The sequence below is a fragment of the Patagioenas fasciata genome, chromosome 9, assembly GCF_037038585.1.
Source record: "Patagioenas fasciata isolate bPatFas1 chromosome 9, bPatFas1.hap1, whole genome shotgun sequence".
Taxonomy (NCBI): Eukaryota; Metazoa; Chordata; class Aves; order Columbiformes; family Columbidae; genus Patagioenas; species Patagioenas fasciata.
Window position 1 is genome coordinate 968,683 of NC_092528.1, and position 61,318 is coordinate 1,030,000.

A 61,318-nucleotide genomic window follows, 5' to 3' on the forward strand; every position below is an offset into this window, starting at 1 on the left:
CCCCAGTGTAAATACAGCAACTCCTCTGAGGAACGTTTCTCCACTCAAACCCTTGATAGGAAATCTATTGGATGAAGTTGATGAAAGCAGCTCAGTTTTACCTGCTCACACACTGGACCACAAGGAGGGTGATGGCTGGGTACGATGCCATGTGGTCACTTGTGTCTCAGGAATTCATGGTCCAGTAGGAAGCCAATGGCTGTGGAGGGCACTGTGAGGTCACTTCTGCCTCTGCAGGGGATAGGCCAACAGCAGGAACATGGCTGGGAAAGGACTGTGAGGTCACCCATACCAGACGAGCAATCGGGCCCGATTAGCATGGCTTTGTGAAAGGCAGGTCCTGCTTGAGCAGCCTGATCTCCTTCTATGACAAGGTGACCGGCTGAGCAGATGAGGGAAAGTCTGTCATGGGGAGTGAATCCGCCACACAGGCTGTGGGTGTTGTGTCCTTAGACTGCAGTAAAGCCTTTGACACCGTATCCCACAGCATCTCCTGGAGAAGCTGCAGCTCATGGCCTGGATGGCGTATCTGCGATGGGTCAAGAACTGGATGGAGGGCCGGGCCCAAAAAGTTGTGGTGAACGGAGCCAAATCCAGTTGGTGGCCGATCACGAGTGGTGTCCCCAGGGCTCAGTGTCAGGGCCAGTTCTGTTAAATCTCTTTATTAGTGATCTGGAGAAGGGGATCGAGTGCACCCTCAGTAAGTTTGTAGATTACACCAAATTGGGTGGGAGTGTTGATCTGCTGGAGGTTAGGAAGGGTCTACAGAGGGATCTGGAGCTGCTGGTTCATTAAGCTGAGGACAGCTGTCTGAAGTTTAACATGCCCATGTGCCAGTTCCTGTACTGGGGTCATAACAACTCCCTGCAACCCTACAGGCTTGGAGAAGCGTGGCTCGAAAGCTGCCTGGCAGAAAAAGACCTGGGCGTGCTGATCGACAATGACTGAACATGAACCATTGTGTGCCCAGGTGGCCAAAAAGGCCAATGGCCTCCTGGTGTGCATCAAGAATAGTGTAGTAAGCAGAACCAGGGCAGCGATCATCGCCTTGTACTTGACGATGGTGCAGCCACAACTCGAATACTCAGTTCAGTTTTGGGCCCCTCACTATAGGAAAGATCTCGGGGTGTTGGACTGAGTGCGGAAAAGGGGGACAAGGCTGTTGAGGGTCTGGAGCACAAGTCTTCTGAGGAGCAGCTGAGGGATCTGAGGGGTTTTAGCCTGGAGAAAAGGAGATTGAGGGGAAACCTTTTCGCCCTCTACAACTATCTGAAAACAGATTGTAGCATGGAGGGTGTTGGTCTCTCCTGAGTAGCAAGTGACAGGATGAGAGGAAATGGCCTCAGATTGTGCCAGAGAAGGTTCAGAATTTATATTAGGAAACATTTCTTAATGGAAAAGTTTGTGAAGCAGTGGAACAGGCTGCCCAGGGAAGTGGTTGAGTCACCATTCTTTGTTCCTTAGCACAGTTTCTAGGAGGATCTGTTCCATGATCTTCCCAGGCACAGGTAAGAGGCTGACAGGTCAGTAGTTTTCAGGGTCCTCCTTTCTACAGCAGAGAAACACTGCCACACAGAACAGCTTGGAACGTGGAGAATGGACACGAGGAGAAAGAAATGTCACCCAAAGGGCAGTGCTGTGGTACGAGAAATCATCCAGAAGGAGCATGAGATCAGTCCATGTCCTTGTGTTTCCAGGAACAGAGCATGACAGTGGAGACACATGAGTCAACGTATGGAAATACCAGGGTGAAAGCAAGGGGAGGAAGCGAGATGGGTGTCTACAGCCTGCAGAGAAACAGAAGCAGCTGTGGGACAGTGTAGGACAACCTGTGGTGGAGATGGCAAAGGGCACTGGCAAGGCTGGATGTCACCAAGAGGACCCAAGTCTTTGTCCCCTTGGCTATGGCAATGGCCTCTGCCATCAAGGCCTGTGAGGAGACATGTTGTCCTGAGGCACTGGGGCACCTCGTGGCCTCCTTGCACACCCCCAGTAAGGCTGGGAGCTGTCACACCATTGTCCTTCACTCAGCACCACACAGCCCACATCCCCCTGGCCCAGGAAGAGCCCTGAGCAATGTGTGAGGGACAGGATCTGCCTTCCCAGGGGCTGGGGGTCAGGCCTTGGCCTCTCTGCTTCACCCAGCTAAACCAGGCTTTTCTCAGCACCTCAGCTGCCTGCACATTTCCCTTTGTTTATCTGCCACCATGGCCTCCAATCCTCTGCTCTAACGAGTCCCTGGGGAGGCTTTGCTGGTACTTGCCCTCAGTGGAACTCATTAATACTTCAAGGTACTTAGTACTTTTTCTTCTGGCTTTGACTTCTGGAAAGGTTTGTGCAATCTCCTCTCAGCGCCTGAGTAATGTTCAAGGACTCAGCACCAAATGCTCCATGGGGCTCATTACAGAGAAGAAAGCTCTAACAAACCATGTCTCTTCTTGTAATTTCATTCCAGTCTTGTACTGTGAATTAGAGAGCTTTCTTTTTGTAATCATGGCGAAAGATTTAAAGACCTTCTAATAAAAATGTCTTTTTTATTGTAAAGGGTGTATTTTATTACTCTTCAGTTTGCAGAAGAGGTGATTGCAGCATTATCTGATGTGGATCCAGGGTCTCTCCTAAGCAGGTCTGGACTGGCTGGAGAAGCTGTCCTTTGAGGTCTCACACGGTGTGCACAACCTTGCTCCTCACCTCCCCAACCCCATCATTTCTCTCATGGCCTCCTGGGCCTTGCATCCCTTTTCCTTACACCAGATTTCTCCACTGCAGACTGCAGCTGGATGTGCCAGCTCCTTTGCACCAGCTCCCACCCGCTCTTCTTGGAGATCTGGCTGCACACAGCAAAGAGGGACTTTGCTTTACTTTTGAACAAACAAAATAATACTGATGAGATTCATGATTAACAGAAAACACATTCCTCAACTGTACACCAAGGACAAACTGCCACCACTGAGGTTCACCTTCTCCAAGGCAGAACCATGCAAGAAATGTTGTAGACAGGAAGATAATTATAAAATAAGCACAATAAAAGAGTTGGCTAAAGACAGAATTAGACAGACTACTGAAAGACAAAGAAGCTTTTAACTCCTTGAAGCTGAAAGCAGCAACTGGACTGTTGACAAGTGCCTGAGTGATCGAACAGTGAGAGGAAGGGAAACCCAGAGAGCAATCGCAAGTGCTTGTGTGCAGATCAGCTGCTGGAAATGGGACTTCAGACATGGTCAGTTTAGTTAGGGCAGGAGGAAATACCTGGAGGATGAGGGAGATCAGATGCACAGATAACAGAGAGAGTGCTGAGAAGGCAAATGTTGTGGAGGATCAGAAGTTCTCCTCTTGCTCTTAATGCACATTCTGAAAAGTCTCTTTTTTATCTCTTTGGAAAACACTTGTATTTAAAGTATTCAAAACAAAGAAAGGAGAATTACAACACCAACAGCGTTTGATACTTAAAGCTGCAAGAAGATATTTCCTTCACTCTACATCTTTCATTTGGTCTGTTTTTCTCTCCATTTTTTTTAAATGTTCTCTAGATTTCTCTCCTACCAAAGCCTTCAGCATTAAGAACGATAATCCTTGTGTCTTACACAGAGTCGAAGGCACCAAACAATCCACTGCCATGGATTGTCAGTGCCACTTTTTACCCTTGGCACACAGTGAGTCCTGCTGGAAGCTGTTGGCCACTCTTGCCTGATGGAGGAAAGAAGGATAAAAAGGTGAATTGAACTGTTCTCTGTTTAGATGGCCATGTTGACAGGGACCTCAACAGATCTGTGTTATCTGTCTTTCTACATGATCATGAGGTAAAAAATACATTTATGTGTTGGCAAATATATAGTAAAATATATATATATCAGTGACAAGTAGATGGGTAAAAAGCAATCTGGATGGTTGGGCTTGGAAAGGTGCTATAGAAAGGGAGAAACTTTCCAATCACGAGGACAGTCAAGCACTGGAAGCTGTTTCCCATGAGTGCGCACTCACTCTGTCCCAGAAAGTGACCAAGATGTGTTTGGATCAAGCCCTGAGTAATCTGGTCTGACCCTGCTTTGAGCAGGAGGTTGGTCAAGACACCTCCTGAGGTCCTTTTGATCTTGAATGACACTGTCCTTCCTTCCCCATCATGTTCTAAAATTAGACAAGTCTCTCAGGTTCTCTTTGACTACAAGAATAATTCATATGAGGTGCCGGACTGCTTCACACGTGCCCCCAAACAGTCCTGACCACATCTTTTGCATCCCTTTTCATTTGCCCCAACCCAGGGTCTTCATTTTTGCTGTCCTAATACCCTTCAAGAAAGAACTTCCCACCTTGTTCATCCTTTCAGAGCAGGTTGTTACTCAGAGGTGTCAGTATCCATGTAAGGAGTCTGCACATCAGCCAGGCAGCAAAGCCACTGTTACAGAAATGGAGATGAGGCTCTTGACCAGCTCCTTGAACCCAGATATCAGAACAACTTGCCTGCTGACATTCCCAGGAACATTTGAACTTTAAATGCAGAGCATGTGAGTCCTGGTTGGGTATCCTGGCTTGTTTCCTGACCTGTGTGGTGCTTCAGGTTTTGAAGAGAATCAAAACCAACTTTTTCACTAGGGTAGTTCCTTTTTACGCGTGTCACATAGGGTAGATGAAGGGAGCTCAGAGCTCCAATCTCTGCTGCACTATAAGGTTTGATACCCCATCCATAGGTACATATCTAAGTGGTTCAGATAAAGGGTGGTCTTGCAAAAGTCACCCTTTGTGTCCCCAGGTGCATGGACACTGCTCATGTGCCTCTGCAGAGAGTGGCAGGGGTTGGATCTCTTTCTCAGGAGAAACTCCTTGCTGGAAAGACACAGCTATGGGGGTGACTCAACAAGGTTTTATTGCATTTCACTTGGTATCAGATTTGACATATTTGGTGCTTTTCTGTGATCACTCCTTCTGCACAGATGATCACAGAAGGACAACCATTTCATAAGAGTTGGTTACAAAGGTCCTGTCATGAACAAGAAATCTCACCATGAGATCTGCAGGTAATGAGGAAGATTATAACAAGCACCAGGCAAGAATCTCGAGGCCTCTTCTGAAGAGCGGGAGGCCCTGAGCAGCAGTGACCGGCCATGTGTGGTGTGGGAGAGCGTCAGGGGATGTGGGGTAAAAAAGAGTGATGGCTGATGATTTCAGCAAATCCTTAAAACCATGTCTGAGCCACAAGTGAAATGTGGCTGATGTCTACGAGTGGAGGTGGAATAGGAGGAAGATTTTGGGGGGGTTATGGAAGAAAGGAAGGCATGCTTCTCTTGGACTAGTCATATATAACAGTGACATTTGCATGCTGTGGGCATGGCTGTGCCTGGGAGATGGGGAATGGCTGCTGCTGGGGTGTTTGTGCTCAGTCATGGCCCCTGAGCTGACCCTGCTCTGCTCCTCTCTTACAGTGCCCACACTTGGATGGACCTCAGGAATCATCCATGAGCCTGGAGGAAGCACCAACATCTTGGAGTGTTGGCCCATTACTGGAGGACAAGAGTGAAAGGTTTGTGAGACACATGGGAGTGCAGGAAGAGAGTGGTCTATGTGTAGCCGTAAGTGTGTTAAAGAAGAAGACCTCAAGACCATGGGCTGGTCATGCTAATGCGGAATAGACTGATTTTTCTTTTTATTTTAGGGCAGCAGCAGAAGGAACTTGTGCATTTCAGTGCTAGGGCATGGATCCAAATTGAGGAGTCGAGCAAGTTTGGGACTTGGACAGCTCAGGTGATTGGTGACCATTGCCAGGTTTGTGAAAGAAGGTTTGGGGGACGTCATAGGCCTTGCCAAGTCCTCAGAAAACCAGAGCCTTGTGGTTAAAGCAACAGCACTTGGCACCAAACCCACCCCCAAAACAAAAATACCCTCCCAGTGACCACAGGCAGAGCCTGAGAAATGTAAGAGTGAAAGGGTCTCCTTTGTCTGGTCCTGGGGTGAGGACTTGGCCATTCTGATGATGAACAAACATGAAGGGCTGACAGGGCACCAGAGCCACCTCCACATCACCTTTACCACCTCTGACCATTGTCTCCAGGCTTCTCCTTGTCCAGCCTCCAGGGACAGGGACTGCTTGTGTCAGTGAATGCCCTTCGTGGGCTCCCAAACACCCTCAGAACATGGGGCTGGGTTCCATCTTTTACTTCGTTAGAGGTTTGTTCATTCTTTCAGTAGCTGCAGTTCAGGATCATGGCAGCAGAGGGCTCATTAACATCCAAAATGCTCTTACAAGCCAAGGCTCTGTGCAGCACTCTCCAAAAGTCTTAAACTCTGGTGTGGATGATTTCAGAGATTTCTGAACTGTAGCCAAACAGTGAGCATTTCCATAATAAATAGTAATAAATGCAAATATCTTATATTTCCGTCCCCCTCCCAAAGACCTCATTTCCAGAACAGCTGATATCAACAGTCTCCAATAAATATTGGTCTAAAGAATCTCCTGATAAAGACTGAATATGTTAGAGAAGTGGGTGCCTAAATCACCACTTGAGCGAGGAGATGGGCCAGGACACTTCAAGAGGAATCACACAACTCTGGACCTAGAGGTGGGTGTTCCTTGGAATCTCAGGTGCCACAGCACAGCGATACTTGTGTTCAGAGAGCTGGCCAAGTGACCCATCTCCTGTTCTGTAATGGTGTCTGAGTTTGCTCAGGTCACCCCTGACCTAAGCCCCATCCACTGCTGGGTGTTCTCCAGACTCCTGCCTTCAGGAACAAAGTCCCAGGAGACTTTTCTGGTGAAGATGGAGGCAAAGAAGCCATGAAGAACCTCAGTCCTGACTGATTCTACTCTTACAAAGTTCAGCAGCAGGCCCACATTCACCCTGACTATTCTTTTACTGCAAATGAATCCAAGACAGCTCATCTTGCTGTCATCACCGTCCCCCTGAGGTATCAAGTCATGGGGAGCTTTGGCATCATCCCCACATCCATGAACAAGCTTTCTAAATTCTTCCTTTGCAGCTCCCCCTGCTTCCACCTCCTGTGTGCTGCCTTTGTGCCCTTGAGCTCCATCAGTTCAGACGAGCAACCTCACGAGATAAATGCTTCTATTCTTGGGAATTTTCATCGTAAGTTCTTGTCCTTGGAGCAGACTGTTCTCTAAGGCTTGTCAGATTTGCTGAGCTCCTTCATTCTTCTGAGATGCTTCCCATGGAAGCACCTGTATCAGCCCCCTAGTATGTCAAAGTCTTCTCCTCTGGAACCCACCAGCCTGTGCTCTGCTGCTGGCCTTCCTCCCTCCCCTCTGGTGCCTGGGACCCCACTCTGTCCTGGTCACGACAGCCAAGGTGGACACTGATGTTCACATCCCTCACCAGCTCTCCCTTGTTTCCCAGTTGCAGATCCAGGTGAGCACCACCCTTGTTTCCCACCAAGTAGACATGGTAAGAAGTTGGCCCAAGATCCTTTGAACTGTTGGCACCTGTAGATTTGCATGGCCAGTGAATGTCAGAACAATTGCAGTTCCCCATAGGAACCTGCTCATTGACTGGAGACCTCTTCAGGTTGCTGACAGAAGATTTTTTCCACTGCTTCTCCATGATCAAGTAGTTTGTAACACCCAACACACTGTCACCCTGTAACGGGTTTACATGGCAAAGTCCTGGAACTGGGGTGAGTGTGGGTGTGCTACAGTTGTCACCTCTCTGAGAAGACAACAGGAGTCTGACCAATGTCAGACAGAGCTGATTTAAGCTGCTCCAAGATGGACCCACTCCTATCCAAAACTGAGCCACTCAGTGATGCCGGCAGCACCTCTGGGATATTGTGTTTGAGAAAGGGTAAAAAACGCTGCACAACAGCAGGTGGGAGAGAGGAGGGAGGAAATGTGAGAGAAAAGCACTGCAGACACCAAGGTCATGTCCCATAGGACCCAAGCAGGTCCCTCAGCAGGCCAAAGCTTGCTCTCCTGAAATCCTGCTCCTTGCCTTGTTATCATCTTCCAGGAGCCTCAGCTCCACTTTCCCATCCCTGACTGTTCCATCCTGACCAACTCTTTCTGGTTTGCAAGTGTAAAGTCCCACAGGGCACCTCACCTCACTGACTCCTCAGTCACCCATGTCAAGAAGATGTTGTCAATGAGCTCCAACCCCTCCTGGATGGCTGGTACTTGCAGATATTGGGATATGTTAGGTCAGCCATGAGGACACTGCCCTGGAAACATGAGGCTTCTTTAATTTGTCTGAAGGAGGCCTCATCTAATTCCTCTTCCTGATCAGTGAACCTGTACTTGATGTCCAGTAGCCACAACCCTGCCCATGTTGTTCTGCCCTCTCATGCTGACTCCTCAACCTTCAGCTGACATTGTCTGTCCCCAGGCAGAGCTCCACACATTTCTGCTGCTCTCCCACATGAAGGGAAACTATCCCTTTGACTCCAGACCGCTGCCATTATGAACACCAGACCCCCAAGCCCCCAGAGTTTCTCTAGGAGGTGGTATTTGTACTGTCCTGTAACTCCTCATGCTGTTAAGTTGGGAGAGACACCCTTATCAGGATAAACCACCTGTGTACAAACATTAAAAGCTGAGCAAATAGAGCTTCAGTCAAGGGAGAGTCCAGACCTTGAGAAAATCTATGGTATGCCCAACAGAAAACTATTCCTTTGTACAAGGAAAAATAAGCTGTGATGTATCAGGGTGGGACAATAACCCCGTCCATCAGGACAGAGAAGGACCCAACACGCTGAGCAGTGACCCTGAGGAGAAGGGCCTGGGCACTCCAAGGTCCCCACACCAGCCCATGGTACACGCTCACCATGAACGAGGCAGCTGCACACGGGGCTGCATGAGGAGGAGCATGGGCACACAGACACATGGAGTTCTCATCTCATTTGGTTCAGCACTGCTGTGACCCCACACACACGGGGGTGTGCCAGTGTGCGGCTTCCCAGTTTGGAGAAGCAGGGAGGAACTGGAGAGTGCAGGGCTCTGCCAAGGCAGGTTCAGGACCTTGTGCACATGGTGTGGGATGCTGAGGGACCTGGGCTGCTTTGGCCCAGCAGCGCTGGGGAGGCTGCAGCAGTGCAGGAGAAGCCTGAGAGTGCTTGAAGGGTGGTTTCAGAGGTGGTGGAGGTTTTCTTCCTAGTGGGAAAGAGCATGAGAAAGAAATAATGGCACAAAGTGCAGCTGGGGAGGTCCAGGCTGGAGATGAGCAGAAAGGAATGTGACTGGAAGGGCAGTGCTGTGGTGGAGTAGGTCAGCAGAGGGAGTCTGCATCAGCCCAAGGCTTTGTGCTTCAAGGAACAGCTGGGGAGGATGCAGAGATCTCAGCAAAGGAAGGAAGATGCTCAGACAAGAGCAAGGTGGGGCAGCAGGGGGGATGTCTGCAGCCTGCAGGGAAAGAGGTGCAGGGGATGCCACAGCACAGGACAGGCTGTGGTGGAGATGATCGAGGGATGTAAAGAGGCTGAAAGCCCCCACCAGACATCAACTCCTTCTCCCCTTGGCTATGGTTGTTGTCTCCACCTCTGATGCCTGTGAGGAGACACCTTGTCCTTCCAGCACAGGGGCCTCATGCCCTCCTTGTCCCCAGCCCGGACCCTGGGAGGTGTGGGACCATAGTCCTGCCCTTGGCCTTGCACAGCCCCACATCACACTGTCCAGGAAGGGCCCTGGGCAACGTGGGAAGGACAGGATCTGCCTTCCCAGGTTGGAGGTCAGGGCTTGGCCCTTTGGTTAATGAAGCACATCCAGGTTTACTGATCATCAGAGCTACTTTCCATTTCGTTACCCTTAGTTCTGCTTCAATTTTTCTGCTCTAACCAGACCCTGGGGATGGTTTCTCAGTTGTGTCCCTCAGTGGGATTCATTAACATTACAAGAAACTTTGAAGTTTAGATCTGAGTTTGACTTCTTCAACTTGCCCTCAGTGTTTGAGGTCCATGGACACATCACCAAATCCACCGGAGGGGTCATTAAAGCACCTTGGGCTGCTCCTGTGCTACTGAGCTGGGCTGGGTTCCTGGGACAGAGGGAGCTCCTGGCAAGCGGCAGCGCTGCAGAGAGACAGCTCTGCCCAGGAGCAGCTCCTCTGCACAGCGCAGCAGGGCTGAGGGCTCTGCCTGCAACGGGAGACGAGCCAGAAAGAGAGGGGAAATGCAGTGTGGGGTGGGAGGTTTGCTGTGAGTTCAGAAGGAGAAAAATCTTCACACAGAGCAGGTCTGTGGCTGCACGTCATTGCATCTGCAAATCATGGTGGGATTTCCTGACACTGGTAAAACATATGAGACAGGTAAGTAAAACTATCAGAAACTTCTTTGTACAGCTAAGGAGAACATGCAGCAGAGCAGGGAATTCCTTCATAAACCATCAGCGGCAACTGCCTCCTGCTGAGGATGACTCCAGGTGTGTGAAGCTGTTTCTGCACCCAGGGGTGCCCAGGGCTGCCCTGCAGAGCAGGGTCCCTGCCAAGGAGATCCCCACAGCGCTGAGGGTGGAAGGAGTGACCCCTATCAGGGCAGGAAAGGTGCTTCTGCTGTGGATAGGGTGCTGTGTGGGTCAGAGCTGCTCACAGCTCCAGATCACCCCCAGCATTTTTCCAAGGGGATGCCTCAAGAAGATCAATGCAAGGATTACCAGACAGATAAGGAGCTTTCCTGAGCCTGCCTTTTCAGTTTCCTCTCCCAAGGGGTGGGGGGTGCAGGAAAGGATAAAATGAAAATGAGCTCTCATGCTTAAACAAGTCACTGAGACTCCTGAACTGCAACTCTGAGTGATCAGCACATCTGCCAGAAGGCTCATAACATCCCTTCACCACCCCTCTGCCTGTGCACAGCACCTGCATCACCTTGGTTGGACCTGTCAGCCTAGTCTGACCTGTCCTGTTTTCCAACCTGCAAACAGGAAGATGCCCCCAGGCAGTGCTCTGTGAACAGGCAGGATCTGTAGGGCCAGGGGAAGGGCACAGAGGGTGGGATGGGGTCTGTGAGCACTGACAGGGAAGAGACATGGACAGGGAAACACCTCCCAGGGGGAGAATCTCCAGGCAGCAGGGAAGTGATCAGAAATGGGACGAAACTGAACCTGGAATGGTTATGAGAGGGAGAACAGAGAAAAGTTCCTGTGATCCCCTGCAGTGCAGATCCCTCCTGTGAGCAGCCCCTTCCCTCCTGTCCCACCCAGCAAAGCCTCTGCCCTCAGGGCTGGGGGCTCCAAGGCATGAAGCAGCTCCTGTGCAGCCAGAGCTCCAGTTCCTCTGCAGAGCACAGGGGCTGAGAGCAGCTGCCCGGCAATGTTGGTGTCTGGGAGGTGGCTGCACAGCTGGGGAAGGGTGACGCTGTCTGAGTGCCCGGCTGCCTCTGCCCTGGCCTCTCTCACACCCACCCTCAGCGCATTGTCCTTCTTGCTCCCCTGCTCTGGGTCACTGCTGTTGGGATCTTGTTCTTGCTGTCTGGCTCTCTGGGGATGGCAGTTTCAGCTGCAGAGTCACAGCCTGATCTTGTGGGTCCTTTCCTGCAGGTGTGTCCATGGGAACACGTATCCCAGGTTTGCTCTGCCCTGTGGGGTGTGGGCAATGCAGTCTGTGGGGCTGGGGTGTGAGCTGAGGCTCCCTGAATCAAACGCCTTCATTAGGACTATTGGCTGTCTGCTTGCGGTTTCGTTCCAAGCTGTGAGCTTCGCTCCAGGATGCAAACCTGTCCTACAGCATCTGTGTGTTCTCTGAAAGCATCATAATGAAGGCAGAGGTGCTGATCTCAGTAGTGTCTGCGGGCTTTTCAGGGTGACATGGGAGTGTGATCAGTCTCCATCTCAGAAAGGTGCCAGCCCAGGGCAGCTGGAGCAAGAGAGGGGGACAGAGCAGCTGCCCTCACTCTGCACTGACCCACAGGCCTCCTCTGGTCTCGCAGGACTCGCTCTGTTCTCCCTGAGTGCACCAGAAATGCTGAGGGTTTCTGATACCCAAGAACACTCTCCAGGGTGGGAGGGCAGAAAGAGCTGTAGAAACCCCAAACCTCTCCAACTCAGTTTCTCAGGCCTGGGGATACAGATATTGACACTCCCTTCTGCACCAGGAGCGGTTCCATCTGACAAAGCTGAACCCCAGGACTGGCCCCTGCCCACCCAATCACACAGGGTCAGGCTGACTGCTCAAGAGCCCCTGGGCAGAGACCCTGCTCTTCATTGCACACTCATCAAGCACCGACGAGGGCTCCAGCCAGGACGTTTTCTTGAAAAAAGAAAAGTGTCTCTTTGTGGGAGGGTCTGTGGGAAATGCCTTTGGTTTGTCCCAGAGTAGTTTCATCTAAACCATCACTATATTTTCCTCCTATGACAGGTCCTCATGCCCACAGGCAGCAAATGTCCAACAGCAGCTCCATCACCCAGTTCCTCCTCCTGCTGTTCGCAGACACACGGGAGCTGCAGCTCTTGCACTTCTGGCTCTTCCTGGGCATCTACCTGGCTGCCCTCCTGGGCAACGGCCTCATCATCACCACCGTAGCCTGGGACCAGCACCTCCACACCCCCATGTACTTCTTCCTGCTCAACCTCTCCCTCCTCAACCTGTGCTCCATCTCCACCATTGTCCCTAAATCCATGGCAAATTCCCTTTGGGACACCAGGGTTATTTCCTACAGAGGATGTGCTGCCCAACTCTTTTTGTTTTTCTTTTTCATTTCAGCAGAATTTTTTCTTCTCACCATCATGTGCTATGACCGCTACGTTGCCATCTGCAAACCCCTGCACTACGGGACCCTCCTGGGCAGCAGAGCTTGTGTCCACATGGCAGCAGCTGCCTGGGCCACTGGGTTTCTCTATTCTCTGCTGCAGACGGCCAATACATTTTCACTGCCCCTGTGCAAGGGCAATGCCCTGGGCCAGTTCTTCTGTGAAATCCCCCAGATCCTCAAGCTCTCCTGCTCACACTCTTACCTCAGAGAACTTGGGCTTCTTGTGGTCAGTGCCTGTTTAGCATTTTCATGTTTTGTTTTCATTCTTTTCTCCTATGTGCAGATCTTCATGGCCGTGCTGAGGATCCCCTCTGAGCAGGGACGGCACAAAGCCTTTTCCACCTGCCTCCCTCATCTGGCCGTGGTCTCCATCTATGTCAGCACTGGCATATTCACCTACCTGAAGCCCCCCTCTATCTCTTCCCCATCCCTGGATCTGGTGGTGTCTGTTCTGTACTCGGTGGTGCCTCCAGCAGTGAACCCCCTCATCTACAGCCTGAGGAACCAGGAGATCAAGGATGCCCTGTGCAAACTGATGACTGATATTTTCCTGAAGCAAGTCTTCTCGTCAGCTTCTGCATAGCAGTTATAGAACAATTCGTTGTATTACATCTTCTCTTTTTGTGTGATTTGTTTGTTTCTTTGTTTGTGGTTTGTTTTTTTTTTTCTTTAATTTTGCCTTTTTTTTTTTTTTTTTTGTGATGGTGGTTTATTTTTAGTCACTAGAATATTGTCATCCCCTTTGTAATTCACTCTCTTATGTGCCTTTCTGTCTGAGTGGATTTTTAAATAAAGTGTTGTTTTTATGTGTTTAACCATAATAAAGACCACCACAGATATTTGGGAATATTTCCTGAAATCCTTACTCCAAGGTATTTTTGGAGCTGCAGGGACAGTTTGTGTGTTTGTATGGAAGGAAATGAAGTGCAGGTACGGCAGTGTCACTGGGGAGCACCATCTCTGGATCTTCGGGGGCTGTTTTTTTTCCACTTCCACAGTTTCCTTCCCACCCCTTGTGTTGGTTCAAGGCTTGAGTGCTCTGGCAGCTTGGTCACCATCCTGCTGTGTGTGAGACCTGTAACTGCAGGCAAGGACAGGCAATGGGCACTGCTGTGACAGAGCTGGCATGCATAATGAAGGGTGATCTCCTCAGGGCAGTGCCTGTATGTTTATGTGTTTTTACAGAGTTTCTCTCAAGAACAAGCCCAAGAAAGTTGCCCAGAGATGCAAACACCATTGTACAGCTGAGCAGTGTGTGTGCCCAGGGCTGGCACACAGCAGTGTCCCCTCACAGCCAGGCCTCCTGCCAGAGACCTGCAGGACCAACAGAGCAGGGTACGACTGGTGCCCGTGTGCACTGGACACCCCTTTGGAAGGAGCCTCAGGTCAATCATCATGCACTGGCCCCTCAGGACTACCATTTCTAACCCTGGCCTCCCACCTTAGCTCAGAGAGGTTGTTCTTCTTTCCATGAAGATACATTGAATGAATAGGTCTGAAGTCCATGTTGCACTGTACAGGTGAGTTGTAAACATGCACATCATGTATGTGAGGTGAGATGAACCCAAGCGAGCACAAATGCCATCAGCTGTTCCGTGGGGGTACCATGAAGGCCTGCTTCCTGAACTGGGATCTTCTTCCTTGAACCAAGGTCCATGTGTCCATTCCTCATGATGTGGGAAATCTGAGATGAGTACAGAGTATGTGACACACCAAAGGGATGAGATACTTCCCATCCTTTGAGTGTCATACCAGGAGGCCAGAGGGACACTGTGACTCCTGCCTCTGTGTGAAAAAGGGACAGACTCAGTCTCTGAACATCCCTGGGTGCATAAGGAGTCCACAAGGCCAAATCAGATGCGGATGCTTGATGGAACCCTGATATTTCTGTTTGTGACTCCAGGAGCAAACCCCATTGGATCAATGGGATTCATCTCAGCTGCCTTGGACAGGATCATTGCAAGTGCTCCAGTCTGCTACGTCACCCTCAACCGTGATTCCGGATTGTGCTCTCAAATGTGTCATAGAAACCAGAATGGCTCTGGGATCTTTAGAAAATGCAGACCCTTCTTGAAGAAGAGCAGGTATAGGAACTGGGAGAATTACAGGCTGGCCACCCTACCTCCCTCCTTGGGAAGGGGATGGGACATGTGGTCCTGAAGCCATTTCCAGGAATGTGAAGGACAAGGAAGGGACTGCTGAACCCAAATGGACAGGGGAAAGAAAGGCATGTCGTGTACAGGGTGTTTGGAAGGCTCAGACATGGTCTCCTTCTGGCCAGAGTGGTGCTGATGGGGCTCAAGAAGTGGATGCTGGGTGGGAAGTTGGCTGGGTGGGAAGTTGGCACAAATATCATCAGTGGTACGAAGTCCTTTGTGCAGCCAGTTACTGATGTCACCTCTCAGTGACCAGCACTTGGACAACACTGTTGAACATCCTTATTCTCATCTTCTATGACATAACACAGAGCACGAGAAATCACCCAGAAGGAGCTGGAGATAAGTCCATCTCCTTGTGTTTCCAGGAACAGAGCATGAGAGTGGAGACACATCAGTCAATGTATGGAAGTATCAGGGTGAGAGCAAGGGGAGGAAGCGAGATGAGTGTCTACAGCCTGTAGCGAAACAAAAGCAGCTGTGGGACAGTGTAGGACAACCTGTGGTGGAGATGGCAAAGAGCAGTGGCAAGGCTGGATGTCACCAAGAGAACCCAAGTCTTTGTCCCCTTGGCTGTGGCAATGGCCTCTGCCACCAAGGCCTGTGAGGAGACATGTTGTCCTGAGGCATTGGGGCACCTCATGGCCTCCTTGCGCACACCCCTAGGAAGGCTGGGAACTGTCACAGCATTGTCTTTCACTCAGCATCACACAGCCCACATCCCCCTGGCCCAGGAAGAGCCCTGAGCAATGTGTGAGGGACAGGATCTGCCTTCCCAGGGGCTGGGGGTCAGGCCTTGGCCTCTCTGCTTCACCCAGCTAAACCAGGCTTTTCTCAGCACCTCAGCTGCCTGCACATTTCCCTTTGTTTATCTGCCACCATGGCCTCCAATCCTCTGCTCTAACGAGTCCCTGGGGAGGCTCTGCTGGTACTTGTCCTCAGTGGAACTCATTAATACTTCAAGGTACTTAGTACTTTTTCTTCTGGCTTTGACTTCTGGAAAGGTTTGTGCAACCTCCTCTCAGCACCTGAGTAATGTTCAACGACTCAGCACCAAATGCTCCATGGGGCTCATTACAGAGAAGAAAGCTCTAACAAACCATGTCTCTTCTTGTAATTTCCTTCCAGTCTTGTACAGTGAATTAGAGAGCTTTCTTTTTGTAATCATGGTGAAAGATTTAAAGAGCTTCTAATAAAAATGTCTTTTTTATTGTAAAGGGTGTATTTTATTACTCTTCAGTTTGCAGAAGAGGTGACTGCAGCATTATCTGATGTTGATCCAGGGTCTCTCCTAAGGAGGTCTGGACTGGCTGGAGAAGCTGTCCCTTGAGCTCTCACACCGTGTGCACAACCTTGCTCCTCACCTCCCCAACCCCATCATTTCTCTCATGGCCTCCTGGGCCTTGCATCCCTTTTCCTTACACCAGACTTCTCCACTGCAGTCTGCAGCTGGATGTGCCGGCTCCTTTGCACCAGCTCCCACCTGCTCTCCTTGGACACCTGGCTGCACACAGCAAAGAGGGACTTTGCTTTACCTTTGAACAAACAAAATACAACTGATGAGAGTCATGATTTAAAGAAAACACACTCCTCAACTGTACGCCAAGGACAAACTGCCACCACTGAGGTTCACCTTCTCCAAGGCAGAACCATGAAAGAAATCTTGTAGACAGAAAGGAAATTATAAAATAAACACAATAAAAGAATTTGCTAAAGGCAGAATTAGACAGACTACTGAAAGACAAGGAAGCATTTAACTCCTTGAAGCTGAAAGCAGCAACTGGACTGTTGACAAGTGTCCGAGTGATCAAACCGTAAGAGGAAGGAAAACCCAGAGAGCAATCGCAAGTGCTTGTGTGCAGATCAGCTGCTGGAAATGGGACTTCAGACATGGTCAGTTTAGTTAGGGCAGGAGGAAATACCTGGAGGATGAGGGAGATCAGATGCACAGATAACAGAGAGAGTGCTGAGAAGGGAAATGTAGTGGAGGATCAGAAGTTCTCCTCTTGCTCTTAATGCACATCCTGAAAAGTCTCATTTTGATCTCATGGGAAAACACTTCTATTTAAGGTATTCAAAACAAAGAGAGGAGAATTACAACACCAACAACTTTTGATGTTTAAAGTTACAAAACACATTTCCTTCATCTACATCTTTCAATTGGTTTCTTTTTCCCTTCATTTTTAAAAAAATGTTCTCTAGATTTCTCTCCTCCCAAAGCCTCCAGCATTACGAAAGATAATCCTTGTGTCTTGCACAGAGTCGAAGGCACCAAACAATCCACTGCCATGGACTGTCAGTGCCACTTTTTACCCTTGGCACACAGTTAGTCCTGCTGGAAGCTGTTGGCCACTCTTGCCTGATGGAGGAAAGATGGATAAAAAGGTTAATTGAACTGTTCTCTGTTTAGATGGCCATGTTGACAGTGATCTAAAGAGATCTGTGTTATCTGTCTTTCTATATGATCATGAGGTAAATAATACATTTATGTGTTGGCAAATATATAGTAAAATATATATTTGTGTCCAGTTACTCAGCAAAATACATTTCCTACCAGCACTCTGAATCTTTCTTCTGAGGAAATGCTGCCTCCCAAGCCTCTGTGACTGGAAGCAGGAATCTGGAGGAGAACAATGCAGCAGTGGATGGGGATCAAGTCAGGGGTCACTGGAACTAACACAATCCTTTCCAGTCTATGGGACAGCAGGGGCAGCATCCCAGGAACTGAGACAGCAGGACGATGTCACAGGGAGGCCACTCTCCACCATCTTGGAAAGCTCATGGAGACTGGGGGGACTCCCTGACCACTGGCAGCTCTCACACAGTGTGTGCACTTTTCAAAATGGCCAGTGGGTGAGCAGGGGAACTAAGGGCTGTGCCCCAGAGCATGTCCACTGGGACCCCATTTCTGGGTGTCTGGAAGAGAAGGTGACGGGGTTTACCCAGGACAGGTTGTGCCTGTCCATCCTCTTTGCTTTCTGTGAGGAAAGGACAGGGTTGTGGATGTGGGGAGAACATTGATGGTCTGTTACCTGGAAGTCAGCAAGGTATTCAGCATCATCCCCTGTAGTTTTCTTGTGTCCAAGATAGGACATTATTGTCTGTGTCAGTGTGTAAGTAGATGGGCAAAAAGCCCACAGGAAAAGCCTTGAAAAATATTTGAGAAAAATCTACCAGGTTCCAGAGGTCAGAGCTCAGCCATTCTGGTGATGAACAAGCATCAAGGGCTGACATGGCATCAGAGCCACCACCACATGGCCCTCACCACCTGTAACCAGTGTCTCCAATTCTTTCCTTCACCAGCCTCCAGGGACAGGGACCTGCACTGGTTGTTTCCTTCACAGCTGTGTCAGCGATGGCCCTTCATGGGGTCCCACACACCCTCAGAAACTTGGGGTTTGCTTCTGCCTTTCACTTCATCAGAGGTTTGTTCATTGTTTCAGCATCTGCAGTTCAGGATCATGGCAGCAGAGGGCTCATTAACATCAAAAATGCTCTTAGAAGCCAATGCCCTGTGTGTCATTTTCCTAAAGGCCTCGAGTCTGGTGTGGATGATCAGGGAGATTTCAGAAACAGCCAAACAGAGACCATTTCCATAATAAATAGCAGTAAAGCCCAATTTCTTCTATTTCCTTCCCTGCTTTTCTGTCCCTCCCTTTCAAGAACAGGTGGTATCAGCATCCTCCACTTCATATTGATGTGGAGTGTCTCTTGAAAAAGACTTAATTTGTCAGAAATTTGGGTGCCCAAATCACCGTGTGAGTGAGGGGAAAGGTCAGGACACCTCAAGAGGAGTCAGACACCTCTGGACCAAGAGGGGGATGCTCCTGGGAATCTCAGGTGCTGTGCACAGCGATACTTGTGTTCAGGGAGCTGGTCAAGTGTCCAATCTCCTGTTCTGTAATGGTGTCTGAGTTTGCTCAGGTCACCCCTGACTTGAGCCCCATCCACTGCTGGGTGTTCTGCAGGCTTCTGCCTTCAGGAACAAAGTCCCAGGAGACCTTGCTGGTGAAGATGGAGGCAAAGAAGCCATGAAGAACCTCAGTCCTGTCTGATTCTCCTTTTATGAAGTTCAGCAGCAGGCTCATGTTCCCCCTGTCTGTTCTTCTGCTGTAAGGAAGATGTATCAGTTCATCTTGCTGCCCTTGCTCTCCCCTGCAGGTATCAAGTCCAGGGCAGCTTTGGTATCATCCCCACACATGTGGAACATGTTTCTAAATTCCTCATTTGCAGCTTCCGCTGTTTCCACATCCTGTGTGCTGCCTTTGTGCCCTGGAGCTCCATCAGTTCAGACGGGTAGCCTCATTACATAAATGCTTCTTTTAGTGCGTACTTGGAGAGATCATTGTTGTGCTTGGAGCAGGCTGTTCTGTAAGGATTATCAGATATCCTGAGCTCCATCAACCTTCAGACCGACTTTGATGTCACCACCTCACCCACCATTCCCCAGTACGTCAAAGTCTTCTCCTCTGGAGCCCACCAGCCTGTGTTCTGCTGCTGGCCTTCCTCCCTCCCCTCTGCTGCCTGGGACCCCACTGTTACCAGGTCAAAACAGCCAAGGTGAACACTGATGTTCACATCCCTCATCAACTCTTCCTTCTTGATCAGTACCAGATCGAGGTGAGTATCACCCCCTATTGGCCCACCAGGCAGACATGTTAGGAAGTTGGCCCAAGATCCTCTGGACTGTCGGCACCTGCAGCTTTGCCTGGCCAGTGACTGTCAGGGCACTTAAGTTGTCCATAGGAACCTGCTCATTGATTGGTGACTTCCTTGAATTGTTGACAGAAGATCATTTCCATTTCTCCTCCATGATCAAGTAGTTTGTAACATCTAACTGGGTTTCCATGGCAAAGGCTTGAAATTGGGGAGAGTGTGTGGGTGTGCTACAGTTGTCACCTCTCTGAGAAGACAACAGGAGTTTGAACAATGTCAGACAGAGCCGATTTCAGCTGCTCCAAGATGGACCCACTCCTTGCCAAATCTGAGCCACTTAGTGATGCTGGCAGCACCTCTGGGATATTGTTTTTGAGAAAGGGTAAAAAACACTGCACAACAGCAGGTGGGAGAGAGGAGGGAGGAAATGTGAGAGAAAAGCACTGCAGACACCAAGGTCATATCCCATAGGACCCAAGCAGGTCCCTCAGCAGGCCAAAGCTTGCTCTCCTGAAATCCTGCTCTTGGCCTTGTGATCATCTCCCAGGAGCCTCAGCTCCACTTTCCCATCCCTGAATGTTCCATCCTGACCAACTCTTTGTGGTTTGTAAGTGTGAAGTCCCACAGGGCACCTCACCCCACTGACTCCTCAGTCACCCGTGTCAGGAAGATGTTGTCAATGAGCTCCAACCCCTCCTGGATGGCTGGTACCTTGCAGATATTGGGATATCTCAGGTCTGCCATGAGGACACGGCCCTGAAAACATGAGGCTTCTTTCATTTGTCTGAAGGAGGCCTCATCTAATTCCTCTTCCTCATCACTGAGTCAGTAGCTGATGTCCAGTGACCACAACACTGCCCATGATGTTCTGCCCTCTCTTGCTGACTCCTCAACCTTCAGCTGACATTGTCTGTCCCCAGGCTGAATTTCATGCATTCCTGCTGTTCTCTCACAAGAAGGGAATCTACGCCTGTGAGTCCAAACCTCTGACATTATGAGTAGCAGACCCTCAAGACCCCACAGTTTCTCCAGGAGATGGAATGTGTAGTGTCCTGTAACTCCTTATCCTGTTATCTTGGGAGAGAAACCCCTATCAGGATAAACCATCTGCATGAAAACATTAACAGCTGAGCAAATGGAGCTTCAGTCCAGGGAGAGTCCAGCTCTTGTGAATATCTGGTATTCGCCCAGCAGAAAGCTCTGAAGCTGTACAAAGAGAAGTGACCAGTTCTGTATCAGGGTGGGACAATAACCCCATCCATGAGGACAGAGCAGGACCTGACACGCTGAGCAGTGACCCTGAGGAGAAGGGCCTGGGCACTCCAAGGTCCCCACACAAGCCCGTGGTGCACGCTTACCATGAACAAGGCAGCTGCACACGGGGCTGCATGAGGAGGAGTGTGGGCACACAGACACCTGGAGTTCTCATCCCATTCGGTTCAGCACTGCTGTGACCCCACACACACGGGGGTGTGCCAGTGTGCGGCTTCCCAGTTTGGAGAAGCAGGGAGGAACTGGAGAGTGCAGGGCTCTGCCAAGGCAGGTTCAGGACCTTGTGCACATGGTGTGGGATGCTGAGGGACCTGGGCTGCTTTGGCCCAGCAGCGCTGGGGAGGCTGCAGCAGTGCAGGAGTAGCCTGAGAGTGCTTGAAGGGTGGTTTCAGAGGTGGTGGAGGTTTCTTCAGAGTGGGAAGAGTTTGAGAAAGAAATAATGGCACAAAGTGCAACTGGGGAGGTCCAGACTGGACATGAGCAGAAAGGAATGTGACTGGAAGGGCAGTGCTGTGGTGGAGCAGGTCAGCAGAGGGAGTCTGCATCAGCCCAAGGCTTTGTGCTTCAAGGAACAGCTGGGGAGGATGCAGAGATCTCAGCAAAGGAAGGAAGATGCTCAGACAAGAGCAAGGTGGGGCAGCAGGGGGGATGTCTGCAGCCTGCAGGGAAAGAGGTGCAGGGGATGCCACAGCACAGGACAGGCTGTGGTGGAGATGATCAAGGGATGTAAAGAGGCTGAAAGCCCCAGCAGACATGAGCTCCTTCTCCCCTTGGCTATGGCTGTTGTCTGCACCTCTGAGGCCTGTGAGGAGACACCTTGTCCTTCCAGCACAGGGGCCTCATGGCCTCCTTTCCCCAGCCAGGAACCTGGGAGGTGTGGGACCATAGTCCTGCCCTTGGCCTTGCACAGCCCCACATCACACTGTCCAGGAAGTGCCATGGGCAACGTGTGAGGGACAGGATCTGACTTCCCAGGGCTGGGGGTCAGGATTTGACCTTTTGGTTAATGAAACACATCCATGTTTACTGATCATCAGAGACATCTTTACTTTGCTTTTCCTGACCTCCAGTTTTCTTCTGTAACCAAACCTGGTATTGTTTCTCAATAGGTTCCCTCAGTGGGACCCATTAACAGTACAAGAAACTTTGGAGTTTGAATCTGATTTTGACTTCTTGAGAAGTTTCTTTACCTTCCCCTCAGGGTCTGATGTTCATGGACTCAGCAACAAACCCACCAGAGGGGTCATTAAAGTGCCTTGGGCTGCTCCTGTGCTGCTGAGCTGGGCTGGGCTCCTGGGACAGAGGGAGCTCATGGCAAGCGGCAGTGCTGCAGAGAGACAGCTCTGCCCAGGAGCAGCTCCTCTGCACACGCAGCAGGGCTGAGGGCTCTGCCTGGGGATCTCAGGGAGACGAGCAAGGCAGAGAGAGATTAAAGGTGGTCAGGACTGGGAGGATGACTGAGAGCTCACTGGAGGAGATACCTTTGCAGCCCTTGCCATGGTAAGTCTCTGGGTACAGGGCAATGCAGCTGTAGCTCCTGGAGGCATCTCCTAAAACTGGTACAGGCACAGCTGGTGGGATCTGTAAGGAGGGGGCTCTTGTCAGGCAATGTTGAACAACTGTGAAGACGGGTGAGCACCCAGGGGTGCCCATGGTTGTCCTGCAGAGCAGGGTCCCTGCATCCCAGGGCTGTGCCAGGGCAGGGACTGTGCCGCCTGCCTGGGTCAGCACTCAGCCTGCCCGGGGAAATCCCATGGCAGCAGCGACCCCTGACAGGGCAGGCAGGGAGCTTGTGGGGTTGAAGGGTGCTGTGTGGGTCAGGGCTGCCAGAGCTCCAGAGCACCCCCACAGACATTGCAAAGGGTCCTTCTGAACAACAACATCAAGGCAGCAAAAGCTGCAAGGGAAGGAGTCTGTGCTTTCAGTTTTCCACTCTTGGTTTTCTGGGTGTGCAGTGGGAGATGGGGATTTCTTTCTCTCTTTGGAGAAGACACTGAGACCCCAGTTCTCATTAGGACTTGTCTGAGCTGCTCCTGAGCCCCTGCACACACAAAGCTGCCCCTGGGCAGTGCCAGGAGGTGTGAGCAGGACAGAGCTGAGCACACAGCGGGTGGGACGGGGTCTGTGACACTGACAGGGAGCAGATCCAGGGACAGAGACACAACTAGAGGCAACACAGACATGGACAGGGAGAGGGAGATGGACCAGAAATGCTGGGGAGGCGGGATTCAGGACCCCCCCTGCCATCCCCTGCAGTGCAGAGACCTTTCCCAGTGCAACCCCTGGTCTCCTCTCCTCCACAGCAGAGCCTCTGCCCCAAAGCCATGGGGTCCATGTCATGAATCTCCACCTCAGCAGCTGCTCCTCCAGGTGAAGGGTTCCTGGAACGTGGTACACAAAACATTCTGAAAGTACTTGCTCTACAGTGTCATTATGTGAGTGGCAGCAGCACAGCCGGGTAAGGAGAAGGTTCCACAGCCTGCCCGTCTGCCTTTTTGTTATTGCTTTAATTTCCAGGAACACTTCAGTGTCCTTCCCTGTTTCTCCACCTCTCCCTGGTGCTCTTGCTGTATGGGATTGGCGTGGGAGTGTGGTTCCATTCTTGTTCTGACACCAACACTGGAGGTCTTGCCCCAGAGATGATTCATGGAAACCAGGTGCCTAAGCTGTATTTTAAGTTGTGATGAAAGATGTTTCTCATTTTGTAGAAACAAAATAAACTGCCATATCCCTCTTTCAGGGAGGAGGTTTTAATGAGAAACAGCATGTTCATTTTGCTCAGAGAAGTCTCCCCTAATTTGTCACTGTCTTTTTCTCCTATGGCAGGTCCCCATGTTCACAGACAGCAAATGTCCAACAGCAGCTCCATCACCCAGTTCCTCCTCCTGCCGTTCACAGACACACGGGAGCTGCAGCTCTTGCACTTCTGGCTCTTCCTGGGCATCTACCTGGCTGCCCTCCTGGGCAACGGCCTCATCATCACCACCATAGCCTTGGACCAGCACCTCCACACCCCCATGTACTTCTTCCTGCTCAACCTCTCCCTCCTTGACCTGGGCTCCATCTCCACCACTGTCCCCAAATCCATGGCCAACTCTCTGTGGGATACCAGGGTCATTTCCTATGCAGGGTGTGCTACACAACTCTTTCTGTTTTTCTTTTTAGCTTCAGCAGAATTTTGTCTTCTGACTATCATGTCCTACGACCGCTACGTTGCCATCTGCAAACCCCTGCACTATGGGACCCTCCTGGGCAGCAGAGCTTGTGTCCACATGGCAGCAGCTGCCTGGACCACTGGGTTTCTCTATTCCCTGGTGCACACGGCCAATACGTTTTCACTGCCACTGTGCAAGGGCAATGCCCTGGACCAGTTTTTCTGTGAGATCCCCCAGATCCTCAAGCTCTCCTGCTCACACTCCTACCTCAGGGAAATTGGGCTTCTTGCGGTTTGTATATTAGTAATATTTGGGTGTTTTGTGTTCATCGTGGTGTCCTATGTGCAGATCTTCAGAGCTGTGCTGAGGATCCCCTCTGGGCAGGGACGGCACAAAGCCTTTTCCACCTGCCTCCCTCACCTGGCCGTGGTCTCCCTGGTTGTCAGCACTGGCATGTTTGCCTACCTGAAGCCCCGCTCTATCTCTTCCCCATCCCTGGATCTGGTGGTGTCTGTTCTGTACTCAGTGGTGCCTCCAGCAGTGAACCCCCTCATCTACAGCATGAGGAACCAGGAGCTCAAGGATGCCCTTAGGAAACTAATTTCCTAGAGTTTTCTGAAGCAATAAACTGGCCATCATCTTCTATATAGGAGTTTTAATGTAGCTAATTACAGGCCCTGCCTGTCAACTGGATTGTCTGGTGGTGTTGGTTGTTTTCTTATTGTGATAATGTCGTCATTCCCTTTCTAATTCCATGTTGGCTTTTCTTTTATAACTGTTGGCTTTTTAAATGAGCAGCAGTGCTCTTCTTGTCTCTAAGCAGAATAAAGGGCTGTTTAGTGACTTGTTTTTCACTATATCTATCCTGCAAGGGCTTTTTAGAACTGCAGAGATAGTTCCTGTGGGTGGGTGGAGGGGAAAAGAGCTCTCGCATGGGAGCACTGCCAGGGAGCACCAGTGCTTGGTCTTCCAGACCTGTTCTGGTTCCACTCCCACACTCTCCTTCTCATCCCTTGTGTTGGTGCAAGGCCTGAGTGCTCTTGCAGCTTGGTCCCCGTCCTGCTTTGTGTCACTCCTGTCAGCACAGGCAGGGACAGGCAATGGGCACTTGTGTCACAGAACTGGCCTCAGTAACAGTACTTCCACAAGGAAAAGTCATCTTCTTTGGGCAGTGCATAATGGTTTCTATCTTCTTGCAATGTTTCTCTCAAGCTTATTCCTACAAAAGTGTCCCACAGATGAAACACCATTGTATATCTGAACAGTGTGTGTGTGCAGGGCTGACACACAGCAGTGTCCTCTCACAGCCAGGCCTACTGCCAGAGACCTGCAGGACCAGCAGAGCAGGGGCTGGGCTGTGCCCCTGTGCACTGGACACCCCACAGAAAGAGCCTCTGGTCAATCACCATCGACTGGCCCTTCACAACCACCATGTCCAGCACTGACCTCTCACCCCAGCTCAGAGCTCTTTGCCCCTCCATGCAATTACACTGAATGAGTAGGTCAGAGGTTCATGTTTGCCTTGTACAGATGAGATGTGAGCATGCACATCATGTACGTGAGTTGACATGAACTCGAGCCAGCAAAAACACCATCAGCTATTTCTTGTGGTTCCATGAAGGCCTGTGTGACAGACAGTTTGGTGAGGTGACATCATGTTGGGACTAATATCCCATAAGGAACCACCAGAAAACAGCACTGGGATGTGTTTCCTAGAACCAATTTCCATTCCTAATGATGAGGGACATCAAAGATGAATGCAGAACATGGGGACACACCATGGGGCTGAGGTGCCTCCCAGCCTTTGGGAATAGGTACAGGAGCGCAGAGAGACACTGTGACTCCTGACTCTGTGTGTAAAAGGGAAAGTGTCTGACCCTGAATATCTCAATGTGTTTTAAGAGTCCATGAGGCCAGCTCAGATGTGGATGTCTGACAGAACCCTGATATTTCTGTGTGTGACTCCAGGGACAAACCCCAGTGGCACAGTGAGATTCATCTCAGCTCCCTTGGACAGGCTCATTGCAAGTGTCCCTGTTTGCTGTATCACCTTTGCCATCTCCATCCCATGCTGTTCTACACAGTCCTGCATCTGCCCCTCTTTCTCTGTGGGAAATTCTGGATTGTGGTCTCAAAAGTGCCAGAGTAATCAGAGAGGATCAGAGGTCCCTCAGAAAAGCAGATGTCAAACCCATCTTCAAGAAGGCCAGGAAGGAGAACTGGGAGAATGACAGACTGGTCAGCCTACGTCTGTCCCTGGGAGGGTGACGAGTCACATTCTCCTGCAGCCATCTCCAGGCAGTTATAGGACAAGGAAGGGATTGCTGAACCCAGATGGGCAGGGGAAAGAAAGGCATGTTGTGTACATGGAGTTTTGCAAGGCCCCAGACATGGTCTCCTGTGGTGGCCTTAGAGCAGATTGGGAAGATCTGGGATGCAGATGTGGATGTTGTGATGGGTGGGAAGTTGGCTGGATGACCAAGCCCAAATATCATCAGTGGTACAAAGTCCTGTGTTTAGCAATTTACAGGCGGCAACCCTCAGTGATGAATACTGGGGCCAACACCGTTGAACGGCTTTATTCTCCCCCTGTATTGTGTCATGGAGCACATTTTCAGCTCCTTTGTGGACAATGCAAAGCTGGGCAGAGGCCTAGAACAACCTCACCTGGTTGACCCTGTCTTGAGCAGCAGAGTGAGACAAGATGATGTTCAGGGCTCTCTTGAAACCTGAGTTATTCTATGATTCAATGAATCTTTACCTTGAAAAGGTGTTTGAAGACAGAATATGTAGTCCTTACCAGCTAAAAGAACAAATCCTGCCTGCAATTGCTAAACTAAAATATGTAAATCCTCTCCGTTTTGGTTGGTCTGCCCTGCTAACAAAGATAAAAGTGACTTTTAAAACACCTAAACAGAACCTGCAAAGAATTCTGTCCTTGCAGTGCAGACACTCTGGAGCCTGCACAGTTAGTTGAGTCTTGTTTTAGCATCTGTCTCTAGACTGTTACATAAAGTGTCCTTTAGCTGAACTTTTCACCTTATGCGCTCATATGCATCCCTAGAATAGGAAACCGGGGTCAACCCGGGACCCTTCCTCAACAATCATGCGTAGTGATAAAATGATTATGTAACCAACATACCAATGTGTAAACACTTGGCTCTTTAAGACTGCCAGGAAGGTCTGAATGTAGGGATAAGATTTTGTATATAATGGCTGTTCCTTTTCTATCTGATGTGCTGGTTTCATTCCAGCATCCAGATTTGCAAAACTCTGTAATAAATAATATCTTATTTCTGGGTGTGGGATTGGCTTTGCACTTTAGGTAGCGAATTTGCAACTAGCAACCAGGAAGAAAGAAAATAACAAAAAAAAAAAAAAAAAGAGAGAGGCATGGGAGCACATAGAAAAGTTGTCAACATTTCACATTCCTGTAAAGAATGCTTCTTCTCTCAGATCTTTAGTAGGAAATAGATTTGATCAATTTGATAAAACAAGCATACTTTTATCTAGGCAGGTCCTTGCCCATAAAGAGGGTGATGTATGGATATGGGATTATGAGGTCACTTTTGTCTCAGAAATTGATAATTGAGTTCCAAGACTTTGGCTGTGAAGGGGACAGTGAGGTCAGTTCTGTCTCTGGAGGTGACAGCCCAGCAGCAGGGACATGGTTGGGAAAGAACCTCAACCTAAGTGCCCACAGCCCCTACCCAGGAAGAGACCTTGGCTGTCATTTCCATTCCACCTGAGTACATGAAAGGACAGCAGCAGGGACATGGTTGTGTCTGTCAAAGAAGCTGAAAGGCCAGCATCACTCATGGGATTTAGGAGATCATGGGGAGGTAATTTATCTCTGGTCAGATAAAAGACCTCAAGAAGCATAATGTGTTGGTTTCCTTGCATGTAGAGCAGTTTCCGAGGTGGCTGAGCTTTGCTTGGTAATGGGAAAAAGCAGAAGAGGAAAAAAATATCACAAAGTGCAATTTGGAAGGTGGAGACTGGATATGAGGAGGAAGAAATGTCAGTGGAAGAGCAGTGCTGTGGTACAAGAGGTCACCCAGAGGGAGCTGGATCAGCCCATGGTTTGTGTTCCAAAGAGCAGCCAGCGAGGGTGCAGACACAGCAGTGAAGGTGCAGAAATGCTGGGGTGAGAGCAGGTGGGGAAGCGAGATGGGTGTCTGCAGCCTGCAGGGAAAGAGGGGCAGGGGTAGGACCGTGTAGAACAGCCTGTGGTGGAGATGGCAAAGGGTGCTGGCAAGGCTGGAAGGGACCCACAGAACCCAGGTCTCTGTCCCCTTGGCCATGTCAGTTGTCTCTGCCACTGAGGGCCAGGAGAAGCCATGTTGTCCTCGTGGCACTGGGGCCTCGTTGCCTCCTTGCAGCCCCATGGGGAAGCTGGAAGTTGTTGTCCCAGTGTTGTCCTTCCCTGGGCCTTGCACGCCCACATCCCACGGTCCCAGGAAGAGCCCTGAGCCGTGTGTGAGGGACAGGATCCCCCTTCCCATTGCCTGGAGGTCATGGCTTCTCCTTTCTGCTTCAGAAATCAATCCAAGGGGTTTCTCAGCATCAGAGCTGAAGAGAAGACTAAAAGGAGACCTCATGGTGGCTAGAGCTTCCTCACAAGGGGAGAAGGAAGGGAAGGTACTGATCTCTTCTCTGTGGTGACCATTGACAGAACCCAAGGGAATGGAAGAAAGATGTGCCAGGAGAGGGTCAGTTGGACAGGAGGAAAAGGTTCTTCACCCAGAGGTGCTGGACACTGAACAGGCTCCCAGGGAGGTGTCACGGCCCCAACCTGACAGTGTTCAAGAAGAGACTGGACAATGTCCTCAGACACAAGGGGTGACCTGTGGGGTGTCCTGTGCAGGGACAGGAGTTGGATTCAATGATCCTTGTGGGTCCCTTCCAACTCAGGACATTCTACAATTCTATGAAATACTAGGTGAAAAGTGCATGTTTTCATTGTACAGATGAGTTGTAACCATACACATCATGTGCATGTCCAATGTGTGCACATGATGAGATGAGCCCAAGGGAGCACAAATGAACCTTGGGGTGCCATAAAGGTCAGTGGGACAGAGATGCTGTTCAGGGGTCTCTTCCAACCTGCAGTATTGTAGGATTCCATGAATCTTTTCCTTGGAGAGCTCTATCAAGAGAGATATATAATGCCCCAGAGTAAATACAGCAGCTCCTCTGAGGAACGTTTCTGCACTGAAACCCTTGATAGGAAATCTGTTGGATAAATTTGATGAAAGCAACTCAGTTTGATCTGCTCACACACTGGACCACAAGGAGGGTGATGGCTGGGTACGATGCCATGTGGTCACTTGTGTCTCAGGAGCTCATAGTCCAGTAGGAAGCCAATGGCTGTGGAGGGGACTGTGAGGTCACTTCCGCCTCTGCAGGGGATAGGCCAACAGCAGGAACATGGCTGGGAAAGGACTGTGAGGTCACCCATACCAGACGAGCAATCGGGCCCAATCAGCGTGGTTTTGCGAAAGGCAGGTCCTGCTTGACCAGCCTGATCTCCTTCTATGACAAGGTGACCGGCTGAGCAGATGAGGGAAAGTCTGTCGTGGGGAGTGCATCCGCCACACAGGCTGTGGGTGTTGTGTCCTTAGACTGCAGTAAAGCCTTTGACACTGTTTCCCACAGCATCTCCTGGAGAAGCTGCAGTTCATGGCCTGGATGGTGTAGCTGTGATGGGTAAAGAACTGGCTGGAGGGCTGGGCCCAAAGAGTTGTGGTGAATGGAGCCAAACCGAGTTGGTGGCTGGTCAGGAGTCGTATCCGCAGGACTCAGTATCGGGGACAGTTCTGTTTAATCTCTTTATCAATGATCTGGATGAGGTGATCAAGGGCAATCTCAGTAAGTTTGTAGATGACACCAAGTTGGGTTGGAATGTTAATCTGCTGGAGGTTGGGAAGGCCATACAGAGGGATCCTGGCTGACTGAGGCCAGTTGTCTGAGTTTCTATGAGGCCAAGTGCTGGGTCAGGCAGATGGGTCATAACAGGCTCCTGGAACAGTACAGGCTTGGGGAAGAGTGGCTGGAAAGCTGCTGTCAGAAAAAGACGTGGGGGTGTTGATTGACAGAGCCTCTTCTGAAGAGCAGGAGGCCTGAGCAGCGGTGATTGGACATGTGTAGGTGTGGGAGAGGGTCAGGGCTGACCCTGCTCTGCTCCTCTCTCACACTGCCCACGCTTGGATGGACCTCAGATATCATCCATGAACCTGGTGGATGCATGAACCTCCTGGAGTGATGGGTGTGGATCCAAATAGAGGATTCAAGCAAGTGTGGGACTGGGACATTAAGGAGATTGGTGACCATTGTCAGGTGTATGAAAGAAGCTGGATGAGTTGTGAGGAACTCACAGGCACTTGCAGCTCCACAGAAAACCAGAGCCTTGCTGTTAAAGCAACAGCAGTTCACATAAAACCAACTCCCAAAATACAAAACACACTGTCCACAGGAAAAACCTTGATAAATATTTGAGAAGGATCTACCAGGTCCCAGGGGTCAGGTCTCAGCCATTCTGGAGATGAACAAGCATCAAGGGCTGACATGGCATCAGAGCCACCTCCACATGGCCCTCACCACCTGTAATCAGTGTCTCCAAGTCTTTCCTTCACCAGCCTCCAGGGACAGGGACCTGCACTGGTTGTTTCCTTCACAGCTGTGTCAGTGATGGCCCTTCATGGGGTCCTAAACACCCTCAGAAACCTGGGGTTTGATTCTGCCTTTCACTTCATCAGAGGTTTGTTCATTCTTTCAGTAGCTGCAGTTCAGGATCATGGCAGCAGAGGGCTCATTCACATTGAAAATCCTCTTCCATTCAAATCCACTGTGCATCATTTTCCTAAAGGCTTCAAGTCTGGTGTGGATGATTAGGGAGATTTCAGGAACAGCCAAGCAGAGAGCATTTCCACAAGAAACAGCAATAAAGCCAAATTTCTTCTATTTCCTTCCCTGTTCGCCCTTCCCTCCCTTTCCAGAACAGGTGGCATCGACAGCTTCCTGTTCATATTGATGTGGAACGTCTCAGGATAAGACTGAATGTATTGGAAACGTGGGTGCCTAAATCACCATGTGAGTGAGGAGATAGGCCAGGACAACTCAAGAGGAATCACACAACTCTGGACCAATACATGGAAGTTCTTGGGAATCTCAGGTGCCACAGCACAGCGATACTTGTGTTCAGGGAGCTGGTCAAGTGACCCATCTCCTGTTCTGTAATGGTATCTGAGTTTGCTCAGGTCATCCCTGACTTGAGCCCCATCCACTGCTGGGTGTTCTCCAGACTCCTGCCTTCAGGAACAAAGTCCCAGGAGACCTTACTGCTGAAGATGGAATCAACGAAGCCATGAAGAACCTCAGTCCTGTCTGATTCTACTCTTAAGAAGTGCAGCAGCAGGCCCACAATCGCCCTCTCTATTTAACTGCAAATGAAGCTATATCAGGTCATCTTCCTGCCCTCAGCCTCCCCGCAGGTATCAAATCCAGGGCAGCTTTGGCATCATCCCCACATCCATGAACAAGCTTTCTAAATTCTTCCTTTGCAGCTTCCCCTGCTTCCACCTCCTGTGTGCTGCCTTTTTGCTCTGGAGCTCCAACAGTTCAAATGGGCAGCCTCACGAGATAAATGCTTCTTTTCATGGGAACTCAGATCATTCTTGTGCTTGGAGCAGGCTGTCCTGTAAGGCTGATCAGATTTCCTGAGCTCCTTCACACTTCAGACCTACTTCTATGTCCCCACCTCTATCGGCCGCTGTCCCCCGGTATGTGAAAGTCTGGAGCCCACCAGCCTGAGCTCTGCTGCTGGCCTTCCTCCCTCCCCTCTGCTGCCTGGGACCCCACTGTTTCCTGGTCGCAACAGCCAAGGTGGACACTGATGTTCACATCCCTCACCAGCTTTTCTTTCTTACCAGATCCAGGTGAGCATCACCCTTGTTGACCCACCAGCAGACATGTTAAGCAGTTGGCCCGGGATCCTTTGGACTGTTGGCACATGACGGTTTGCCTGGCCAGTGAATGTCAGGGCAATTACAGTTCCCCACAGGAACCTGCTCATTGACTGAAGACTTCAAAAGGTTGCTGACAGAAGATCTTTTCCATGATCCAGCAGTTTGCAAAACTCAACGCGCTGTCAACCTGTACTGGGTTTACATGGCAAAGTCTTGGAACTGGGGGTGAGTGTGGTTGTGCTACAGTTGTCACCTCTCTGAGAAGACAACAGGTGTTCGACTGACATCAGACAGCTGATTTCAGCTGGCTCCAAATGGACCCACTCCTTGCCAAATCTGAGCCACTCAGTGATGCTGGCAGCACCTCTGGGATATTGTATTTGAGAAAGGGTAAAAAACTCTGCACAACAGCAGGTGGGAGAGAGGAGGGAGGAGATGTGAGAGAAAAGCACTGCAGACACCAAGGTCATATGCCATAGGACCCAAGCAGGTCCCTCAGCAGGCCAAAGCTTGCTCTCCTGAAATCCTGCTCTTGGCCTTGTGATCATCTCCCAGGAGCCTCAGCTTCACTTTCCCATCCCTGACTGTTCCATCCCTGACCAACTCTTTGTGGTTTGTAAGTGTGAAGTCCCACAGGGGACCTCACCCCACTGACTTCTCAGTCACCCGTGTCAGGAAGATGTTGTCAATGAGCTCCAGCCCCTCCTGGATGGTTGGTAACTTGCAGATATTGGGATATCTCAGGTCTGCCACGAGGACACCGCCCTGGAAACATGGGGCTTCTTTCATTTGTCTGAAGGAGGCCTCATATAATTCCTCTGCCTGATCAGTGAGTCTGTAGCTGATATCCAGGCACCACAACATTGCCCATGTTGTTCTGCCCTCTCTTGCTGACTCCTCAACCTTCATCTGACATTGTCTGTCCCCAGGCAGAGCTCCACACATTCCTGCTGCTTTTCCACATGAAGAAAAACTACCCCTTTGAATCCAGACCTCTGGTATTATAAGTACCAGACCCCCAATAGCCCACACTTTCTCTAGGAGATGGTGTTTGTAGTGCCCTGCAGCTCCTTATCCTGCTGTCTTGGGAGAGACACCCTAATCAGGTTAAACCATCTGCATGAAAACATCAATAGCTGAGTAAATGGAGCTTCAGTTCAGGGAGAGCAGCAACTTTGAGAAAACCTGGTGTTCACTCAGGTTCGGGTTTGATAAGAGGAAGTGACCAGTTCCATCCAGGGGCAGGAGAACAAACCCATCCATAAGGACAGAGCAGGACCTGACACACTGATCAGTGACCCTGAGGAGAAGGGCCTGGGCACTCCAAGGTCCCCACACCAGCCCGTGGTGCACGCTCACCATGAACAAGGTAGCTGCACGCGGGGCTGCATGAGGAGGAGCGTGGGGACCCAGACACCTGGAGTTGTCATCCCATTCGGTTCAGCACTGGTGTGACCCCACACACACGGGGGTGTGCCAGTGTGCGGCTTCCCAGTTTGGAGAAGCAGGGAGGAACTGGAGAGTGCAGGCCTCTGCCAAGGCAGGTTTAGCACCTTGTGCACATGGTGTGGGATGCTGAGGGACCTGGGCTGCTTTGGCCCAGCAGCGCTGGGGAGGCTGCAGCAGTGCAGAAGTCGCCTGAGAGTGCTTGAGAGGTGGTTTCAGAGGTGGTGGAGGTTTTCTAAATAGTGAAAAATTGTATGAGAAAGAAATAATGGCAAAAAGAGCAGCTGGGGAGGTCCAGGCTGGAGATGAGCAGCAAGGAATGTGACTGGAAGGGCAGTGCTGTGGTGGAGCAGGTCAGCAGAGGGAGTCTGCATCAGCCCAAGGCTTTGTGCTTCAAGGAACAGCTGGGGAGGATGCAGAGGTCTCAGCAAGGAAGGAAGATGCTCAGACAAGAGCAAGGTGGGGCAGCAGGGGGGATGTCTGCAGCCTGCAGGGAAAGAGGTGCAGGGGATGCCACAGCACAGGACAGGCTGTGGTGGAGATGATCAAGGGATGTAAAGAGGCTGAAAGCCCCCACCAGACATGAGCTCCTTCTCCCCTTGGCGATGGCTGTTGTCTGCACCTCTGATGCCTGTGAGGAGACACCTTGCCCTTCCAGCACAGGGGCCTCATGGCCTCCTTGTCCCCAGCCCGGACCCTGGGAGGTGTGGGACCATAGTCCTGCCCTTGGCCTTGCACAGCCCCACATCACACTGTCCAGGAAGGGCCCTGGGCAACGTGGGAGGGACAGGATCTGACTCCCCAGGGCTGGGGGTCAAGGCTTGGCCCGTTGGTTAATGAAACACATCCAGGTTTACTCAGCATCAGAGAGACCTGTACTTTGCTTTTCCTGAGCTGTCATCTCTGCCTCCATTTTTCTGCTCTAACCAGACCCTGGGGATGGTTTCTCAGTTGTGCCCCTCAGTGGGACCCATTAGTATTACAAGAATCTTTGGAGTTTGAATCTGAGTTTGACTTCTTGAGAAGTTGCATCAACTCCACCTCAGGGTCTGAGGTCCATGGACTCAGCACCAAACCCATCAGAGGGGTCATTAAAGCACCTTGGACTGCTCCTGTGCTGCTGAGCTGGGCTGGGCTCCTGGGACAGAGGGAGCTCCTGGCAAGCGGCAGTGCTGCAGAGAGACAGCTCTGCCCAGGAGCAGCTCCTCTGCACAGTGCAGCAGGGCTGAGGGCTCTGCCTGGGGATCTCAGGGAGACGAGCAAAGCAGAGAGAGATTAAAGGTGGTCAGGACTGGGAGGATGACTGAGAGCTCACTGGAGGAGAAACCTTTGCAGCCTTTGCCATGGTAAGTCTCTGGGTGCAGGGCAATGCAGCTGTAGTTCCTGGAGTGATTACCTGAATGGGAAGGATCCTGATAATTTAGTCATTTACTCTGGGTTGATGGGGTGGGCGCTGGGGCATAGAAACTAATTTCTTGGTTCAGAATGAGGCCCTGAAATTCCAGATCCATTTCTCTTAAAGATGAATAAACCTGGGAATATCAGAACTAAACACACCCTGGGTTATAGACAGCATCAGGATGAGTTTTCCAGGCTCATCAAGGCTGGTCTGTTGTTCCCATCAGAGCTGCCCACACAGAGCTGCCCCTGGGTAGTGCCCGGCTGCTGGGAGGGGTCTGCAGCGCAGAGCTGAGCACACAGCGGGTGGGATGGGCTCTGTGACACTGACAGGAGGAGACCTGGGGACAGAGACACAGCTGCAGGCAGGGACAGCTCCAGGCAGCAGAGCAGGGGGTGCTCAGCAGCTCTTTTGATCCTTCTCTGCAGATGATGCTGGGTGTTGTCTGCTGGGCAATGATCCGACGGTCCCTTGAGCACATCTGATCTTCAGGGGCCCTGACTCTGCTCTGCTGAGCCTTTCCTTGGGGTCCGCACTCTCCTCTCAGAGTCCTTTGCTTCTCTCAGTGAGGGGTCGTGTCCTGCTCTCTCCATCACGTCTCCACCTCTGGGCTGGGGCAGGGAAGAGTCTGCAGATCTGCCCTTTCAAACAGTGCTCGCCCACTTCTATATGAGTCCAGTTGTTTGGCTTTTTCAGAGAGTTATTTGTGTGTGAATTCATCTTCAAAGCAGCACCAGCAAAATCTCTCAAGTGATGGGTAAAAAAACTGAAAGACACTGCTACTCTCCTGACTCTGTTCTAAGCCATAGGAAGCTGAGCGCTATCACCTGTCCTGCCACACAACTCTCCTCATTTTGGTCATGAAAATGAAGACTTTCTCCCTTCCCATATGTGATGGTGGAAAATAAAAACCACAGACAATATTATTATGAAGACATGTTAAGGCTCCCTTCTGCAGCCCACGTTCTTAGAGACATGAGTGCAGATACTGAACTTTTCCACCAATGGTGGTTTACACCTGACACTGCCTGTGAATGCTGGATCTGTCACAAGCCAGCTCCCGTGTCCCCGCTGGAGCAGAGCAAAGCTGGCAGCTTGGCAGCACACGGGCAGAGGTCCTGCTGCTCACAGCACACTCAGCCAGCACAAACCAGAGGATAGAAATGCATTTCAAATGGAGTGATTACTATGAAAAAATGTAGTGGACTTTTCAGAAGAGTCTTCCTGCATTTTAATTTGTCATTTCGTTTTTTAGACCAGTACCTCCATGTCAGGAAGGAGCAAATGTCCAACAGCAGCTCCATCACCCAGTTCCTCCTCCTGCCGTTCACAGACACACCGGAGCTGCAGCTCTTGCACTTCTGGCTCTTCCTGGGCATCTACCTGGCTGCCCTCCTGGGCAACGGCCTCATCATCGCCACCATAGCCTTGGACCAGCACCTCCACACCCCCATATACTTCTTCCTGCTCAACCTCGCCCTCCTCGACCTGGGCTCCATCTCCACCATTGTCCCCAAATCCATGGCCAACTCTCTGTGGGATACCAGGGTCACTTCCTATGCAGGCTGTGCTGCACAACTCTTTCTTTTTTTCTTTTTAGCTTCAGCAGAATTTTACCTTCTCACTGTCATGTCCTACGACCGCTACGTTGCCATCTGCAAACCCCTGCACTACGGGACCCTCCTGGGCAGCAGAGCTTGTGTCCACATGGCAGCAGCTGCCTGGGCCACTGGGTTTCTCAATGCTCTGCTGCATACGGCCAATACATTTTCACTGCCCCTGTGCAAGGGCAATGCCCTGGGCCAGTTCTTCTGTGAAATCCCCCGGATCCTCAAGCTCTCCTGCTCACACTCCTACCTCAGAGAAGTTTGGCTTCTTGTGTTTAGTCTGTTAATTGGTTTTGGATGTTTTGTGTTCATTGTGGTGTCCTATGTGCAGATCTTCAGGGCCGTGCTGAGGATCCCCTCTGAGCAGGGACGGCACAAAGCCTTTTCCACCTGCCTCCCTCACCTGGCCGTGGTCTCCCTGTTTATCAGCACTGCCATGTTTGCCCACCTGAAGCCCCACTCCATCTCCTCCCCATCCCTGGATCTGGTGGTGTCTGTTCTGTACTCGGTGGTGCCTCCAGCAGTGAACCCCCTCATCTACAGCATGAGGAACCAGGAGCTCAAGGATACCCTGTGGAAACTGATGGCTGGATTTCTTCTGAACCTATAAACTCTCTCTGTCTTCTTCTACATAAGAAGACATTCTCATTGCAGGTTCATCCTGTGTGTAGTATTTTTTGTCTCTAGTTGTGAGTTTGTTTTTTTTTAATGATAATATTTTTATTCCCTTTGTAATTCACTGCCTGCTTTTCTTTTCTCAGTGAGTGGCTGTGTCAATGTGGAATCGTGTTCTCTGTGTCTAAGCAAAATAAAGGATCCTTCACCAGTATTTTTCACTGACATTCTTTCTCCAAGACCTTTCTGGAGCTGCAGTGGTAGTTCCCATGTGCATGGGTAGAAGGGAAGAGAGTCCAGCATGGTAGCCCTGCCAGGGAGCACCAGCGCTTGGTCTTCCAGAGCTGTTCTGGTTCCACTCCCACACTCTCCTTCTCATCCCTTGTGTTGGTGCAAGGCCTGAGTGCTCTGGCAGTTTGGTCCCCGTCCTGCTGTGTGTCAGTGCTGTGAGCACAGGCAGGGACAGGCAATGGGCACTGCTGTGACAGAGCTGGCCTCTGTAACAGTTCTTCTATAAAGAAAAGTGATCTCCTATGGGTAGGGCCTGAGGGTTTAGGTCTTCTTGCAAAGCTTCTCCCACGAACACGCCCAAGAAAGTTACCCACAGATGAAACACCATTGTTCGGCTGGTCAGTGTGTGTGTGCAGGGCTGGCACACAGTAGTGTCCTCTCACAGCCAGGCCTCCTGCCAGAGACCTGCAGGACCAGCAGAGCAGGGGCTGGGTTGTGCCCCTGTGCACTGGACACCCCTCAGAAGGAACCTCAGGTCAATCATCATGGACTGGCCCCTCACAACCTCCATTTCCAGCACTGAGGGCTCACCCACACAGGCTGTTCTTCCCTCCGTGGAGGGACACTGAATGAGTAGGTCAGCAGTCCAAGATTGTATCGTACAGATTGTATTGTACAGTGAGCACACACACCATGTACGTGAGGTGACATGAACCCGAGTGAGCACAAACACCATCAACTGTTCTTTGGGGTTCCATGAACGCCTATAGTTCAGACAAGATCTTGAGATTACATCATGATCGAAGTAACATCCCATTGTTAACTGCCTGAATGCAGCACTGAGATGTGCTTCCTTCAACCAAGGGCCTTGTGTCCATTCTTCCTGCCAGGGGACATCTCAGATGGGTGCAGAGCAGGGTGACACACCAAAGGGATGAGGTGCCTCCTGTCCTTTGTGAGTGTCAACAGTAGGCCAGAGGGACACTGTGACTCCTGCCTCTGTAAAAGGGACAGACTCTGTCTCTGAGCATCCCTGGGTGCATAAGGAGTCCATGAGGCCAGCTTAGACATGGATGCCTGGCAGACCCTGACGTTTGTGTGTGTGACTCCAGGAACAAACCTCACTGCCCCAGTGAGATTGATCTCAGCTGCCTTGGACAGGATCATTGCAAGTGCTCCTGTCTGCTCTGTCACCCTTGCCCATGATTCCCGATTGTGCTCTCAAAAGTGCCATAGGAACCAGAATGGTTCTGGAGTCCTTAAAAAATGCAGACCTCAAACCCATCTTCAAGAAGAGCAGGAATAGGAACTGCGAGAATAACAGGGTGGCCACCCAACCTCCCTCCCTGGGAAGGGGATGGGACGTATCCTCCTGCAGCCGTTTCCAGGAATGTGAAGGACAAGGAAGGGACTGCTGAACCCAAATGGACAGGGGAAAGAAAGGCATGTTGTGTACAGGGTGTTTGCAAGGCTCAGCCGTGGTCTCCTTCTGGCCAGAGTGGTGCTGATGGCGCTCAAGAAGTGGATGCTGGATGGGAAGTTGGCTGAACTGTCAAGCCCAAATGTCATCAGTGGTACAAAGTCCTCCATGCAGCCAGTTACTGGTGTCATCTCTCAGTGACCAGCACTTGGGGAACACTGTTGAACATCTTTATTCTCCCCTCCTATGATGTAATGGAGTGAACTTTCAGTGCCTTTGAGGATGATGGAGTCCTTGAGCAACCTCACCTGGTTCACCCTGCCCTAAGCAGGAGAGTGAGACAAGATGAGTGAGACAAGGGTTCTCTGCAAACCTGAGTTATTCTGTGATTTGACAGAATTTTTGCCTTGGAGAGGTTTCTGGAGAGGGAATAGGTAGAATAATAACAATAAAAATAAATAAATAAATGAAAAATAAGGCTGTAGAGGAGATCTAGAAGTTGTTAACATAAAAACAGCAGTTGCAGTGAGGAGTGCTTTTCACTCACAGTGTTAGTGGGAAATATATTTGACAAATTTGAACAAGGTGAGGAAGCGAGATGGGTGTCTGCAGCCTGTGGGAAAGAGGGGCAGGTATAGGACTGAGTAGAACACGCTTCAGTCTTGGGAGGTCCTGGGTGCTAAGGAGGAGGATGGATGAGTGTGGTATTATGAGGTCAGTTGTGTTTCAGACACTCATAATCCAATCAGAATCCTGTGGCTGTGAAGGGGACAGTGAGGTCAGTTCTGTCTCTGAAGGTGACAGCCCAGCAGCAGGGACATGGCTGGGAAAGAACCTCTGCCTAGGTGCCCACAGGCCCTACCCAGGAGATGGGTAGGAGATGCCTTAGAGATGTGTTATCATGTCCATCCCACCTGAGAACATGACGGGACAGCAGCAGGAACATGGTCGTGTCTGTCAGAGAAGCTGAGCGGCCCGTAGCAGTCATGGGATTTAGAAAATCATGGTGAGGTCAGGTAAAAGACCACAAGAAGCCTAATGGGTTGGGTTCCCTGCATGAAGGGCAGTTTCTGAAGCGGCTGAGCTTTCCATGGTAGTTGGAAAAGCAGAAGAGAGAAAAAAAAAATGCAAAGTGCAATTTGGAAGGTGAGGATTGGATATGAGGAGGAAGAAATGTCAGTGGAAGGGCAGTGCTGTGGTGCAAGAGGTCACCCAGAGGGAGCTGGATCAGCCCATGGTTTGTGTTCCAAAGAGCAGCCAGTGAGGGTGCAGACACAGCAGTGAAGGTGCAGAAATGCTGGGGTGAGAACAGGTGGGGAAGCGAGATGGGTGTCTGCAGCCTGCAGGGAAAGAGGAGCAGGGGTAGGACCGTGTAGAACAGCCCGTGGTGGAGATGGCAAAGGGCGCTGGCAAGGCTGGAAGGGACCCACAGAACCCAGGTGTCTGTCCCCTTGGCCATGGGAATTGTCTCCGCCACTGAGGCCCAGGAGAAGCCATGTTGTCCTCATGGCACTGGGGCCTCGTTGCCTCCTTGCAGTCCCTTGGGGAAGCTGGAAGTTGTTGCACCAGTGTTGCCCTTCCCTGGGCCTTGCACACCCACATCCCATGGTCCCAGGAAGAGCCCTGAGCCATGTGTGAGGGACAGGATCCCCCTTCCCATTGCCTGGAGGTCATGGCTTCTCCTTTCTGCTTCAGAAAGCAAACCAAGGGGTTTCTCAGCATCAGAGCTGAAAAGAAGACTAAAAGGAGACCTCATGGTGGCTACAGCTTCCTCACAAGGGGAGAAGGAAGGGTAGGTACTGATCTCTTCTCTGTGGTGACCATTGACAGAACCCAAGGGAATGGAAGAAAGATGTGCCAGGGGAGGGTCAGTTGGACAGGAGGAAAAGGTTCTTCACCCAGAGGTGCTGGACACTGAACAGGCTCCCAGGGAGGTGTCACGGCCCCAACCTGACAGTGTTCAAGAAGAGACTGGACAATGTCCTCAGACACAAGGGGTGACCTGTGGGGTGTCCTGTGCAGGGACAGGAGTTGGATTCAATGATCCTTGTGGGTCCCTTCCAACTCAGGACATTCTACAATTCTATGAAATACTAGCTGAAAAGTCCATGTTTTCATTGTACAGATGAGTTGTAACCATACACATCATGTGCATGTCCAATGTGTGCACATGATGAGATGAGCCCAAGGGAGCACAAATGAACCTTGGGGTGCCATAAAGGTCAGTGGGACAGAGATGATGTTCAGGGGTCTCTTCCAACCTGCAGTATTGTAGGATTCCATGAATCTTTTCCTTGGAGAGCTCTATCAAGAGAGATATAAAATGCCCCAGAGTAAATAGAGCAGGTCCTCTGAGGAACGTTTCTGCACTCAAACCCTTGATAGGAAATCTGTTGGATACATTTGATGAAAGCAGCTCAGTTCTATCTGCTCACACACTGGACCACAAGGAGGGTGATGGCTGGGTACGATGCCATGTGGTCACTTGTGTCTCAGGAACTCATAGTCCAGCAGGAAGCCAATGGCTGTGCAGGGCACTGTGAGGTCACTTCTGCCTCTGCAGGGGATAGGCCAACAGCAGGAACATGGCTGGGAAAGGACTGTGAGGTCACACACACCAGACGAGCAATCGGGTCCAATCAGCATGGCTTTGTGAAAGGCAGGTCCTGCTTGACCAGCCTGATCTCCTTCTATGACAAGATGACCGGCTGAGCAGATGAGGGAAAGTCTGTCGTGGGGAGTGAATCCGCCACACAGGCTGTGGGTGTTGTGTCCTTAGACTGCAGTAAAGCCTTTGACACCGTATCCCACAGCATCTCCTGGAGAAGGTGCAGCTCATGGCCTGGATGGTGTATCTGTGATGGGTCAAGAACTGGATGGAGGGCCGGGCCCAAAGAGTTGTGGTGAACAGTGCGAAATCCACTTGGCCTCCAGTCCCAAGTGGTGTCCCCAGGGCTCAGTATTTGGCTCAGTTCTATTTAACCTTTATCAATAATCTTGATGAGGGGATGGAGTGCAGCCTCAGTAAGTTTGCAAATGACACCAGGTTGGGTGGGAGTGTTGATTTGCTGGTGGGTGGGAAGGCCACACAGAGAGATCTGGACTAGCTGGATTGTTGTGCTGAGGCCAATTGCCTGAGGGCACTGGGTCCTGGATAGGGTCACAACAACCCCAGGCAGCGCTACAGGCTTGGGGAAGAGAGGCTGGAAAACTGCCTGATAGAAAGGGATCTGGGGGTGTTGATCAACCGCGGCTGAACATGAACCTGCATGTGCCCAGGTGGCCAAAAAGGCCACCAGCATCCTGCCTTGTATCACTAAGGGGAGACCTCGCTGTCCACAACTGCCTGAAGGGAGGTTGGAATACGGAGGGTGTTGGTCTCTTCTATGAAGTAGCAAGTGACTGGACAAGAGGAAATGGCCTCAAATTGTGCCAGGGGAGGTTTAGATTGGATATTAGGAAAAAATTCTTCCTGGAAAGGGTTGTCAGGCAATGGAACAGTCTGCCCAGGGCAGTGGTGGAGTTGCCATACCTGGAAGGGTTTAAAAGGTGTTTAGATGAGGTTCTTAGGGACATGGTTTAGTGCTAGATTTATTTTATGGTTGGACTCAATTATACTGAGAGTCTCTTTGAACTGAAATAGTGCTATGATTCTCTGTTACCAACTGGAAAATTCTTCTATCTCTTCTTCAAAGTGCTCTTCACACACCTGCCTCTTTACCTATAGTCCTGAAACTTCTCTAAATAAGCACACAATCTTGAATAGCAGATGTAAATGATGAAAGCACCATGGCTCTATCAGTCTGGTCTGATCCCTGCCAGTCCCAGGCAAACACCTCAGGTACACGGGGGCCTCTCGAGGTTTGCACGGGGTGCTTATAGTGAGACCATGGAGCTCAGTCCGAAAATCTGAGAACTCCCCTCAAAACTGAAAAACAAAACCAACAACAACAAAAAGAACAAAAAGCCCCACACTCTTTTTTTCATCAGATTAAATAATTCAATATTTCCATTAAAATATCCATGGAAGTTCTGTTCTGTCAAACTATGAATTTTCAGTATGTGTATGAACTGTGGGAGATGAAACATTGACCTTTCCCTGTGCTTGCATTGCCAGAATTCTGTCCATCACAATGTGTATTTAATCCCCTGAACATCCAGGAGTTTCTGCCTGTCCTTATCCAGCTCACCATGTCTGAACTCATCTCTTCAGAAGCCTGTCTGAACATTTGCACTTTCCATGGCTCCCCAGAGGTTCTTCACCTCTCACTCTTTGCTCATTCAGAACCTCTCAGCTCTCACTCTGCTTTGAGTTTCAGGCAGGTAAAGTCTTTCAGCAGTTGCTCTCGTACTCCCTACAGGCAACTCTTCAATTATGGCAATGGACCTCGCTGGAAACTGCTTAATTTAACCATAGAACTGAGAAACATCACTAAGTTCTGTTGCATTTTTTGTTTTGTTTCCTCTAATTAAAAATTCCCCCGGTGCCTGTTTACTTGCAGTTCTCTGAGGAAATATGAAATAATTCCTGCAAAGAAGCTGTAACAATGAGGTGCAAACTTCAGTGCGGAATCTGATGTAAAGAAATGTGCTGTAAATCCCAGGAGGGCCAATGAGCAGAACAGGGAGTTTGGGGAGCTGAATATAGATTTCCTGCTAACAATCTGAGTAGAGAAACATTCTTCACAGGAACTGCTCTGTTTATTTGACACCTTTTAGGTCTCCTCCTCTGCCTGTATATTTTATTTTCTTGTTCCTCCACCTGTTCCTTCTTCCAAAACCTTTCCAAGGGAAAGGTTCCTTGAATCACACAGTAACTCAGGTTGAACATCATCTTGTCTCACTGTCCTGCTCAGGGCAGGGTGAACCAGGTGAGGTTGTCCAAGGCCTCTGCCCAGCTTTGCACCATCCACAAAGGAGCTGAAGGTTCACTGCGTCACATCATACAGGGGAGAATAAAGACATTCCACAGTGTTGGCCCAAGTGCTGGTCCCTGAGGGATTCCTCTGGTAACTGGTCTATGGGGCACTTTTACCAGTGGTGACATTTGGGCTCTATGGGGTCTACAGATGCTATATAAAATGCTGTGTAAAAGGATGTGCTCATGTTTTTGTGGCAGTAGTGTATTGAAAAATTAAAATGTCATGAGTTTGCCAGTTTAAGAGTTGGGGTGTTCAGCTGGAGAAGAGAGGCTCCTGGGAGACGTTATTGCAGCCTTTCTGGACCGAAAAGGGGCCGATAAGAACGATGGGGACAGACTTTTGAGCAGGGCCTGTTGTGTAGGACAAAGGGTGATGGTTTAAACTAGAATAGGAGAGAGTCAAGGAGTGAAATGAGGAAGAGATGTTTTACACTGAGGGTGGTAAAACACTGGGACAGGTTTCCCAGAGAGGTGGTGGATGAACCATCCCTGGAGACATCCCAGGCCAGGTTGGATGGGGCTCTGAGCACCCTGAGCTGGTGAAGATGTCCCTGATCACCGAAGGGAGTTGGACCAGATGGGCTGTGAATGTCACTTCCAACTCAAACTACTTTGTGATTCTAGGATTCAGTGACAGGAAAGACTGGATGTATCAATGCTTGATTGCTGGAAAAGGTCTTGTCTGGCTTGCGTGAACCAAGTTGGCAGCTTCACCCAGCAGCTCTCCACGCCCGAGTGGAGAGCTGACCCACTTCTGTACAACCAACCCTGCTCCTGCCCCACAGTGCCCAGAGGATACTGCCCAGAGCCCCCAGGATGGGGATGCTGTGAAGTGGATGCCCCCTCAGAAAGCCAGGGAGAGCTGCATGTCATGAAGATGATGGAGTGGAGCATGTCCCATGTGAGGAGGTGATTCTGGTGCCATTTTGAGCCCTGAGGTGATTCTGGCACCACTATTTTAAGGCAGCTTGGGGGTCACTCCCTTGTTCTTCTTTCTTCCCTGGTAAGACCACACCTGGAATATTGTGTCCAGTTGTGGCCCCTCAGCTCCAGAAGGACAGGGAACTGCTGGAGAGAGCCCAGTGCAACCACCAAGATGCTGAAGGGAGTGGAGCATCTCCCGTGTGAGGAAAGGCTGAGGGAGCTGGGGCTCTGAAGCTGGAGGAGACTGAGGGGGGACTCATTCCTGGGGATCAATATGGAAAGGGGCAGTGTCAGGAGGATGGAGCCAGGCTCTTCTGGGTGACAACCAGTGACAGGACAAGGAGCAATGGGTACAAACTGGAACACAAAAGGTTCCGCTTAAATTTGAGAAGAAATTTCTTCTCAGTGAGGGTGATAAAACACTGGCCCAGGCTGCCCAGGGAGGTTGTGGAGTCTCCATCTCTGCAGACATTCAAACCCGCCTGGACACCTTCCTGTGGAACCTCAGCTGGGTGTTCCTGCTCCGTGGGGAGATTGCACTGGGTGAGCTTTCCAGGGCCCTTCAACCCCTGACATCCTGGGATTCTGTGATTAGTGAGGGGTTGCTGGGAACACTGGTGGGGTTGCTGGAATCACTGGGGGGGGCAGCTGGGATGGTTACTGGGAACACTAAGAGGATTTGTGAGGGAATATTGGGAACCCTGGGAGGTTTACTGGGAGCACTGGGGGTTTACTGGGACTTCTTGCAGGATTACTGGGAACAATAGGGGTTGCTGGGATCACTGGAGGGGTTAGTGGGGGGTTACTGGGAGCACTAGGAGGATTAGTGGGTGTTACTGGGAGCACTGGAAGGATTGCTGGGAATACTGGGTATTGCTGGGAGGGTACTTGGAGCACTAGGAGGATTAGTGGGTGTTACTGGGAGAACTGGGAGGGTTGCTGGAAATACTGGGAATTGCTGAGGAGTACTTATATCACTAGGTGGTTACTGGGAGGGTTACTGAGAGGGTTACTGGGAGGGTTACTGGGAGGCTCACTGGGAACACTACAAGGATTACTGGGTAACACTGGGTGGGTTATTGGAACCACTGGGTCAGTCTCTGGGGTCATTACTGGGAGCACTGGGGGTTTACTGGGAGTTACTGGAGGATTACTGGGAACAATGGTGGTTACTGGGAGCACTGTGAGTGTTAGTGGGGGATTACTGGGAGCAATGGGGGGGCTTCTGGGAGTCACTGGCTGCACTGGGGGGGTTGCTGGGAACACTGGGAGGGTTATTGGGAACACTGGGGTTTGCTGGGGAGTTACTGGGAGCACTAGGTGGTTACTGGGAGCACTGGTAAGGTTACAGGGAGGGTTACTGGGAACACCAGGAGAATTAGAGGAGGGTTTCTGGGAACAGTGAGAGGGTCACTGGGAGCACTGGGGGTTTACTGGGAGTACTTGCAGGATTACTGGGAACAATGGGGGTTGCTGGGAGTATGGGGAGGATTACTGGGAACATGGGCAGTTGGTGGGGCCTTACTGGGAGCACTAGGTTGTTACTGGAAGCACTGTGGGGGCTTGATGGGAGCACTGGGAGGGCTACTGGGAGCATTTGGGTTCATTAGGAGTTGCTGGAGGATTACTGGGAAAGTTACTGGGAACACTGGGAGGGTACTGGGAACAGTGGGTGGGTTACTGGGAGCACTAAGAGGATTTTTGGGAGCACTGGGAGGGTTACTGGGATGACTGGGAGGGTTACTGGGGGTTTTGCTGGGAGCAGTGGCAGGGTTACTCAGAACACTGGGCATTGCTGGGGCTCACATGAAAGCACTAGGTGGTTACTGGGATCACTGGGAGGGCTAGTGGGGGATCACTGGGAGCAATGGGGTGTTGCTGAGGCTCACTGTGAGCACTGAGAGAGGTTGGTGGGAGCACTGGGAGGTTTACTGGGAGGGTTACTGGGAACAGTAGGATGATTAGTGGGGGGTTAATGGGAACACTACGTGGTTACTGGGAGCATGGGGAGGGATACTGGGAGTACTGGGGGTTTACTGGGAGCTCTTGGAGGATTACTGGGAACAATGGAGGCTGCTGGGATCACTGGAAAGGTTAGTTGGGGGTTACTGGGAACACTGGAGGGGTTACTGGGGGTTATTGGGTGCACTGGAGTGGTTAGTGGGAGGGTTACTGGGAGCACTGGGAGCATGAGGGTGATACTGCTGTGGGTGTCTATCACAATCCACCAGCTCAGGGTGAGGACGTTACCGAGGCCTCTCCAGCAGCTGAGAGCGGCCTCAGTCACAGGCCCTGGTTGCCGTGGGGGTTTGAACTCCCCTGTGTTTCTGGAAGGACGACTCAGCCAGACACAGTCCAGGAGGTTCACCAAGTGCATCCATGAGAACTTCCTGATGCAAAGGGTGGAGGAGCCGACTGGGAGAGGAGCTGCTGGACCTCATCCTCACTAACAAGGAGGGTCTGGTTGAAGCGGTAAAGGTTGAGAGCTGCCTTGTTTGCAGCGACCATGAGATGGTGCAGTTCAGGATCTCGTGGCAGGAGCAGGATAGCAAGCAGAATTGCAACCCTGGACTTGAGCAGGGCAAACTTTGGCCTATTCAGGCAATTGCAGGGGGAAATCCCCTGGGCAAGGCTGCTTGAAGGTAAAGAGGCCCAAGATAGTTGGTCAGTGTTCAGGGACTGTTTGTACCGGGCACAAGATCAGAGCATCCCAACACGTAGGAAGTGAAGGAAGGGAGCCAGGAGACCTGCGTGGTTAAACAGGGAGATGCTGGGGATGCTCAAGTGGAAGAGGAGAGTTTATAGATCATGGAAGGAGGGTCTGGCCACTTGGGGAGAATATCAGGCTGTTGTCAGAGGGTGTAGGGAGGCAACTAGGAAAGCTAAGGCCTCCTTAGAATTAAACCTGGCGAGAGGGGTCAAGGACAACAGGAAGAGCTTTTTCCAATAGGTGGCAGATAAAACTAACAGCAGAGACAATGTAGGCCCACTGATGAACGAGGTGGGTGCCCTGGTGACAGAAGATACAGAGAAGGCAGAGTTACTGAATGCTTCTTTGTCTCTGTCTGCTCTGCCAGGGGCTGTCCTGAGGAGCCCTGTACCACTGAGACCCATGGGGAAAGCAGGACAATGGAGGAGTTTGCCTGGGTTGATGAGGACTGGGTTAGGGAGCAGTTGGACAATCTGGACATCCATAAATCCATCGGTCCGGATGGGATGCACCCGCGGGTGCTGAGGGAGCTTGCTGAGGTCATTGCTGGACCGTTCTCCATCATCTTTGCCACGTCTTGGGAAACAGGAGAGGTGCCTGAAGACTTGAGGAAAGCAAATGTCACTCCAGTCTTCAAAAAGGGCAAGAAGGAGAACCCAGGTAACTATAGACTGGTCAGCCTCACCTCCATCCCTGGGAAGGTGATGGAACAACTTACCCTTGGTGCCATCTCAAAGCATATCAAGGATAAGAGGGTCATTAGGGGCAGTCAGCATGGCTTCACCAAGGGGAAGTCGTGCTTGACCAACCTCATAGCCTTTTATGAGGACATAACAAGGTGGATGGATGATGGCAAAGCAGTGGATGTGATCTACCTTGACTTCAGTAAAGCATTTGACACCGTCTCCCACAGCAACCTTGCTGCTAAACTGAGGGAGTGCGGTCTGGATGAGCGGGTAGTGAGGTGGACTGTGAACTGGCTGAAGGGAAGAAGCCAGAGAGTTGTGGTCAATGGGCAGAGTCCAGTTGAGGCCTGGATCCAGTGCAGTGCCCCAGGGGGCAGTGCTGGGGCCAGTATTATTCAATATACTCATCAATGATTTGGACGAGGGAATAGAGTGACTGTCAGCAAGTTTGCTGGTGACACCAAGCTGGGAGGAGTGGCTGACACTGGAAGCTGTGCTGCCATCAGAGACCTGGACAGGCTGGAGAGTTGAGTGGGGGAAAATTTAATGAAATATAACAAGGGCAAGTGTGGAGTCTTGAATCTGGGCAGGAACAACCCCAGGTTCCAGTATAAGTTGGGGAACAGCCTGCTAGAGAGTAGTGTAGGGGAAAGGGCTTTGGGGGTCCTCGGGACAGCAGGGTGACCATGAGCCAGCACTGGGCTCTTGTGGCCAGGAAGGCCAATGGTACCTGGGGTGGGTTAGAAGGGGGTGGTCAGTAGGTCAGAGAGGTTCTCCTGCCCGTCTGCTCTGCCCTGGGGAGACCACAGCTGGAATATTGTGTCCAGTTGTGGCTCCTCAGTTCCAGAAGGGCAGGGAACTGCTGGAGAGAGTCCAGCGCACCCACCACGATGCTGAAGGGAGTGGAGCATCTCCCGTGTGAGGAAAGGCTGAGGGAGCTGGGGCTCTGGAGCTGGAGAAGAGGACACTGAGGGGTGACCTCATGAGTGTTCATAAATATATAAAGGGTGAGTGTCAGGAGGATGTAGCCAGGCTCTTCGCGGTGACAACCAATGATAGGACAAGGGGTAATGGGTGCAAACTGGAACACAGGAGGTTCCACTGAAAGATGAAAATAAACTTCTTCCCGGTGCGGGTGGCAGAGCCTGGCCCAGGCTGCCCAGGGAGGTTGTGGAGTCTCCTTCTCTGCAGACATTCAAACCCGCCTGGACACCTTCCTGTGGAACCTCAGCTGGGTGTTCCTGCTCCATGGGGAGATTGCACTGGATGAGCTTTCCAGGTCTCTTCCAATCCCTGACATTCTGGGATTCTGAGATCTCGTCCCCCAGTCTGTCTGTACAGACAGGGTTGCTGTGTCTCAGATGCAAAATGCTACCCCCGGTATATCTGACAGCATTTGTGCTCACTTCTGTTAATCTCATCTCACGTACATGATGTGCATGCACACATCTCATCTGTAGAACACAAACATTCTTCTTCTTACCAACTCATTCATTGTCTTTCCATGGAGGGACAAAGAACCGCTCTGAGCTGGGGTGAGAGGCCAGTGATGGAAATGGACATTGTGAGGGATTAGTCCATGATGATTGGGGCAGATTGTGTTGGGTGTCCAGTGCACAGGGGCACAGCACAGACCCTGCTCTGCTGGTCCTGCAGGTCTCTGGCAGGAGGCCTGGCTGTGAGAGGACACTGCAGGAGGTTCTGAGAAAAAGTTTGAATGAAGACCTAAGCCTTTCTTTCTGGAAAGGCTGTTCTGAGGCCAGCTCTGCCACACAATCCCCATCGCCTGTCCCTGCTTGCGATCACAAGTGATACACAGCAGGATGGTGACAAAGGTGCCAGAGCACGCAGTGCTGGTGCTCCCTGGCAGTGCTGCCATACTGGACTCTTTTCCTCTCCATCCAGACACACAGGAACTGTCCCTGCAGCTCCAAAAAGGCCTTGGAGTTAGGATGTCAGCAGAAAAATATTTCCTGAAGGGCCCTTTATTTTGTTTATACACAGAGAGCACCATTCCTCATCATCACAGCCACTCAGTGAGAAGAGCAGACAGTGAATTTCAAAGGGACTTAAAACATTATCACAATGAAAAAAACACAAATAGAGAAAAAAAGTACTGCAGACAGGATGAACCTGCAAAGAGTTAGACTATAACTCTTACGTAGAAGAAGATAGATACAGTTTATAGCTTCAGAAGAAATCGAGTCATATGTTTCTGCAGGGCGTCCTTGAGCTCCTGGTTCCTCATGCTGTAGATGAGGGGGTTCACTGCTGGAGGCACCACCGAGTACAGAACAGACACCACCAGGTCCAGGGATGGGGAGGAGATGGAGGGAGGTTTCAGGTGGGCAAACATGGCAGTGGTGACAAACAGGGAGACCACGGCCAGGTGAGGGAGGCAGGTGGAAAAGGCTTTGTGCCGTCCCTGCTCAGAGGGGATCCTCAGCACGGCCCTGAAGATCTGCACATAGGACAGCACAATGAACACAAAACACCCAAATGCTAAACAGACACCAACCACAATAAGCCCAAGTTGCCTGAGGTAGGAGTGTGAGCAGGAGAGCTTGAGGATGTGGGGGATTTCACAGAAGAACTGGTCCAGCCCCATGAGATAAATGCTTCTTTTCAGGGGTACTTGGAAAGATCATTCTTGTGCTTGGAGCAGGTTGTCCTGTAAGGTTTGTTTAGGTTTCCTGAGCTCCTTCACTCTTCAGATCTACTTCCATGCCACCACCTCTATTGGTCGCCACCCCTCAGTATGTCAAAGTCTTCTCCTCTGGAGCCCACCAGCCTGTGCTCTGCTGCTGGCCTCCCTCCCTGCCCTCTGGTGCCTGGGACCCCACTGTTTCCTGGTCACAACAGCCAAGGTGGACACTGATGTTCACATCCCTCACCACCTCTTCCTTGTTTCACAATTCACGTTCACCAACGTCAGACAGAACTGATTTCAGCTGCTCCAAGATGGACCCACGCCTTCCAAATCTGAGCCACTCAGGGATGCTGGCAGCACCTCTGGGATATTGAATTTGAGAAAGGGTAAAAAAAGCTGCACAACAGCAGGTGGGAGAGAGGAGGAAGGAAATGTGAGAGAAAAGCACTGCAGACACCAAGGTCATATCCCATAGGACCCAAGCAGGTCCCTCAGCAGGTCAAAGCTTGCTCTCCTGAAATCCTGCTCTTTGCCTTGTTATCATCTCCCAGGAGCCTCAGCTCCACTTTCCCATCCCTGACTGTTCCATCCTGACCAACTCTTTGTGGTTTGTAAGTGTGAAGTCCCACAGGGCACCTCACCTCACTGACCCCTCAGACACCCGTGTCAGGAAGATGTTGTCAATGAGCTCCAAACCCTCCTGGAAGGCTGGTGCCTTGCAGATATTGGGATATCTCAGGTCTGCCATGAGGACACAGCCCTGGAAACATGAGGCTTCTTTCATCTGTTTGAAGAAGGCATCATCTAATTCCTCTTCCTGACCAGTGAGTCTGCAGCTGATGTCCAGTGACCACAACATTGCCCATGTTGTTCTGCCCTCTCATGCTGACTCCTCAAAATTCAGCTGACATTGTCTGTCCCCAGGCAGAGCTCCACACATTCCTGCTGTTCTCTGACATAAAGGACAACTTGCCCTTGGAGTCCAGACATGGCATTACGAGTACCAGGCCCCCAAGACCCCACAGTTTCTCCAGGAGATGGTATTTATAGTGCCCTGCAGCTCCTTATCTTGTTATCTTGGGAGACACACCCCCATCAGGACAAGCCCTCTACATGCAAACAATAACAGCTGAGCAAATGGAACTTCAGTCCAGGGAGAGGACACAACTTTGAGGAAATCTGGGATTCACCCGTCAGAAAGCTCTTCAGTTTTACAAGGAGAAGTGAAACATTCTGCATAAGGGTGGGAGAATTACCCTACACATCAGGATAGAGCAGGACCTGACATGCTGAGCAGTGACCCTGAGGAGAAGGGCCTGGGCACTCCAAGGTCCCCACACAAGCCCATGGTGCATGCTCACCATGAACAAGGCAGCTGCACACGGGGCTGCATGAGGAGGAGCGGGGGCACACAGACACCTGGAGTTCTCATCCCATTCGGTTCAGCACTGCTGTGACCCCACGCACACGGGGGTGTGCCAGTGTGCGGCTTCCCAGTTTGGAGAAGCAGGGAGGAACTGGAGAGTGCAGGGCTCTGCCAAGCAGGTTCAGCACCTTGTGCACATGGTGTGGGATGCTGAGGGACCTGGGCTGCTTTGGCCCAGCAGCGCTGGGGAGGCTGCAGCAGTGCAGGAGTAGCCGGAGAGTGCTTGAAGAGTGGTTTCAGAGGTGGTGGAGTTTTTCTTCCTAGTGGGAAAGAGCATGAGAAGGAAATAATGGCCCAAAGTGCAGCTGGGGAGGTCCAGGCTGGACATGAGCAGCAAGGAAGGTGACTGGAAGGGCACTGCTGTGGTGGAGCAGGTCAGCAGAGGGAGTCTGCATCAGCCCAAGGCTTTGTGCTCCAAGGAACAGCTGGGGAGGATGCAGAGATGTCAGCAAAGGAAGGAAGATAGTCAGACAAGAGTAAGGTGGGGCAGCAGGGGGGATGTCTGCAGCCTGCAGGGAAAGAGGTGCAGGGGATGCCACAGCACAGGACAGGCTGTGGTGGAGATGATCAAGGGATGTAAAGGGCTGAAACCCCCAGCAGACATGAGCTCCTTCTCCCCTTGGCTATGGCTGTTGTCTGCACCTCTGATGCCTGTGAGGAGACACCTTGTCCTTCCAGCACAGGGGCCTCATGGCCTCCTTGTCCCCAGCCAGGAACCTGGGAGGTGTGGGACCATAGTCCTGCCCTTGGCCTTGCACAGACCCACATCACACTGTCCCAGGAAGGGCCCTGGGCAACGTGGGATGGACAGGATCTGCCTTCCCAGGGCTGGGGGTCAGGGCTTGGCCCTTTGGTTAATGAAACACATCCAGGTTTACTCAGCATCAGAGAGACATTTACTTTGCTTTTCCTGATCTGTCATCTCTGCCTCCATTTTTCTGTTTTAACCCGACTCTGTGGATGGTTTCTCAGTTGTGTCCCTCAGTGGGACCCAATAACATTGCAAGAAACTTTGGAGTTTGATTCTGACTTTCACTTCTTGAGAAGTTGCATCAACTCCACCTCAGGGTCTGAGGTCAATGGGCACAGCACCAAACCCACCAGGGGGGTCATTAAAGTGCCTTGGGCTGCTCCTGTGCTGCTGAGCTGGGCTGGGCTCCTGGGACAGAGGGAGCTCCTGGCAAGCGGCAGCGCTGCAGAGAGACAGCTCTGCCCAGGAGCAGCTCCTCTGCACAGCGCAGCAGGGCTGAGGGCTCTGCCTGGGGATCTCAGGGAGACGAGCAAGGCAGAGAGAGATGAAAGGTGGTCAGGATTGGGAGGATGACTGAGAGCTCACTGGAGGAGAAGCCTTTGCAGCCCATGCCATGGTAAGTCTCTGCATGCAGGGCAATGCAGCTGTAGCTAATGGAGGCATCTCCTAAAACTGGCACAGGCACAGCTGGTGGGATCTGTAAGGAGGGGATCTTGTCAGGCAATGCTGAACAGCTGTGAAGCCGGGTGAGCACCCAGGGGTGCCCAGGGCTGTCCTGCAGAGCAGGGTCCCTGCACCCCAGGGCTGTGCTGGGGCAGGGACTCTGCCGCCTGCCAGGGTCAGCGCTCAGCCTGACCGGGGAGATCCCCACAGTGCTGCAGGGAGAAGCTTCAGGGGAAAGGAGCATCCCCCATAAGGGTAGGAAAGGTGCTTCTGCTGTTGAGAGGGTACTGTGTGGGTCAGCACTGCTCACAGCTCCAGATGTCCTGCAGGATTCTTCCAAGGGGACGCCCCAAGGAGAAGATCAATGCAAGGATTACCTGACAGATAAGGAGCTTTCCTTAGCCTGTCTTTTCAGTTTCCTATCCCAAGGGGTTGGGGGTGCAGGAAAGGATAAAATGAAAATGAGCTCTCATGCTTAAACAAGTCACTGAGACTCCTGAAGTGCAACTCTGAGTGATCAGTACATCTGCCAGAAGGCTCATAACATCCCTTCACCACCCCTCTGCCTGTGCACAGCACCTGCATCACCTTTGCTGGACCCGTCAGCCTCAGTCTGACCTGTCCTGTTTTACAACCTGCAAACAGGAAGATGCCCCCAGGCAGTGCCCTGTGAACAGGCAGGATCTGTAGGGCCAGGGGGAGGGCACAGAGGGTGGGATGGGGTCTGTGAGCACTGACAGGGAAGAGACATGGACAGGGAAACACTTCCCAGGGGGAGAATCTCCAGACACCAGGGAAATGATCAGAAGTGAGAGGAAACTAAACCCGGAATTGTTATGGGAGGGAGAACAGAGAAAAGTCCCTGTGATCCCCTGCAGTGCAGATCCCTTCTGTGAGCAGCCCCCTGGCCTCCTGTCCCACCCAGCAAAGCCTCTGCCCTCAGGGCCGGGGGCTCCAAGGCATGAAGCAGCTCCTGTGCAGCCAGAGCTCCAGTTCCTCTGCAGAGCACAGGGGCTGAGAGCAGCTGCCCGGAAACGTTGGTGTCTGGGAGGTGGCTGCACAGCTGGGGAAGGGTGACGCTGTCTGAGTGCCCGGCTGCCTCTGCCCTGGCCTCTCTCACACCCACCCTCAGCACATTTTCCTTCTTGCTCCCCTGCTCTGGGTCACTGCTGTTGGGATCTTGTTGTTGCTGTCAGGCTCTCTGGGGATGGCAGTTTCAGCTGCAGAGTCACAGCCTGATCATGTGGGTCCTTTCCTGCAGGTGTGTCCATGGGAACACGTGTCCCAGGTTTGCTCTGCCCTGTGGGGCTGTGGGCAATGCAGGCTGTGGGGCTGGGAATGAGCTGAGTCTCCCTGAATCAAATGCCATCATTAGGACCCTTGTCTGTTTCACTGAGGTTTCCTTCCAAGAAGTGAGGTTCCATCCAGGATGGAAACCTGTCCTACAGCATCTGTGTGTTATCTGAAAGCCCCTCAGAGAAGTGCAGAGATGCTGCAACCAAGAAAATGCTTTTTAGGAAAGGATGAGACTTGTTTTGGTTCCATCCGACAAAGCTGATCCCCAGGACTGTCCCCTGCCCCCTGTTCCCATGCCCCCTGCTGCAGAGCAGGGCTGACTCCTCAGCAGCCAGCGGGCACAGGCCCTGCTCCTCACGGCACCTCCAGCCAGCACCACCCAGGGCTCAGACACGGAGCTGGAAGAAGGTCTGGGAAAGGACAAGGGAGCGTGGAGCAGGGGAGGGTGTGTGAGAAATGGCTTTGACTTTGCTCAGAGAAATCTCCCCTAACTTGTCAGTGTCCTATGCCCAGAGGCTGCAGATGTCCAATAGCAGCTCCATCACCCAGTTCCTGCTCCTGCCGTTCACAGACACACGGGAGCTGCAGCTCTTGCACTTCTGGCTCTTCCTGGGCATCTACCTGGCTGCCCTCCTGGGCAACAGCCTCATCATCACCACCATAGCCTGGGACCAGCACCTCCACACCCCCATGTACTTCTTCCTGCTCAACCTCGCCCTCCTCGACCTGGGCTTCATCTCCACCATTGGCTGGACCCGTCAGCCTTAGTCTGACCTGTCCTGTTTTCCAACCTGCAAACAGGAAGTTGCCCCCAGGCAGTGCCCTGTGAACAGGCAGGATCTGTAGGGCCAGGGGGAGGGCACAGAGGGTGGGATGGGGTCTGTGAGCACTGACATTTAAGAGACATGGACAGGGAAACACCTCCCAGGGGGAGAATCTCAAGGCAGCAGGGAAATGATCAGAAATGGGAGGAAACTAAACCCGGAATTGTTATGAAAGGGAGAACAGAGAAAAGTCCATGGCCAACTCTCTGTGGGACTCCAGGGCCATCTCATACACAGGATGTGCTGCCCAGATCTTTTTTTTCTTTTTCTGTGCTACAGCAGAGTATTTTCTTCTCACCATCATGTCCTACGACCACTACGTTGCCATCTGCAAACCCCTGCACTACGGGACCCTCCTGGGCAGCAGAGCTTGTGTCCACATGGCAGCAGCTGCCTGGGCCACTGGGTTTCTCTATGCTCTGCTGCACACGGCCAATACATTTTCACTGCCCCTGTGCAAGGGCAATGCCCTGGACCAGTTCTTCTGTGAAATCCCCCAGATCCTCAAGCTCTCCTGCTCAGACACCTACCTCAGGGAACTTGGGATTCTTGTGGTCAGTTGCTGTTTAGCTTTTATGTGCTTCATTTTCATCATGGTGTCCTACGTGCAGATCTTCAGGGCCGTGCTGAGGATCCCCTCTGAGCAGGGACGGCACAAAGCCTTTTCCACCTGCCTCCCTCACCTGGCCGTGGTCTCCCTGTTTATCAGCACTGGCATATTTGCTCACCTGAAGCCCCCCTCTTTCTCCTCCACATCCACGGACCTGGTGGTGTCTGTTCTGTACTCAGTGTTACCTCCAGCAGTGAACCCCCTCATCTACAGCATGAGGAACCAGGAGCTCAAGGATGCCCTGTGCAAAATCATATATAAGTGTTTTCTGGAGTAATAAACTGCCCCTCTGCTTCTGCATAGGAGTTTTAAAGTAACTTATTACAGGCTTAGCCTGTCATCTGGATTTTCTGTTTTGGTGTGTTGGTTTTTTATTGTTATAATGTTTTCATCCCCTTTCCAATTCTCTGTCTGCTTTTCTTTTATAACCACTGGCTGTATAAATGAGGAGCCGTGCTCTCCTTTTGTTTAAACAAAATAAAGGTTCGTATAGTGACTTGTTTTTCACTCTGTCCCTCCTGCAGGGCTATTTTGGAGCTGCAGGGACAGTTCCTGTGTGCATGGGTAGAAGGGAAGAGAGTCCAGCATGGCAGCACTGCCACAGAGCACCAGTGCTTGGTCTCCCAGAGCTGTTCTGGTTCCACTCCCACACTCTCCTTCTCATCCCTTGTGTTGGTGCAAGGCCTGAGTGCTCTGGCAGCTTGGTCCCCGTCCTGCTGTGTGTCAGTGCTGTGAGTGCAGGCAGGGACAGGCAATGGGCACTGCTGTGACAGAGCTGGGCTCACAACAGCCTTTCCAGATAGAAAGGTGATCTTCTTGGGGCAGGGCCTGAAGGTTTAGGTCTTCTTATAAACCTTCTCTCAAGAACATGCCCACAAAAGTGGCCACAGATGCAAACCCCAGGGCACAGCTGAACAGTGTGTGTGTGCAGGCTGGCACACAGCAGTGTCCTCTCACAGCCAGGCCTCCTGCCAGAGACCTGCAGGACCAGCAGAGCAGGGGCTGGGCTGTGCCCCTGTGCACTGGACACCCAGGGCAATCGTCATGGGCTGGACCCTCACAACCACCATTTCCAGCACTGGCCTCTCACCCCAGCTCAGAGTTCTTTGTCCCTCCATGGAATTACACTGAATGAATAGGTCAGAAGTCCATGTTTCCATGTTTGCAGAGGTGCTGGACACTGAACAGTTTCCCAGGGAGGAGTCAGGGCCCCAACCTGACAGTGATCAAGCAGAGACTGGACAAGGTCCTCAGACACACGGTGTGACCTGTGGGGTGTCCTGTGCAGGGACAGGAGTTGGAGTCGATGATCCTCGTGCGCCCCTTCCAACTCAAGAGATTCTATGATTCTATGAAATACAAGGTCAAAAGTCCATGTGTCATTGTACAGATGAGATGTAACCATACACATCATGTGGATGTCCATTGTGTGCATGTCGTGAGATGAGCCCAAGTGAGCACTGATGCTGTCAGCTGTTCCTTGGGGTGCCATAAAGGTCAGTGGGACAGAGATGGTGTTCAGGGGTCTCTTCCAACCTGTGTTATCGTAGGATTCCATGAATATTTTCCTTGGAGAGCTGTTTCAAGTGAGATATAAAATGCCCCAGAGTAAATACAGCAGCTCCTCTGAGGAACGTTTCTCCACTCAAACCCTTGATAGGAAATCTATTGGATAAATTTGATGAAAGCAGTTCAGTTTGATCTGCTCACACACCGGACCACAAGCAGGGTGATGGCTGGGTACGATGCCATGTGGTCACTTGTGTGTCAGGAAATCATAGTCCAGCAGGAAGCCAATGGCTGTGGAGGGGACTGTGAGGTCACTTCTGCCTCTGCAGGGGATAGGCCAACAGCAAGAACATGGCTGGGAAAGGACTGTGAGGTCACACATACCAGACGAGCAATCGGGCCCAATCAGCATGGCTTTGTGAAAGGCAGGTCCTGCTTGACCAGCCTGATCTCCTTCTATGACAAGGTGACCGGCTGAGCAGATGAGGGAAAGTCTGTGGTGGGGAGTGAATCCGCCACACAGGCTGTGGGTGTTGTGTCCTTAGACTGCAGTAAAGCCTTTGACACCGTATCCCACAGCATCTCCTGGAGAAGCTGCAGCTCATGGCCTGGATGGCGTATCTGCGATGGGTAAAGAACTGGCTGGAGGGCCAGGCCCAAAGAGTTTTGGTGAATAGAGCCAAATCTGATTGGTGGCTGGTCAGGAGTGGTGTCCCCAGGGCTCAGTATTGGGGCCAGTTTTGTTTAATCTCTTTATCAATGATCTGGATGAGGGCACTGAGTGCATCCTCATTAAGTTTGCAGATGCTGAGGGATCTTGGTTGACTGAGTCCAATTGTATGAGCTTCAACAAGGCAAAGTGAGAAGGGAGAGAAGGTACTGATCTCTTGTCTTTGGTGACCAATGACAGAAGCCAAGGGAATAGAAGGAAGATGTGCCAGGGTTCAGACATGATGAAGAGGTTCTTCACCCAGAGGTGCTGGACACTGAACAGGATCCCCAGGGAGGGGTCACAGTCCAAGCCTGACAGTGTTCAAGAGGAGACTGGACAACGTCCTCAGACACACGGTGTGAACTGTATGGTGTCCTGTGAAGGGACAGGAGTTGAATTTGAGGAGGATGGTCAGCAGAACTGCTACTTTGGATTTCTGAAGGGCAGACATTGACCTGTTCAGAAGGTTGGTTGGCAGAGACCCTCGGGAGGCAGTTCTGAAGGACAACGCAGTCCAGGAAGGCTGGTCTGTCTTCAGGAAGGTGATCTCAGAGGAGCAGGAGCAGCTGTCCCCATGTGCCAGAAGGTGAACTGGCGGGGAGGAAGGCCGGCCTGTCTGAGTAGAGAGCTGGGGCTGAAACATAGGAATAAAATCAGAATTTATAATCTTTGGAAGAAGTGTCAGGCTACTCAAGAGGAATACAAGAATGCCATGAAGTTATGCAGGGAGAAACTAGAAGGGCCAAAGCCCAACTAGAGTCAGGCCTGGTTACTGCTGTTAAAGACAACAAGAAATGTTTCTATAAATGTATCAGCAACAACAGGAGGGCTAAAAAGGATGTCCAGTCCCCGATGGATGCAGAGGGAAAGATAGTGACAGAAGATAAGGGAAAGGCTGAGGTATTACATACCTTTTTGCCTCAGTCTCTAAGTCAGAACAGTTGTGCTCCAGGTACCCACCACCCCAAGCCAGAAGACAGGGATAGGAAGCAGAATGAAGCCCAAATAATCCAAGAGGAAATGGTTGGCAACCTGCTACACCACTTGGATACCCACAAGTCTATGGGGTCACATGGGATGCACCCAAGGGTGCTGAGGAGCTGGCGGAGGCGATCACTGAGCCACTTCCCCTTATTTAGCTGTGGTCCTGGCTAATTAGGGAGATGCCAGTTGACTGGAAGTTGGCAGATGTGACACCCATCTACAAGAAGGGCTGGAAGGAGAATCTGGGGAACTACAGACCTGTCAGTCTGCCCTCGATGCAGGGAAAGGTCATGGAGCAGGTGATCTTGAGTAACATCAGGCAGTACATACCAGAGGATCATGTGATCAGGCCCAGCCAACAGGGGGTTATGAAAGGCAGGTACTCTGGACAAACCTGATCTCCTTCTATGATAAGGTGACACCCCCAGTAGATGAGGGAAAGGCTGTGGATGTTGTGTCGTTAGACTTCAGTAAAACCTTTGACACCGTATCCCACAGCATCTCCTGGAGAAACTGCAGCTCGTGGCCTGGATGGTGTATCTGGGGTGGGTAAAGAACTGGATGGAGGGCTGGGCCGAAGAGTTGTGGTGAACAGAGCCAAATCCAGTTGATGACCGGTCACAAGTGGTGTCCCCAAGGCTCAGTATTGGTACCAGTTCTGTTTAATCTCTTTGTCAATCATCTGGATGAGGGGATTGAGTGCACCCTCATTAAGTTTGCAGATGACACCAAATTGGGTGGGAGTGTTGATCTGCTGGAGGGTTGGAAGGCCATACAGAGGGATCTTGGCTGACTGAGGCCAGTTGTCTGAGGTTCAACGAGGCCAAGTGCTGGGTCAGGCACATAGGTCGTAACAACTTCCTGCAACACTACAGGCTTGGGCAAGAGCGGCTGGAAAGCTGCTGTTGGAAAAAGACCTGGGGGTGTTGATCAACAGAGGCTGAACATGAGCCAGTGTGTGCCGAGGTGGCCAAAAAGGCCACCGGCATCCTGGCTTGTATCAGGAATAGTGTTGCCAGTGGGATGAGGGAAGTGATTGTGCCACTGTACTTGGAACTGGTGGGGCCGCACCTTGACTCCTGTGTTCAGTTTTGGGCCCCTCATCATAAGAAGAACAGTGAGGCACTAGAGAGAGTGCAGAGGAGGTGATGAAGCTGCTGAGGGTCTGGAACACAAGTGTGATGAGGAGCAGTTGACGGAACTGGGGCTGTTCAGCCTGGAGAACAGGAACTGAGGGGAGACCTTCTCGTTCTCTGCAGTGCCTGAAAAGAGGATGGGGCATGGGAGATGTTGTTCTCTTCTCCCAAGTAGCAAGTGATCGGAGAAGAGGAAATGGTCCCAAATTGCACCAGAGGCGGTTCAGATTGGATTTTAGGAAAAAATAATCCACAAAAAGGGTTTTCAGGCATTAGAACAGGCTGCCCAGGGCAGTGGTGGAGTCGCCATGCCTGCAGGGGTTTAAAAGGAGTTTGGATGAGGTTCTCAGGGACATGGTTTAGGGATAAAGTAAGGTTATGTTTGGACTCACTGGTTCTGAGAGTCTCTTCCAACTGAAACGTTTCTATGATTCTATGATATAAACTGGAAAATTCTTCTATCACTTCTTCACACACCTGCCTCTTTACCCATACTCCTGAAACTTATCTAATTAAGTACACAATTCTTGAACACTAGATGTAAATGACAAAACTGACGTGGCTCCATCAGTCTGGTCTGATACCTGCCAGTCCCAGGCAAACACCTCAGGTACACGGGGGCCTCTCGAGGTTTGCGCTGGGTGCTTATAGTGAGACCATGGAGCTCAGCCCGAAAACCTGAGAACTCCCCTCAAAACTGAAAAACAAAACCAAACCACCAATGACAACAACAACAAAAAACTCCCCACTCTTATTTTTTTTATCAGATGAAATAATTCAGTATTTCCAATAAAATATCTGTGGAATTTCTATCCTGCCAAAATATGAATTTTCAGAAACCTGTCTGGACATTTGCACTTTCCATCGCTCCCCAGAGGTTCTTCACCTCTCACTCTTTGCTCATTCAGAGCCTCTCA

At 51.1% G+C, this 61,318-nt stretch overlaps 3 protein-coding genes across 3 annotated transcripts; all 3 read left to right on the plus strand.

The window, feature by feature from the left end:
- The first annotated feature begins 23,608 nt into the window (after positions 1–23,608).
- Positions 23,609–24,523, plus strand: LOC139828588 (olfactory receptor 14J1-like). The gene has a single exon (XM_071812304.1). The coding sequence runs from the start codon at positions 23,609–23,611 to the stop codon at positions 24,521–24,523; it is 915 nt and encodes a 304-aa protein (XP_071668405.1).
- A 7,507-nt stretch (positions 24,524–32,030) lies between these two features.
- LOC139828664 (olfactory receptor 14A16-like) lies at positions 32,031–37,762 on the plus strand. Its single transcript, XM_071812805.1, has 3 exons — positions 32,031–32,070; positions 36,153–36,919; positions 37,757–37,762. Exons 1-3 carry the CDS (start codon positions 32,031–32,033, stop codon positions 37,760–37,762), a joined length of 813 nt encoding a protein of 270 aa, XP_071668906.1.
- Positions 37,763–55,148: 17,386 nt separating this feature from the next.
- Positions 55,149–56,337, plus strand: LOC139828665 (olfactory receptor 14J1-like). The gene is made up of 2 exons (XM_071812806.1): positions 55,149–55,367; positions 55,657–56,337. Exons 1-2 carry the CDS (start codon positions 55,149–55,151, stop codon positions 56,335–56,337), a joined length of 900 nt encoding a protein of 299 aa, XP_071668907.1.
- The last annotated feature ends 4,981 nt before the right edge of the window (positions 56,338–61,318 follow it).

What these genes read in the sequence shown, in the direction of transcription:
- LOC139828665 (XM_071812806.1), top strand. Translation starts at nt 55,149, where the DNA reads ATGTCCAATAGCAGCTCCATCACCCAGTTCCTGCTCCTGCCGTTCACA. An exon ending in TCGACCTGGGCTTCATCTCC is followed by an intron (nt 55,368 to 55,656) that starts ACCATTGGCTGG and finishes ATGGCCAACTCT; the next exon opens with CTGTGGGACTCCAGGGCCAT.
- LOC139828588 (XM_071812304.1), top strand. Translation starts at nt 23,609, where the DNA reads ATGTCCAACAGCAGCTCCATCACCCAGTTCCTCCTCCTGCCGTTCACA.
- LOC139828664 (XM_071812805.1), top strand. Translation starts at nt 32,031, where the DNA reads ATGATCCAGCAGTTTGCAAAACTCAACGCGCTGTCAACCT. An exon ending in ACTCAACGCGCTGTCAACCT is followed by an intron (nt 32,071 to 36,152) that starts GTACTGGGTTTA and finishes TCGCCACCATAG; the next exon opens with CCTTGGACCAGCACCTCCAC.